This window comes from Apus apus, chromosome 4 (assembly GCF_020740795.1).
Source record: "Apus apus isolate bApuApu2 chromosome 4, bApuApu2.pri.cur, whole genome shotgun sequence".
Lineage (NCBI taxonomy): Eukaryota > Metazoa > Chordata > Aves > Apodiformes > Apodidae > Apus > Apus apus.
Window position 1 is genome coordinate 59,137,569 of NC_067285.1, and position 60,948 is coordinate 59,198,516.

General features: G+C 41.7%; 1 protein-coding gene across 4 annotated transcripts; it reads right to left on the bottom strand.

The window, feature by feature from the left end:
- Positions 1–34,402: 34,402 nt before the first annotated feature.
- Positions 34,403–59,375, bottom strand: LOC127383604 (glycerol-3-phosphate acyltransferase 3). 4 transcript variants are annotated; one of them, XM_051616789.1, is made up of 12 exons: positions 59,148–59,375; positions 49,374–49,446; positions 43,889–44,159; positions 43,582–43,656; positions 42,978–43,067; positions 42,681–42,774; positions 41,759–41,874; positions 39,831–39,886; positions 39,260–39,345; positions 37,998–38,126; positions 37,436–37,515; positions 34,403–35,535 (listed from the first exon to the last, which is right to left on the bottom strand). In XM_051616789.1, exons 1-12 carry the CDS (start codon positions 59,289–59,291, stop codon positions 35,409–35,411), a joined length of 1,341 nt encoding a protein of 446 aa, XP_051472749.1. In that variant the 5' UTR covers positions 59,292–59,375; the 3' UTR covers positions 34,403–35,408. The 4 variants fall into 4 exon arrangements, with proteins under 4 accessions (XP_051472749.1, XP_051472751.1, XP_051472750.1 ...); XM_051616791.1 differs by lacking the exon at positions 59,148–59,375 and adding an exon at positions 58,773–59,029; XM_051616790.1 differs by lacking the exon at positions 49,374–49,446 and having other exon boundaries at positions 59,148–59,332.
- Between the last annotated feature and the right edge of the window lie 1,573 nt (positions 59,376–60,948).

Here is a 60,948-nt window from a genome sequence, read left to right on the forward strand (position 1 = left end):
GCATCGCCGCGACTCGGGCGCCTGGGAAGAGCTGAGGGAAAACACGCAGAAGGGTGGGAAAGGTGAATATAGCACAGAGGCAGGACTATGAAAAGACAGGATCCAAGAGGAAAGACAGCAATACAACAAAGGTGACACACAACACTAGAGAGAGGAGGAAAGCCCACGCAGACTGGCCAGAGAGGCAGGTGTGGCCTGGATTGGCCCTACAGGGGCTTCCCCAATCTTTCCTCCATCACTGGCAAAGCCACCCCCTAATCCAACAGTGCTTTCACACCTACATACTCACAGTTCTTTCTTCCGTATTCGCAGCATCATCATTACCCAAAAATGTTGTTTCGTTTTGTATTTTTAAGACTGCAATTTCAAGCATGGTTGGTTTTTGTGTACTGTTTGTCAAGAGAAAAGGTCACAGTAATTTTGCATTGCAAGCCATTAAGGAGAATATTCACATGGCTCAGGTCCTCGGCACAAGTTAACAGACCCCTCAGGCAGCCCTGGGCTCCACAGTTTGCTTTTCCTTAGTGACAGTCTCTTCTGTAATTTAGGCAGCCCCACAGGAGGGCTGCAGGGCAACAGCCTTATCTGAAAGGCTAAGGAGGAGGGCATGAATTTAGTGAATATTTTTTTTTCTTTCTTTCTTCTTTTTTGAGCAGTGACAAATTTAAAAGGAGCAAAATAGCATTCCCAAAGTTACAGGCAATTTCACTAATTTACTGTTATCCAGTGCAGCAGAATTTTGACAGCAGTGACCACTGTGTGAGTTATGGCAAGCTGTGTGTAAGATGCTGTGATGTTTGCACAGCCAGCCCATTTTTTTTTTATATTGAACTTCAAACACACTGTAACGTCTGTGCCTATGGAGAGATGGCCCAGGAAACAGCCAGAATATTAAGTACCCAGTTATATGTCTCCCAGAGGAGGCTGCGGCTAATATTATACATTACAACAACATTGCCTGAATGGTTTATTAATGGTAGCCCAACAGAGTGAATACGACATACAATGATAATAACAATAAATGTTATTTATACGGTGCCTATGTGCAACAGTGCTCTAGAGGCCTCACAAAAATACACTTAAAATGCTGGCATTGCAGTATTAAAAGGTGCCCAAAGCCTCAGCAAATGAAATTGATTTGATGCTTAAAATGTGACTTATACACAGTGCCCTTAGCAGCAAACTTACATTTTACATGGACATACAGATATTTCTAAAAATCACTGATTGTGGTGTTTGTCCAAGTGCTTGGAAGCCAACTTAAACTAATACAAAAAGATTTTGAGCCTAAGCCATCTTCAGGTTCTTTTAGAACTCAAGGTGGATTACATGGAAAGAGAAGCTCCTGAAGCAATCAGTTATGTTGGGTTATGTGTGCACACAATTATAACTGCAAGGTAAATATAAATGAACTTGGTTTTAAAATGTACCTAGAGTGTGAGGCAGCCAAGATAAACCAAAACGCCCCTGGAGTCTTTGATCCTATTTTTATATTGCTGGATAAACAGTGCTGCATATTTGACAGTCCTTTTCTACTCCCCATGCATTTCCAGCCTCAGAAACACCTTTCTTAGAGCTTATTACATGTGTAGGGATTTTCCTCCTTGAGCAGCCTGCTGGTCCCTGTGCAGACAAGGTTGTGCTGGAGCATGCAGTGGCTGCCCCCTGGCCCCTGAGCTTTCCAGCCTGGCTTTTCATAAGGGGTTAGAGCTGGTATACTACCGCATACCTGCACCAGCCCAATTCTTCTTCCAGTGCCCAAAGCCTCTCCTCAGCATCCTGGTTCTAACCTCATGCACATACAACATGACAGATTCTCAGGTGCCAGCCTCAGTGTCAAAAGGAGCAAAGTTTGGAGGAGCAGCAAGTGCCGAACTGCAAAGCCAACAATTTCCAGGGCTCACATCCCTTCTAAGATTACAACGTCTTTCTTTTCAATATCTATAACTTGAAAACCTACCAGTGAAGGACAAATGCTCTGCAGACTAGCCTGGGGAGAGCAGCAGAGGGCATAGACTTTTAGTTAATGCATTGACCTGTAGTTGATGATGATAGCTGGGTTGACTGACAAATTCAAACATGACTCTTCAGTCTTAAATGCAGCATCTGATTAAATAGCCAAAATCATATTTTGCCATTGTCCCTGATATGCAATTACAGAGCCATCTTCTAGTTCTTAGTTTTGCAAAGCACTGCATAGTCCCCAGATACCTGACCTTAATACACCTTGAAAGGTGTATTAAAAAATAGCAATGAGACTTTGACCGATACCTTATTTATATATTATCTATCTGCTAAAAACCTTTCCATGTGCACTTCTGACAGCGTTACAGAATAGCTAAAAGGAGCATAAGCTCATCTTTCTGCCTGAAGGCTTGTCCCATTGCACATTCCAAATTAGGAAACAAAACACCCCATGTTCTTTTGCCTCATCTTACCATGCCCAATAAATTTCAAATGGAAAGCACTGAGTATGTAAGAAGTTTGTGTCACATAACCCAGAAGTATGCTGTGTTAATTAACTGTTACTTTACAAAAGTTCTACTACATATGGGGGGTGGAGGAGGAGGGTTTATGTGTGTATGTTTACACACATGAATGTCTTTATCCCCATGTAGTTTTCTAAAACAACTATTGCCATACATAGATACCACCCTTTAGTCCAGATCTACTGTGCAACAGGCACAACTGCAGGAAAAATCACCAGTTTAATCTTCATGTTTCCATTGATAAATAAAGGTTATTAACATTTATATATTTTAAACATACTTAACCATACACTTATTTTTCCAGGAAAAAAAAATAAAAATCTGAGGTCACTTACAAGGAAAAGGTTTTGGATTCTGTGGAATAGAATCTGTCAAATAGGCACAACCTGAAGTAAACAAAAAAAAAGTATTAAAAAATAATAATAGTAAAAAAAAAAAAAAAAACAAACAAGTAAAAAGACCCAGTAAAATGGCAGTGGATTGCAAGCAGCAGCAGAATTTTAAACCACCAGAAAACCTGGCCCCTAATTCTTCATAAAAGGTATACAAATAATTATAGTAAAACTGTTCTTAGTCCCAGGGCTTCTCTGTAACCACACAAGGATCTTCCACCATCCCTATCCACATAATAAGCACAGCCTCTTCCTTTAACTGTGAACAATGGCAATTTCTCCATTATCAAAGAGCCCAGGGGATAATAATTGTCTTGTCTTTGCATAAAACACCACTCGTTTTTATGCTTTATATAAAATAATAATGAATGTGGAAGGATCGCTAAGTTCCAAATCAATCACAGCCTTTTGATGTTATTATTAACTGCACATACTCCATTCTTGTGGTTTATGGTATCATCAGAACCCCTCAATTGATTTATACCCTGGTGATCTAGTTGTCTCTATTCATTATCCTATATTTAATTAATATATGCCTCAGAAGGAGTTGTCAAAAGACAAAGTTAATTATAGCAGGAAAAAAAATCTAGTTGAAGTTAAATGTCATATTTTAGTTTAGTGACAGCTCCCACAAAAGATAATTTTAGCTGCTTTTGTATTTTTCTGCTTTTCTGAATAAATACTACTGCATTTTCCCACCCAAGTTATACAGAAAACTTGTCTCTACTATTTACAAAGCACTTCAGTCCACAAAAGGGTTTATTACAGAATTAATCTTTTACTAAATATTGGCAATTTTGGAGCTATGCTTAAAAACATGTTCCTGAGGAACAGAAAATTTGGCAACAGATTATTAATTGTGTTCATCAGGCTGAAACAGCACCCTTTATGAGGGGAAAGCAAGTGTTATGCAACCTGTAGGTAAATACCTCAGAATTTTTATTCAAAATTATTCCAGCTGGGTGGACTTTCTTTTTTGAGATGCTTTCACCATGTTCAAACAAATGACTCCTTCTGGAGGAATGTTTGCAGAAACAGTATATTTTAAGTTCATGTTGGAAAATATTGATATAAAATGAACATTTTAAGTCTTAAGTATAAATATTCACTGTGGGAATTTGATTCAAAGCTTTACACTCATCCAATCAGAGGTGTGGGGCTCACATGTCCAAAGAAAGCTGTCCTACTGTCTTGACCTTAAATATACCTTAAATAGATACATTTAAAACTGTAGCTGTCAGAGCTCACAAATAATACTGATGTTAAGAAACATTTGCAGAATTTTAATGAATTATTTTGAATTATTAATATATTGAGAAAATCCTTTTTGTTTCCATGTATAACTTAGTAAAAGAAATAAAAATATTAATATTAGTAAACTGTGGGTTAATGCTGCTATGTATGTGCCACTTGCACTCTTTACATTACGTCTGCTGGTGTAAGGAAACTATTAAGCTGATATTTTTAATACTTGTTTTTTTAGGATTCTTTTCTCATATATCTCTGTTCATTTTGCTACTGGTCTTTTACTCTAGGTCTAAAAGAAAAATCTCACAAGGCTGGCAAACTTAGAAATACAAAACATGTAAAAAATTGTCTAAAACTATTCCACCCAATAAAATACCCTTATTCCATATGCTCATACCTCCCACTATGCTGAACCTTACTGTGTACAGTACCCACCTACATGCCTTTGCAGAAATCCCTGCACGGGACTTCACCAGAGGGCTGATGTTCCTTTACTACAAAGATTCCCAAATGTTTTAGACTAATGATTGTTGTCAGCCCCCAAATTTTCTCCACCACCAGCACTGCTGCTTAGAAATCTGTGATTATATAAATGTTATTCCAGGTTACAGCTCTGCAGACCTGTCACAGACTGCTTAGCATGACCTCACAGACTGCAGACTACCATTTGGGAACCAAGGCTTTGAAACTCAACTTCCAGCTGTGCATGTTTACGTAGGGTCCATGTTTATGAGAGATATATGTGGAATAAATGGTATTGCTGCAAAGCATTCGAGGACACCCACGTTAAGAGGCACAACCCTGCTCTTGGTTACAGCATGTGTATATTAAACCACTATAACACATTTATTTTCTTTCCTGAAACCTTACAGGGAGATTTTTTTGTTATCGGTAGATTCTTAAAACAAAGTGGAATTTCAGACTTCAGTTTTTCCCCATCAGATTTCACCACAGTTGCCAGTCTGGGATAACCCAATCCTTCCCTTGAAGTTCTAAAATTTTCAAAACTCTTCTGAATGCTATTTCTGATTTGGAACATCAGCATCTATGACAGTGTAAGTGCATAGGAATGTGAAATTGAAAAATATTTGTGTTTGTGGGCAGGAGAAACAGTTAGCCCATCAAGCAGGAAAACACACCCTACCATCTTCATTTTCCTCAGCAAGACTGACACTGTCCCATGAGCCACTTGCTCGTCAGCAAGCATATCCCAAAAAGGGACATGGCAAGCATAGTTGGTAGAAAGCAGTGCCATTAATGAAGACCCGACACCCTTCAGCCCCTGAAACTAACGTTTTCAAAATGGGGCAGAGAAAACTGGATTCCTGGGTGAACAATTCAATGTTTGGTGCTTTGATGTTGCAAAGCATGTACTTATCATCTTCTCTGTGTGGCAATATATTTCACCTCAAGAAGGACAGTGCTACACTTAGAAAACTTATCTCATTTTTCAGGGGTTTGCTAGGTGTCCAAAAACTGAGCTAAGGTACCACTGCAGCACCCACAGAGCCCCTGTCCAGCTCCCTTTAGTTCCAGCATCCTTAAAGGCATAGTCCTGCACATTGCCCACCACCCACAAGTCCAAGGGAATGTGATTTCTGGAGGAACTTTGATTGTGTAACAAAGCTGGTCCAGTTACCCATGTAAGTTATCCAGCAAATTGAGTGACATTATTTTGGTTCATTAACTATTTCTGAGCAGACTTCATCTTTTTATCTATTCGTTTACTGTTTTAGTCATCTAACAGGGCTCACACAAACAAGTTTTAGCAAGCAGAGAAAATATGTAAGCCTCACTGCTTGTATAAATTTATTCCATGTGTGACTTAGAAATTTTAAATAATGAATGCAAATAAAGAACATAAAAAACAAGTATAGAACATAAATACAGATATATATATTACTAGATAAGATGCTGTTTATGTAACTAAAATAATATCCATATATAATAACACAAGTATATATACAAATACAAAAAAGGACAAAAAACCAAAGAACATAAAAATCAAGCTAGACCGTATAAGTATCAAAAAAGAAGGTGCATAATGATCAAGTCAGTCAAAAGGGGAATATACTTCTGCAACATTTGTAATATTTGACCCGTTATGATATCTAAGAGGAAGACTGACCATAGAACACCATAGAACAGCTTATAAACATTCAACCTATATAAATCTATTTATCAACTTTCAAGTTTCCTAATTTTCACCTTTGTTCAATGCTTTTTCTCCTTAATATGCATGCATTCATCAATTTGGGATTTTCTAATACAGCTGCTTAGGATGGTTTCTTGGCAAAAACATCAGTGAATCAAGTATTGTGTCCTTTTAAATATATCTCTACTGAGACATTGTAGTGAGCAGAATCAGAGAACTTCTGTGTCAGGCTGGGGAGCAAATATCTCCTATCATCTTCTCAGAGGAACTGTGTGCTCCAGCAATGGTATATTTAAGGATAAAATACGATTTCCTTGCAGTACTCTTTCTTATCAAATAACACACAAATACTTGCTAGCACTCCGTTACAGTGGAAATGGATATGGGCTGGGGAAAAAAGGAAAAGAAACCTGTAGAGATGGAGGGTATCGATATTCTTTTATCAATACAAGGACAGTAAAAACACATTTTAAAAAGCTTCATCAGACTGCCTGTGTGTATGCTTGCCACAAATCACCACAGCCCTCATGAATTTACAGAGGAACCTGGTAAGTAAATACCTCTTCACTTGTATGATAAAAATGGAAGGAAAAAAAAGGGTTGTGAAGTGTCTGCTTGGGAGTATATACAAACTAAATCAAAGGTATTGTTCAAAATTTACAGCAGGTCATCTCTTCTTTTTTCCTATTTCTTTTCAATATCGAATGAAGGGCTGACCAGCAAGGTCAAACTTTCCTTATTAATGAGGCATTGCTAGAGCTTTGTCTCATTAGGGCACTCAGAACTATGCATTTACTGCAATTTGCAGCACTTAATAGAGAAAGGTCAGAGCGGGTTACGTTCAATTTCCACTTGGCAGAGGGAGGAAAAATGGAAGCAATTCATTTGCACAAATTTGAATAATTCTTCTCAGTCTCCTTTTCTTTATCTATGTTTAGATAATTCCTGCATCTTAGCCTGCTCACAATCATCCCAAACCTGCCAACAGCCAGCTTTCTATGAAGGCCGTAATGGGGCTGACAGATTCTATGAATCCAGGTGTCAAAATAAAGCCATTCAGTTCCCCTCCCTCCTCTCTCACAACAGGGAATAGGAGCTGCCTCTAGTGAGCTCTTAAACTTATCATAAATGTATCAAGATTGCTGTGGGCCATGAAACAGCTGTAGACAATTAATCTTTCCACAATTCTTCAGCATAAGAATTGCTTTCCCTGCAAAGTAACATCTGCCATGCTGAGGTGATTATTCATGGGCTATGGGCGCCACCATAGTTTTATGCATAGAGCCATCAGTGGCAATGAAGCAAAATTTATAGTTTTCCCTGGTTCAGTAAAAATAACATTTCAGCTGCATTAAAATGTCATCCATCAGCATTGTCCCAGAGCACAGGGCCCCATCTCATCCAGAGAAATTAAAAAGTATTCATTTTAATGGTAACTTGTGAAGCTTGCAGTGACATTGCTGCTTTTTTTCCCCCCTCTTTTTTTTGTAAGCAATATTGAGGAGGAGGACTGAAGGAAAAGGTTATGTGGTGCAGCGAAGCTGAGGATTAAATGTGCTACTAGGGAGTAATGATATACCAATTACTGGGCTGCTGGTTCTTATTTATTCATAACCCTTGAACGCTTAATCAAAAATCCTTGAATCAAATTGAACAACTAAAGAAGGAAAGTTATTTCACAGAGATAATGTAATTCTTCAACTTAAAAAAAAAAAAAAAGGGAAAAAGAAAGAAAGAAAAAGAGAGAGATAGAGACAGTGCCAAATGGATATAAAAGCAAGATGTGGCTCTTGCCAGAATGGTGGAGTTAGTCCTCTAAAACATTAGCTTAAAAGAGTAGGGAAATTTAAGCCGGAAATGTAGTGGGTTTCATTTACAACCAAGTTTTGGTTCTAAATCCTAGAATAAATCTGACAAATGTCTGCTTTGGCAGCACACTTGAGGGAGACAAGTGCACAAAAACTTACTGGGCGAGTTTAAAGTGCTCTGTGCTGCCCTTGTGTCACGGGTAGAATGCAACCATCAGGCTGTTTAGGTAGCACCTTGCCCTGACAAGCACCAACAAGTTAAAGGCTGCTTAGGAGCTGAGGTGTCGTTCATGTGAGCAAAGATAACGCAGCTTGGGTTTAAGACTATTTAGATACTTACATGGATTAAAGACATTTTTCCTTGGTAAAGAAGTGACTGAAGCAACGAATTTACCACATCTGCACCTTTTGGCAATGGCTCTGGACTGTACAGGCTCCACAGCCCAAAGGCAATGGAGAGCTGCCGTGAGTCCAATTCACATTTCTGAGCTAATTCTAAAGCTCTTGATTTATTTTAGAGTGAAAGGAACCGTGTTTACAATAGGATATCATGTACAGAAAAGGTTTCAAAATCTCCAAGAATCTCCATTTTTCAGGAATATTTAGCTGACTTCACTTCCAAAGCATGTTGGTTTAGCAGAGGTAGCAATCTGCACACACTAAGTCTTTTGGAATTAGGATTAGAATCTATCTTATCTTAATATTTAAGGAGAGACTATTTACAAAGGCACATCAGCAGTGAGACACTAGACAAGGCATGACACCAAAGGAAGAGCTTCTCCACCAGAGCACACATGGCTCCAGGAAGCCTGGAGCACATGCAGAGCAAGTTTTGTCTTTACCTTCTAGGTTTACTTCAGCGTATCCACAGACTTATTTTACGGATAAGTTTTAGAGTCATGTCTTTACCGACTCAGTTTTGGGTTTTTTCCATAACATTTCTGTGGAGACAAGTTTCCTGAGGGTTCAAATACTCTGTGTTTTGTGTTTCTCTTTCTCATGATCCACCTCACTATAAGACCAGTGCACAAAGCAGAAATTCAGACTTAGACTACGAATCAAATGATAAATCCTTCCTAAAATTAAGTGATATCAAAGTACATGCTGCTGAGTCTGGCACAGCTTTAATTTCAATAAAACAACCATAGCCGGTACATGGACTTTTATTACTTAATTCTAAAAGTACAGCTTGCTCTAAGAAAAATACCTCCTTCTTTCTTCTGAGAGTCTCTAAAAAATGCCAAACACACAGTAAGAGACAAATTCCTGGTCTAGTGCCTTTATCTGAGAAGGCAATTAATTATAGTCCAAAAGAAAAACTATATTCCTCTAAGTGAGAAGCAGGGCTCTCAGGACCTGAATGGTGGTGAGCAACTCCAAAAAGCAGGCTTGTCATAAATTGTTACCTAAAATGTTTGTGTTTAGCTTAATTAATCTGTTTCCTATGCAGTAGGAATATTGATTCAAGACCCATGTCTAAGATGAAGGAGGCTTGAGCTGATCTCTAATGGATCCTAATTTTTTTATTGTTTGCTATGAAAAGGAAAAAGCTTGTGACTCTATGAGACCTATCCCTAACACAGGAACAAACAAAATCATTTGGATGGCTTGCATAAATTCTTTCAATCCCTCTGCTGATTCATTGGAAAGGACAGGTTCAGCTCTTGGGTCCTGACTGACCTCACTTAAATTATGAGTGGCCTTGCCTGAAAGAAATATTACTGTTGGCAAGATCAGGAAACAGCAACAGTGCCTGCCAGACCCTCTTGAGACTTCAGCGATCAGCTTAAGTGGCATGCTGAAGGACACAAGACTCAAGAGCAAAGAAAATACTGAAGGGGAATTGCAAGTAACAAATCCTGTATGGATTCAGGGAGAGAAGGTAACTGCTAGTGAGAAATTATCTGCGAAATAAATTTGACTTAATGAGAAAATACAGATTGACTCCTCAGTGTGGAAAGGAAAAGACTTCCAATGTTTACAAGACTCCTTTGGTGAGTGAAAAAGAAATTCAAGGAGACAAAAGAAACCCCTATGAGAAGAAGCTGAAGAGGAAAAAGCTCTGAGTTGGGACTGCAAAGTATAACATTAGGGAAAAAAATCTCCCATGAAAAAGAAAGACAAAGATAAAAAACTAACAGAGAAAACAGGCACCTGATACAGGGAATTTCCTTCAGTCAGGGCTCCACTGTCTGCAACCTTACACTCACCTTGTAAAATTCCATCTAGGGAACTCTGATCAAGATCCTTCCTGGTTTCCACAAACAATCTGTACTTTCCTGGATTCAGCCTATGCAGAGAAATAGCAACCTTTGGGTCAAGTTGCAGCTGAGAAAGCACAGTAATCCAGAGAAAGTACACACTTCGCTTTTTCATACAGATTTTACTTTCATTTGATCTTGGACTGCATTCCTTTATCTTAACAAACATGAGGTTTGGCTTATGAATATGCAGCTCTTCATGTACCAAAAAAGTCCACAGACTGTGGATGACTGGCTTTTTTAAAAAAAAATCATTAACAAAAATGAAAAAAATGCAAAGTTTTTCTCTTTCATTTTTTTTTCAGTCAACTTGAACAAACAAAATATCTGCTAAATTTGGTGTGCTTAACTCCTGGAGTGAAAATAAAGCAACCTTTATTTTGTGTGCTGTGGAGCTGCCTGGAGGCTTATATACAACTATTTTAGTTATAGGGTAATGATTTGGTTTCACAAGCACTAAGAATGGACTCAAGATCCATTCAGTACTGCACCTCTCAAATAGAAGACTTCCCAGAAACTGAGTAAGATCAAGATGGATCATTTGTTTTCCTGGGTGTTATTCCCAGTTTTCAGCAATGAGTGTTTCAACAATCTCCTGAGCCAGAGGCTGCCTATTCCACACAATTTGTAATATCCAGTCCTCCTCAACAACATAATTCTGCTTTTGATTAACTGAAGCTTTTGAGCCACTCTAGAGAGCTGCCCTTAAGTCAATGCTATCCCTACCCCTTCCCACTGCCACCCATCTCTGGAGAAACGTATTAAGATAGATGCTGGTCAGTGCTACTGGCAATGGCCAAGGCAGAAGAGCATTCATTATACGAAGGGCTCATGGAGAGTCTAGTAGCCTTCCTTGGCAGTAACCCACCTTGAGCTCTTCAGCTTTTCCCAGCAGCTCTCAGAGTATTTGCCATCCTAGGAGGCCAGGTCTCTTGTACATTCAGAGGAGAGACAAAATTCTTCCACATGACCACTTTGAGTCTCAAGAGGGGAAATTGTATGAGGATTTCAAGTAGGTGAACCCTTTTGGAAGTCAGCATTACAAGCATGATTTGGCTTTCAGTTTAAAAACGTTTCAACTTAAATGGTAAGCCACAAGGCTTTTAAAGTTTGGCTCTTTTTTAAGCTGTACAATTACCTTTCCCAAGAAATGTTAGGGCAAGACAATTAACCATGTTATTGATTTTCTAAACAGCAATCTTACTGTGACTTCATCAGGAAATCTGCTGATGCTGGGCCATAATAGCACTCACTGGCCACACCAAGCTATCTTTTGCAACTAGGAAGGTCTCGCTCACCTTGAAGACGTCTGAGTTTAACCATGACACAGGCTGAATACTGCAAGGGATTAATTAAGAGCTTTTAACTATAATTTACTATTTGAGGCTCAGAAATCCAGCTGAAGCTCATGCTCATAATATAGATCTGCACAGCATTATCCAACATCCCTGTACCAACTTGCTCTAAGAGAGTAAGAAAGCATGGGGAAGCGCCCATCTCATAAGCAGCAGTACCTCCTAGCAAGCTGGGTATGTTCCCAGGGTCTCCAGGGAGCTTGCATCTGAGTCACTCAGCCAGGATGAAACTGAACCTCTTTGTTCTCCCTTCCAAGGTTAATCATACATTGAATTTAACTCACCAGGCTCCACAAAACTTACAACTGTATTTCTCTTTTGCTGGGTAAAGGTACCAGTGTAATTAGGAATAGTGTGTCAGCTTCAGCCAGATGAGTTACCCATAGGCAAAAAAAGGATAGGGAATCCCTAGTGTATAAGTACTCTGATAGCCACTTGACAGGTGAGGTAATGAGGAGATTACAGATGATCTTCTTAAAGTCACGTGAGACTGCAACCAACCTAGGAATGGTTTTCAGATCTGCAGTCACACTCATCTATCAAGCACTCCATCACGCTCATCTTTTCCTCTTGGTACATGGAGAGTTGCACTACCATTCAGCAGTTTCTCAGAAGCAACACCCATGCACACTGAAAGAAGCTATTTAAGGAGAGCTGAGGGTCTTCTGTTAAATTTTCTGTCCTACCAAAACAAGGTGAGAATCTGCAGTGAGAATTAAAAACACGTTTCTGCAAAGTCAACTCTCAGCCAACAGCACCTATTCATTCAGTTTATAGCAATAACAAAAAATATGAGGTGTTCATAATTTAAGCCAAGGAGGGAGAAATTCTTTTCTTATATTCTTCCCATAGAGCAAAACACCTTTTTTAAAAAATATGGTTATTTACTGTAACTTTACTTCATTAGTGTTAAAGACACTGTTCCATGATAAATGTCATGGATCTTTTAAAATTGGAAACACTGGGAAAAAATAGAGGGTTGCTTTATCAAACACATTAAACTCTATCTCTATCTGATTTTTAAAAATGTTGAAGCACAAATTATCCAGAGCTTAGCACTCAGTGTCTCTTCCTTGGCCTATAAAGTCAACAGTTATGGTGTTAAAGTTTAATCAATCCCATAAAATGTTACTCAGAAAGTGACCCTGGTGTTATGGCTGAAGTACATCTCCTACATTAAAAAGCACTTTCATGGAAACCAGAGCAGTATTATTGAAAAAGAGAGCTAATAGGTATCTAGATGAGGTTATGAAAGGGAGGTGGAAGTAAAGGAGAGGGCTGGGAAGGGCAGTGGAGGAGAAAAGTAAGAGGAGAGGGAGGAGAAAATCCCTTTTTTCCAAGTGGCTCCCTACAAAGCAAAATGTAAATATATCAACGTTCAGGTTGCAAAGATAAAAAGCTCGTTTGACAGTTTCTCCAAAGCAGAGTTCTTCATTAATTTCACAGTAAAGCCAGATTCAATTTTCACAGTCAACAGAGGAAGATTACAGCAAACAAGACCAATGGTAACATCACTGTACACAGGTGACAGGGCATGACCAATTCCTGCAAAGAACAGGTTTTTGAATACTGTTAAGATGAGATTCATTAAACTACAACTTCATCAGAACATTGTATTTGTTGGCAAAAACATAAAGCCGAAGATCACTCGTTATGGTACATGAACATGCTTTTTGATCACTATCATCCTGACTCTTGATTCATTTTCCAACATCCTGCTACCTTCCACTGCAACATGCAAGCCCTAGATAGAATACACTAGACCTGGCCATATATTCTACTTCATATATGTCTTGGGTTAGAACAGCCATCATCATTCATTGCTGATTTGATATTGCCACCAGTGAAGGCAATAAAAGTACATGAACACTTCTGAGGGAGGCAATATGGCATAAAATCAGAATAGTTAAGCCTACCAAGAACCTCAAAATGCCAGAAAATGCTGCCAGATATCTATATTTCACCGAGCATAATGTAGACTCCATCATTCACCAATAAATTCTTAAAAGTCTGGCAGATTTCAGGTCTAAATTATTTACTATGCTGAACCTTTGGTGCAATATATTATGTCTTCTAGACCCATGTCCAAACATATGTAAGCCACTAAGATTATCAGGAGCATTCAGAAAGTACCTAAGTTAGTACATTATCAGAAGTAGTCTCCTATGTTAGAACTAAATAGAGACAGCGTCTTAGGACAACTCAGTTTTAAGAAGCAGCTGAACAAAAAACTATTTAAGGTCAGAAAAATATTGCTCTTTTGAAGGCCTCTGTCCCCAAATTACCCACTGGTGATTAGTAGTGTATTCCCAAACCCTAAAGAAACCATTTGTTTGCTTACTATCTGAGAAATTTCAAGAGACTTTTTCTCAGGGCTACGGTTGAGGGGAGGACCATATTGTAGAGATTATTTCTAGTTAGTTACACTGTGAAGTGAGAATGTCGTCTGCAGCATCATAACATAGTATGGTGCTACTGTTTCAGCCTATTTTAACTAACTAGTTAGGGCTTGCTATTTTATTAAAAGATTATCCAAACCTGATCTGGGAGTGGACTGCAGTACTGCTATTCCAGAGCACCCTTGACTGCAGTACAGATTTGCTTGTAGTTTTAAAATGGAAAACAGGAAAGCTATCATCATAAGGAAGGAAAAAAATAAATATATACATCTATATTGTAAGAACCACCATTGCAGAATTCCTGGAGAAGCTGATGCTGTGCATCTACCTCAGCCTGCCAGGCCATCACGACAGGCCCCTCAGCAGCCAGCCTGCCTTCCATGCCTGTTCTCCTTCAGAATCTGCAACAACATCCAAAAGGGAACATTCTCCAAACTAACTTGAGTTACATCTCAAATAACCATATGCTCATTATCAAGGGAATAACATACAAGGATGCAGAGACTTGCGGTGATTGAAATAGAAGGTAAGCATTGACTCAGTGTGCTTTGCAGATTAGACTGCATGTCAGAAATGAGAGCACAATGTAAAGAGTAAATTATGACAAGTTATTCACAATTCCTACGTGTTTGCAGTTCTGCACAAGCTGATCTGTAAAGGCTATTATGTGCTAGGACTCAGCTGAACAAACGGGAATGTACAAAAGCATCAGAATGCAGTGCCCAGGCTCATACCATGCGCTTTTAATCTGAATTTCACTTTGAACCCCTCAGTTCACCCCACCTAGAATTCCACCAGGTTTTTACAGTGTACAGAGCTGAAATTTTGTCCAGTTTAATCTTGAAATGTATGGCAATGTAAGAAAGATTTTCATAACTGCTATTCTTGAATCAGAAGGGAAATCATAGTAAGAATTCAGTTGCTACTTGTAAACATCACTCACAACTCACAACACTGAGGCATTCTGTACAATGCTTATACCTAACTATGCCAATACTTGACTTTGACATACCTATTCTGATTGCAAGGCAAAGGTATTGAATTAAATTAGAAGAAAATCCACCTTATTAACTCAAAGACCTTGAATTGTTCAGGTGAACTTGCAAACATGCAGAAGCTGACATCAATGGAACACAGCTTCTAAAGTTCTCAACTCACTAACAGGTCCAGATCTCCAGAATGACTCCAGCTGAAAGCACAAAGGACCAATTAACGTGTTGTATCCATCTTCCAGTCCACTGGGGCAGTTTATATGCTTTTTTACTCCCCAGGCTATCATTAAACAGCTTTAACTACCGGTTTTCCTCCCTGCTGAGAGACTACTGCAAAACCACAGCTGCTATCACCAAAGTTTTCATTCAATATTTAAACTAAACTTTCTGACCTTCATTTCAGCTTGCTATTCTAAATGTTTATGTCTTATGTAAAATAAATAATTATTTTCCTTTTTAATTTTTTTTTCCTGAGGAAAATATTTGTAGACCATGGTTTCTTGCTCAAAATTGAGAAATTTGTAAGGCAAACTGTAAATCTTTAATCTCTCTGCCATGTCTCAGAATAATAAAAAAAACAAAGCCAAGTTCTCTTTAAATAATTTCACACCAAAATAAAACTCTTTATGATAGTCTTAATTAGGAAGATATTGCTAGTGAACACACATAAAATCTCCAGTGGAAGGAAGGTCTAGTATTTAGCAGAGATGTAATGAATTATGAGTAAATAAATTTAAGTATGCCTTCACTACAAAAATTACATACAGGGAGATATTATAGCAGTCTTCCAGTGTCTGAAGGGGGCCTACAGTAAATCTGGGGAGGGAATTTTTACAAGGGCTTCTAGTGAGATGACAAGAGGTAATGGACCAAAACTGGAAGCGGGGAGGTTTAGGTTAGACATTAGTGTAAGGTTGATGAGACCCTGGAACAGGTTGCCCTGGGAAGTTGTGAAATCCCCATCCCCAGAAGTTTTCAAGGCCAGGGTGCATGGGTCTCTGAGCAACCTGATCTGGTGGCAAGTGTCCCTGGCCATGCAGGGGGATTGGAACTAGATTATCTTTAAGATCCCTTCCAACTCAAGCCATTCTATGATTCTACGATTAGCATTTGAATCTCTCCAACACAGAGGGAGGGTTGCTATTTGAGTATTCTTCTGATCAGTCTATTCAAATTATGAGCTAAAAAGGTCTTCTTTTTTTTTTTTGCTCCCTTAAATAACTTATTAGTTAAAAGGATGTGAATTAACTAAGGATGAATGTTCAATTCATATAGTAGAATCCCCATCATCATTATTACAGGAAGCTCTAATCATTACGCAGCTACTAATATAAGACATTCTGCTAGCTTGCCTTTAATGAACATGACTCACATTTCACTTTAATGATTCCTACACCCGTGTCTCCTCTGCACCTTCTCCTTCTACCCAACCATGGGGGAAGGGTGGCTCACATAGCTATGCAAAAATGAAAGGCTGCCTTTTAAGAAGGGATTCACTTCCAGTATCTCTATTTTATAGAGGCTCATGCTGCAAAGCCTTGGAGAAATTTGCAGTCCAGAAAATACTCAGAGCCAGCTCCTTTCAAGGAGTCTCCAACTGGGCCACCCAAAATGGTGGCACACTGAAGGACGGATCTCCTCAAGGGGCCTGAAGAGTCTGCAGCATTTCCTCCAGAAGAGTCACCTTCTCATCTTGTTCAGTCAACTCACAATTTTCTACAAGAGAATGCAGCAGCTTAAGTGGAGCTCACAGCTTGTAGCAGTGGCAATACAGAGATGCAACTGCATTACAGTAAGGACAAGCAACCCAAAGAGCCTGAGTACCTCACACCCTCCCTTCTCACCCAAATCTAACCTCATTGTAAAAATTAGGTATTGAGATATCAAAGATTCAGATGGCTAAAACAGTCCACATGGTCCACTTGCCTCTACCTTTTAGTGACTTAAATACCTTCACAGCATAGACCATTTCCCAAAAAAAACCCTCAATCAATCAGGTCACAGTCAGAAATATCTCTGCAATGACCATAAACTATTGTTTGAGAAACATTACTATTAACACTCAGAGATAGGCACAAAGGTAGTTCTTCACATATCTGCAACATTAAAAAACCGCACAACCACATCCATGGAATGAGTGATAAATAAAATTGGTAATTTGCACAGGATTTGCATTACATTCCTTTATTCTTTTGTTGCCAGTAAATACACAATTGAACTGCAGAATTAATTTCACTACAAAGCCCATAATTTAAACAGAATCCTACTCCCATTAACCTGACTGCTGGAGTCAATTCTAGGCCATGTGCTATCACAGCCTTCCCAAAGGGTAAGACTTTATTAGTTCAATGCAGTCAGGTTCTGGTTTTATGGGTGGTGGTTACAGGTGTAAATAAATTACTTCTTTACACACCAAGAAATTCTCTACTGCAGTCCCCAGTCAAATAAACTAAAACATTTTACAGCATTCGTAGAAAAGAAATATAAAGGAAAAGCAGAGACAACTTCACAGATGTTCCCTCCCATCCATCCCATCCAGGTGTGATGTCTGGCACATAGCCACAAAGTGCCCAGCCACCCGAGGCCAGGCCTTAGTACTACAGCCACTTAAAACACTGGCATCAGTCTAGGGTGGAACAATGTCGTTGCTAAAGCTCTGTTGAAAAGTTTAACATTAGAGTGCTTCCCTTTATTGAGTAGTCTTTAGTCTTTCTTTACTTTTACACACAGAAACTTCTTTCCTCCCATCATTATATTTTAGACAAAGTTAAATATTACTAACTTTCTTAAATTACTTCAATTGTCCAGAATCTGTTTAAAATCCAGTCTTACAGGCAGCACTGTACAGGAATGAGGTTTGGTCCACTCCTGACTTAGAGGCTCAGACACATAACTGTCAGTCAAATTCCACCAGGTGCTCCCAGCAAGGGACAAGGATGGGGCACAAACTGCAGTTCCCATGTGAAGAGACTTGACTGCAACCAGGGGACACATAACATTTTAGGAGCAGCAAAGGGAGAAAAACAGATCTCTGATCCTGCACTAAAGCTACAAGTAATCCCCTGCTAATTACCCAAGAAGGACAAGAGACTGCCCTTCCCCTACACTCTTTGGCTACCACTATACGTGACCTTTATGCCCATGTTTAGCTCCCCAGTGTCATTCATTCCCTGTTTACATCACTCCTCTTTATACCCAGTGCTCTTAAGACATGCCAGACTTTCTTCCATGTTGGTTTTGGAGGACCATAACTACTATTTCATGCATTCGGCTCTTCTGCAGTTGCTTCCTATTACTCCTTAAAACTATACAGAAACCTTTTCTCAATCTTGGATCTACAACACACAAGGATTTGCGGGATCACAGCTGAACTATTCCTGGAAATGCTAAACATCTCATGCCCCAAATTTTTTCTGTGGTGTAGTTCAACAGCTCAATCCACCATCACTGAATTTAGCCTAACATGTTCAAATAATTTTGAAACAGGAATGGAACAACAAAGTCAGCTAAAACCTTTCTTATATGAAACATTGACCAAAGCTTTTAGTGATCCCAGAACAAAATGTTTCCTTTTTTGTTTTGATGATAAAAAACCCTAAATTCCTCTCCCCAGTACTCTTTCATTGCTGTCATCTTGCTTCACATCTATTATAACCAAGGACAGAAGCAGAATTGCTGATTACCAGCAGAAGGAAAAAACAATTAACCTAGAAGAAACATTGCACAAGTTCAGAAGCCTGCAAAACCACCCCAAGGCACCCAAACAAAGTCACTGTGCCTGTCAGGCCAAATTCAGCATTTCAGCAGGTGCTGAACAGCATCCTTCTCAAGTGGCTGCACAACAAGTGACTGCGAGCCCGTGAGTTAGACTCTGACCCTCACAGGCTTGTTCAAGTTCGCAATTATCCAAAAATGTATTCTTGTCAACAACACACAATTTTCAATACATCACTTGCTTTTTGAGTCAAATTAGCACTTCACAGCCAGATTCTGCTTCTGAGGATAGAGTTGCAACTCTATCCTAATTGAGACTTACATGATTTTATTTCAGGAGAGAGCAAGAGCTTTCATTTGTGATTTTAGCTGCAGGGACAGATAGATAATGAACTGCATAGGTTTATCCAAACAAAATATCATGTCCCCTGAATGCAGCTACCTGACAAAAGACATTAGACTACAGGAGCTGGGACTGTGCTTAAGCTCAGACATGTATTGTTAAATGTGACATGCTCAATTTATCATTAGTTATGAAGTGAAAACGGATGAATACACATTCAATTTAGTTCAGCTGCTTTCTTCATTTATCACACTCTTTCATCATCCATCATTCTTCCCCACCAGCCTTTTGATTTGAACAAATAACGCAATTTCATAAGTTTAATCTAATTTATCATAATTGTAAGGTAATGTTCCCTTAATGAAGCGTATATTGGGCTTTATAAAGTTTGTTGCAATTTTAATAAAATCTGTTCCAGATAAAATCTACAAATGTTTTCAATGGAACCCAAACCAGCCCTATCTTTCTTCCACTCCTTACTAAGGTTGATGATGATGTATCAGTGCAAAGAGTTGCCCAAGCATATTGTTCTTTATAGAACCACTGTTCCAATAAATTGCAAAGCGTTCATCATTTTATGAGACAAGACATGCAGTTAAAAATATAATTGAGGTAGAAACAAATTAGAAAACCAACCTAAAAGATTTTTCACATATTATTACTATGGAATAGACAAAACTCACTATCTTTTGAGGGCATCTCACATGCCAAGGACAGTATAAAGAATTTGCTCCTTAGCAGCAGAAGTAGTGTACAGAGCTACTAAGTTTTGCTGCAGTTCTCCAACTGCAGTTATCCCTGAAGAGAGCCACTTTCTAGCAACATCAGTGACCATGCATCTTCATGCATCAGACCAAGTCAAGAAATCCCAGTTCTTCTCGGGACAACTCCTCTTTGTTCACTATAAGCTTTTGAGTCATTTTCACCCCAGTTTTCATTTCCCATCACCACTGCCTATGCTAGACAAAATTGCTTACCTTGTCTTGCTGTGATTTTCAAATGTTCATAAAATATTTTTGAGTTTCTGAATGGAAAGTGCTTCAAAGATCAATATTACTTATGAAAATTATTAATGAGCAATTTTAGTTGATCATTACTAACATACATGGGCTTTTCATACTGAGATTAACATAACCTCCATTTGCTAACATCATAGCATACTCATTTGTCTCTGTTTCCACTCCCATATCGGCAATTATTTCTAGGTTGCAAAAGCAGAAACAGCACATTAGAAAATTGACTTATTTTCCCCCTAACAGGATTTTGCATCTCTGAGCCACTAATGGTGGATGTCTGTCCTTTTCAAAATCTGGTTGAAAGTTGTACTTCTTTGCTCCAGGGATTTTTGCCCGAGTCAGTACCCTAGTCATAAGGATTGCTGCAAAAGTATTGGTACGTTCATACTCCACCCATCCAACTGTTTATCCACAGTGACTATACTTTCATTTTTAGTAGCTTAACTTCAGCCATTTTCCAAACTATTGTGAAGTTTTAGCAAGAGGAACAATTGTAACCATTATATGTGACTACCACCACCTCCATTGAGATGAAGGTTCATGTGGTAAAATGATAGGTGAAAAACCCTGAAAGCATCTACTCCAGCATATTATTCTGATGCAAGGATCCCTTCTCCTTTCATCAGGAAGGAGGAAAGATGATGTAGTTCTACAGCTTGTTCCCTGATTTACATGGAGGAGTTGCAGAGCTTTTTCCTTCCACTTTGTGAAATGAATGTGTGATGGGTTCTGGCAGACTGTTAGACTAAATGTGATTGTGACTCTCCCTTGCTGCACACAAGATTAGAGCTGCACAGCTGCCAGGACTCCCTTTAGACCTGGCAAGTTATTTTACATAGTACACAAACAGTGGCAGAAAACAGGGATTTACTAGTTACAAACAAAGACAAAGGCAGCACTAACAGGAACTAACTTCATGTCTAACAGACTCACTGTAGCCAATTGCCTCTTCGAACAGCCACTTGTTTCTGTAACTCACCCCTTGAAAAACAGGAATACAGGGCTTAATAATCCAATCTACCAAGGACACAGAACACCTAAGCAGTAATGCCAATAAAAAGGAAATAAACCAATAGACCTCGTAGCTAGAGCTTGCAGCCACAAACTCACTTGTAAAGGAGCAGATACCCAGGAGAGACACCTGAAGCAGCCTCTTTCCACATAGAGGCTGGTACAGAAGTACTATGTGAGAGAGAAGCTTCAGACATGTAACATAGTTCTGCGTGCTGCTGAAAAGAGAAAAATTGAGGTCTTAGCTGGTAAAGGAGAAGGATGCAATGCAAGCTCTTCTCTCCAGACAAGGGTAGTTTCCACATTTTCCCAGCTGGGAACATCCCCATTGTGGTTCTCTTTTCCAGCTCTTTCCCTTACTCCAGTTTCACCTACAATTACATGGGCCAGTGAGGTGGCACTTTCTGTTCCTTGTCCTATGCCCCCTATATACATATATATATCTTTTTTTTTTTAATTTATTTTTTTTTTACTCAGAATTAGTATATTCTCTAAGGCTAAGTCATTACAGCAGCCAGTGGGGCCAAAGTACTGCTACCAATTAAGTTAAGTACGAAGTATGAGATCAATTAATCATTCATTATCTTTACACTGCAATAGCTGAAGCTCCAGGGTAGGTTCCCCACAGCCCTCAAGGTGCTCATCTCCTAAGCTGATCGTTCATTTTCCAGAGCACATCAGCATAGAAAACTCTTTGTTTTTCAAGGCAACCTGTTTAGTAGAAATGACAAGTCTTTGAAGCTCTGTCTGCCTTAAACACCTGAAGTTAAAGAGGCCTGTAAATACATTTAATCCAAACAGATTTAAGATCTGATCCTGCTTTCAGTGAAAGGAAAGGGAAAAACTCTTACAAAACACTTGGAATTCAGGTTCATTTCACAATACTGACAGAACCAGTAACCTTTACAAGGAAGTGCCTTGAGGTTTCCTGTGCTTGAAAGCTAGAAAGATAGTGTGCAAAATATTCCAGCTCTCACCTTCTTTGCTCTGAAATGACCTGTGGCCTCTGATGCAGGACACATAGCACGATGGCAGCATAAATCACAGAAATCTCAAGAGATGCACACGTAAGTTAATTACGTACTAGAAAACATTCAGACAAAAAGTAACGTTAACTGTCTTGTGGTAGGATGCACCCATTCACTTTTTCAACAAGGTACTTTACAATGAACTATCTCAACTTTACAGGGGAAAGTTCTGCAGGATAAAAGGTAATGCAATGCAACTCGACTCCTTAAAACAGGTCAGTAACAAAGAGAAGAGAAAAAAAAACGACTCTATGGAAATGGCAAAGCCTGAGATCTTAAGCTCTCAAAACAGGACCACCCAGAGTAATATAGAACATTATTTAGAGAAAAGTCACTGCCAAAAAGAGAGTAACTTAGATGATGTAGTTGGGAGTGTCCAATTCAAAGGAAAATGCTTGGTCAGCACAGGTTTTGATTTACCACCATAAGATCACACAGCTGTCTCCTCTTTTACTTTCATTTGCTCTGAAAACCTCCTTCTTTCAGACTCCAGCCTCTAAGACCTCCCATTTAACCTGTATCCCAAAGCACCTAACATGGAAGGTGCTGCACAGGCCACCAAAAAGCCAGAGAGTCTGGGACCCTTCATGCCAGGGCAAGGCAGGCCTCCAGGCGGGGTGCTGGTGGTGTGTGTGTATCTGCTGTCCATAAGCACCACCTATGGAAAAAGATGATATAACCAAAAAGTGAGGCAGCAAGCAAGGAAACAAGAGCATTTCTAGTGCTGGGGAGCATACACAACTCACAGATCTGTGGGGCAGTAAGTCTTGAAGAAGATGTTATACACACTATCCAGAGATGACTACTGACCCCAGCAGTACAGAGGAGAACTTATACAGCCCACTAAGCACCCTGTATCCTACGCAGCTTTGCTTAGCTCTGACTTTGCCACAGTTTAGGAAATTTTTCAGATGTAGAATGGCATTCAAAGTCTACAAAGACATCAGTTTAAAGAACCTTGCCTCCAGTCCTTTTCTCTCTCTCTGTGGGAGCTCCTTTCATAAAAGTAGGACTAAAGTTTGCTCACATTTGGGCAATGTAAATGAGAAGAAATTATATTCCCCAAACCACTAAAGAAATTTGGTCCAACTTTTCTAAATAAGAGTTCTCCCATACAAAACAAACCACCTTTCTTCTTCCAAAATGAAAAAAATACAATGAAACCTCAGAACCTTCTTTCTATCTTTTCATATTTTATTGTAGGAAACTGATGAGTGTGAAGATTTTTCTCTGCATTGAAGTGTTTCTCCTCCTGCTTTTCCTCAGAAATGAAAAGAGAAGAAAGGAGAAGCCTTAACACAGTTGAGTCCTAAACATGGCATTTTTGCTAAGATACTTCCAAATGAATTTTTTTCTTTCCTGAGAAGCACATAATAAAAGGAACTTGGTGATTTTTCCATGACAGTTTCTGTAAGATTTCCACCAGCTCTCATGCAAAGAGGTAGCATTCCCAGAGCAAACTGCACCCCTCTGAAGATATCCAAGCTAAAGGTCTAGAGGCACCTTCTCCATCTGAACAAAAATACAGCCCAAGTGTGCTGGAGACACAATTGTTGCAGCAGTGCTGCTTCTCTTCCAGTACAGCAGGCAGGAGTTAGCCTAGACACTTCGACTTCACCTGCTCAGCAGAGACCTCAGCTGCTGGATGGTTCCCCGCAGAGCTAGACTTGGCCCTTTATTCAGGGCCAATGGCTGAGACAACCTCATTCCCTGAATTTTTCAGTAATTTTCACTTCTGGTTTTCCCACCCTTAAAAAGCTCATACCTCAAAGGACTCGAGGCCACTCAGAGGTTGTGTCCTACTTATTATTGGCAATTGTGTTCACTTCAGTGCACTCATTGAGTCAGGAGGCTTCATCTGGCAAAGCTGGTGGAAGACTCTTCTATTTAAGAACTAATTTGTTACAAGGAATGATCTCTTGCATTTCACTGTTGTTTGTCCAGAGAGCTCCTTTGTCATTTACTTGCTTGGTGCAATGTATTTACTGAGCTCCACATTCCTGGCAGCAGCACAGAAACCACTTGGACTCAATTCATTAGCATTTAACAGCATATTCGTAACAATAGTAAGATCCACCACTTAAAAAGCACTAGCAAAGGTTGTCACCACCTTATGCTGCAAGAACAAGATATGAAGAGGAAAAAACCATACTAAACATCACCTTTGTTACATATCCGCCTGTGCTAACTTTGCTGTGTGTGGCCATTGTAACCTTGCTTTCAACTCTACTGAAACAGCTAATAAAATCTGCCTCTGCCATCCAGCACTGTCTGCTCACATGGTGCTAACGTTTAATTAAATAGATACTTCATAAGAAAGGCACAAGGAAGGACAAGTACTCTTCTAGTTTCAGCAAGACCATAACTCACTCATTCGCACACAAACAGATCCACTGCTACAAGTTTATGAGTGTGTAACAACACGCAATCAACACACCCCAGCTCCTGAGCTACACAGGTGTATTTGTTCAGCACCCACACTCAATGCAAGAAGGAATTTCATTTGGGCAAGAGTGTGACTTAAAAAAAAAAAGACAAACAAAAAGCCCACCATAAAACCCGGCATGTTACCATTCACATTTTCTTAAGCAAGTAATTGGTTTTTATTTTGTTTTTCAGCTTTTGATTAAAAAGGTATTTCCTTGGAATTGTTTAAAAGAAAATTGCCAAGGAATGAATCTGATCAATTAACACTGGGAAAGAACGGCATGCATATGGATGAGTAGGGAGGAAGTGCAGGGAGAAATTTAAGTGGTAATAAAGGGATAGAGAAGGAAATGAGTGTTTCCTGTAAACTGTATTCCATACGTTGGCACCTTATCCCAGCTTTTAAAAGCAGAGACACAGTCTAGAAAGAAAATCCAGCAGTATCTACTTGAAAGGTAAGAGCAAACTTAGACCCTGACAATTACTAAATAAGAACATAATTAATTATTTCTTCAACTGAATAGTCCTGAATCCTACCACAAATCAATCAGCATTTCTTGCCTAAGAAGCTCTGACTCTATTTTAGCTCAATGAAAACAAAATCAATGAAGGCCAATTATAGCCCATCTCGTTAGAGTATGCAAATCGTGCACCATATAGACGAGCTGCTATTGCTCAGGCCACTGCCGAGGAAGACACCAGGCAATAGCAAACGTGAGCTGGTGCTGGCCCCTAGCTGCGTGTGCTGCAGAACATCGGCTCCTTTCCAGTTTGTTTGAAGGGGATGCTAAAGCAACAGAGATCAAGTGTGCCAAACAGCAGCTCTTCATCAGCTTCCTACTCAGTAATTTCAGGTGCAGAAAGCCCACCAGCGTGCCTCAGAAATCAGATTCAATGTTAGTTACAAGAAATTGTGCATGCAGAGCTACAGGAAAACTGAGTGACCCCACCTTCCTTTCATCATTTTTATTATAAAAAGACACTTTAGGAAGCACATAATTATATTGCAAGGAAAGGATTTCATTCAACAGCCACCTAAATCAGTTAAACATCTTGCCATCTCAAGTGGCAACCAAGAGCTGTGATTCTCTGGAACAGATTTCTGGCTATCAACATTGAGCCTACTTTTCACCAAGGCAAAACCAAGTTTGTAGCATTTCAGGAAGCTCTAGAGGTTGGGGCTGTGTTTGTTTTTTGTTTTTTTGGGTTTTTTTCTCTCATTTTTATCTTTACATTAGTCATAGCTAGGTTGTTTGGGTTTTTTAAGCACCTTGAAAAGGAACATAACTATGCTGTGTTTGAAGCATGGAAGACAAATCATTACTGCTTTTAGCACTAAACCTCAACACACACACCTGAGAGATGTGAGAAGCCAAATGTGGAGGTTCAACTCTTCTAAAAGCAGTTGACCCTCACTCCTTTTGCATGTTTGCAGGTAACACTGATTTCTAAGCTAAATACAGACTCTAGCATTTTTGCCATTAAAAAAAATCTTCCTTTTTAAATACTATACTTCTCTAACTTCAGGAACTGAAAGCATTAGAACTGAAACCTTCAAAGCCAAGAAAGTGGAGAAAAAAAATTGTCCATTTCTTCATAAGCAGCTATGTGCAACAAAAAGCATCCTCATCAGACAGTTCTGAAAACAATGAGCAAACCTCACAGCAAAGTAACATGATGCTCAATAGCATAAGAGCCTCCTTGAAACACTATCCTTAAGGGTTTATGTTTCTGCTGAGACAACAGTGTGAAAAAAATCATTTCAATAACACACACTAAGGCACACAATTAGAAGGCTGTCTGAGATGCTTCAATAAGGGAATTCTGTGAGCTGCAATGAGGCCTACTGGAATTGTCACCACATTCCCATGAAAAATCTTCAGGCCTATCAAGGCCATTCTCAAGACAGCACTTCTCCTGTTGCACCTCAGGATGTATTTTTTCTGCTTTCTCTCAGGGCCACAAGCAATTCAAGCAGCCATTTTCTTAACATCTGAGAGTCTTACTCCCTACAGAGTCCACCTTCTTAAAGAACCACAGTGATATATACAAGCAAAATTATTGTTGCTAATTTATTATCAACCTTACTGATTGATCTCTCTCTCTTTTTTTAAGCCTACAGAAAAGGATGCTCCACAAACAGCCAGAACATAACAGCAGACAAGGTAAAAAAAACTGACTTAGTGATGGAAAGTCCCAAGTACAGTAACAAGCCTGCAACAAGCCCAGGGAAATGGGATGAGTAACAACTTGCTGTGAAGAAGGCAGCCCTAAACAGAGGGGGCTAAAATGCAACACTATGCAAGCCTCAACTGTTGACCCATTTATACAGATTCCATCTTTACCCAGTTTAATTTCAGTTGGTGATACAGCAAGGCAAATAAAGTTATTTTGAGTGAAGATTAATCTAGATTAATGTTCCAAACTGTTAACCCACTTCAACTCTGCAAAGCAGGACAGTGCAGGTTCAAGAAAATAATTTTATCTTTTTGACAATAAGCCTGTACTTGGCTGCCTTCCTGAACTGGATTTCTACAGTATGAGTTTACTATGATCTATCCAGATTAAATTCAAACTCTACATGAGAATCCGGTGTGTGTTTCTGCCAGGAGGATCCAAACGGTCTTCTTTGCTCCCATGAAGTAAAACCCCAAAGTGAGAGTAACAGTAACTTCAAAGGAACACAGTTACCAGTTCTGGTGCTGCCACCAGCCATGACTGTAACACTCTCACACCCCATGGGTATCAGAGAAGTAAGGTCTGATTTACTACAATTTTAATAACTAAGCCTAGAGTATGAAAATCTCCATTTCCATATGTATCTGATCCTCTACAATACTACTTGCAACTTTGTCATCTTTAAATTATTGGTGCACAAAATGACAAGATTGGGGTTTCGGGGTTGTTTTCATGGTGGTTTGTTTGGGTTTTTTCATTACTCAAAAGCCTCAAGAGATTGAAGTACAACTCAAGAATCTGAAAGTCATTGGCATAAACGTTGAGGCCACATGGGAAGCTTGTGAATCTTTTTGTACCAAATTACATGCAATTGTTTTATTATTTTTCAAGAAAATTTATAACTAATCATGGGCCCAAAACTTGTCTGTCTAAAGAGCTGGAAGACATGCTATTGAACCTCAGCAGTACCAGTGATTTGGATTTTTTTTTTATCTAGGAGTGCTATCAGAACTCGAGGTAATGCAGATTTCCAGGAGCTTTTTGCCAAGAAATCAGGCATGTGAAAATGGAGCCTGGTCATTTTACACTATGCACATGACAGTATTTATGTAAAAGCCACACATTTTTCATGAAACATGGAGAATTCAAAGCAGTAAAACTTACATACACAGTTTGTCATCTGAGATTTTGTCAATGGATTCTGGCAGTATTTTGAGTTTATAACCACTCTAGGCTGTGTGAGATAGACAGAGATCAGTAAGTGGAACTTGAAACATACATATATCTCTCTATCTTTTAAAAATGCCAGACATTCACTGCCCCTGTCCTGATGGAAGATGCAATATCTAAAAAAATTGGAAAAAAGGAAATTGCTGCTGCTAAGAGACCATGTGTCTGAATTCCCATTCTTTCCTCTAAGTATGAACCCAGCACTAAGAGTTGAGTGCATGAGTGGAAGTTTGATTGCAATTGTTGGAACCCCTGCACAGGCAGCCAACTTCTGCAGTGCAATAATTTAAGTGGAACCATCATACAAGACGAAGCATAAGAAAATTGGAGCATGCTGTGCAAGGGTTGCTTTGTGCTAGAGCTGTCCACACATGAATTTGCACTCCATCACACTCACTATGCAATGCTGTCAAGCATCTGGACCATTCCATTACCCTAGGATGAAGTGAAGAGAACACAAGATGAATCTCGTTGTTCTTCTATGTAACTAATTGCAGGAGACAAGGATTTGCTGTCATGTCTTGTTTTAAACTGACATGACTCTGGTAAAATGAACCAAGGTACACTGGTGGAATAGTGGCAAGACATCGCATGGCAAAGCAATTCACAGAAGTTAAGAGTTATTAATCTCTCAAGCTTTCTCTGAAATTAAAATCCCTAAAAAGTTAGGTCTCCAAGACATGCTGTGAACATAGAATGACATCTGGTGTGTGAGAAAAAACTGGATACGCTCCAGCCTGTGAATTGTACATTACCACAGCATAAAGACACAACAGTGACTGCCAGTGGTGGAAGTGCTGGAAATGTCCTGGCTTTTGGTGGGGCCTTGTCTAGGGCAGGTGGCCCTTCCCACTGAGATACAGAAACTGCAACCTGGCTACCTCTAGCTGAGTTTCCACTCCTGTGTCATGCCTGGCATGTAGAAGAGAGGTAGGATGCTGGCTGGAAGAAATCTCTGTGCCTCCTCACCATATTGCAGAGCAGCTCCAGTGAAGCTCAGATACAGGCAACTCCATACCTGTCTGCCCCAAATGTAGTCTCATCCTCAACCTGCATTTGGAAAACTGAGCCAAGCACTTGCCCATCCCATGCTATTTAACAGAAGTATTGATCATCTCCATGGAACTACAATGTCTTGTGTCTGTCTTGTATTTAAAAATAACATCATTTTTCTTATTAGCCAAAGGGTAAAAAGAGGTCACACAAACCATTATAAAGTCTAAAAGCCAGATATTAATTTTGAAAGACTGTAATAGCTTTGTGATCTGTAAAAAAAAAAAAAAAGAAAATAAATTGCCGTAATTCCAAATGATGTCTTTCATGCACTGGCTTCTCCGTAAAATGAATTTACCTTTTCATTATTATTTACTGACTGTGGTTGTATTTCATTTGTATGGATTTTATCCAGCAAATCAAGTAGGAAAAATAGCCTTGGAAAATCTAATAAAAAGATGGAGACAGTGAACCACCATTGGAGTCTGTATCTGGACTCTTGAGGTCACATTTCTGCCTTCTTTATTGTGTTCATTTCAGGGAAACAAAAAACCCCACCGTTCTGGATGGCAATAATGCAGAGCTTGTAATGGCATGGACGCAGCACATACTGGCCTACATCCATGCTTCAAGTGGTGTCCCTCAGGGGTCCGGTATTGGGGTCAGTACTGTTTAATGTCTTCATCAATGACATAGACAGTGGGATCAAGTGCACCCTTAACTAATTCACAGATGACACCAAGCTGAGTGGTGCTGTTAACATGCCTGAGGGACAGGATGCCATTCTGAGGGACTGGACGAGCTTGAGAAGTGGGCCCATGTGAACTTCATGAGGTTCAAGAGACCAAGTGCAATGTCCTGCAGCTTCGTCAGGGCCATTTCCACTATCAATACAAGTTGGAGGATGAATGATTGAGAGTGGTCCTGCAGAGAAGGATTTGGGAATACTAGTGGATGGAAAGATGGACATGAGCCAGCAGTGTGCCCTTGCAGCTCAGAAGACCAAGTGTTTTCTGGGCTGCACCAAAAGCGTGGCCAGGAAGTCAAGGGAGATGATTCTGTTCTAGTGTGACCCCACCTGGAGAACTGCATCCATCTCTTGAGTCCTCAGTACAGGAAAGACAGAAGTCTTTTGGACCAGGTTCAGAGGAAAGCCACAAAAATAGGAGCTCCAACCCTCTGAGGAGAGGCCAAGAGAGTTGGGGTTGTTCAACCTGGAGGAGAGAAGGCTCCGGGGAGACCTTATTGCAGCCTTTCAGTACTTAAAGGGGGTTTATAAGAAAGATAGGGGCAAACTTTTTAGTAGGGCCCATAGAGACAGGAGAAGGAGTAATGGTTTTAAACTGCAAGGTAGATTTCAGACTAGTAAGGAAGCGATATTTTCCAATGATGGTGTTGAACACTGGAGCTGGTTTTCCAGAGAGGTGGTAGGTCCCCCACACCTGGAAACATTTAAGGTCAGGTTGAATGGGACACTGAGCAACCTGATCTAGTTGAAGTTACCTCTTTTCACTGCAGGGAGGGTGGATGCTATGACCTTTAAAGGTCCCTTCCAACCCAAACCATTCTATGACTCTATGAAAACACTCTGTTCTACCACAACTTCAATTACAGCTTGCAGTCTAAGCCAAGGCACAATTGTGTACGAAATTAGGCTTCCTTAGTGCTAGTACTGATAAATCATTTAACAGCTACTTAGTGTCCACTATCCATTAAAAAAATCAGCAACTAGGAACCTACTTCTAGGGCATTAGTACTAGTACCTTGGACAAGGTTTCATACCTGAAGTTTGCTTTCATCTCAGGTGTGTTCAGTGTTCTTTGGCTCTTTCCTTAAATACCTCAATACTACTTGAAATCCCTTCCATTCCTCAAGTGAGAATTTACAGACTGGATAATACCTGGACTGTCCAATTCTTCAGAATCATAGAATCATAGAATCATAGGGGCTGGAAGGGACCTTGAAAGATCATCTAGTCCAACCCCTCCGCCAGAGCAGGGTCACCTAGAGTGCAATCACACAGGAAGGCATCCAGGCAGGTTTTGAATGTCTCCAGAGAAGGAGACTCCACAACCTCTCTGGGCAGCCTGTTCCAGTGCTCTGTCACTCTCACAGTAAAAAAAAATTTCTGATATTCACCTTAAACCTCCTATGCTCCAATTTGTATCCATTACTCCTTGTCTTATCACTGGTCATCACTGGAAAAAGCTTAACTCCATCTTCTTGACACTCACCCTTTATGTATTTGTAAACATTGATGAGGTCACCCCTCAGTCTCCTCTTCTCCAAACTAAAGAGACCCAGCTCTCTCAGCCTTTCCTCATAAGGGAGATGTTCCACTCCCTTAATCATCTTTGTGGCTCTGCCCTGGACTCTTTCAAGCACTTCCCTGTCCTTCTTGAACTGAGGGGCCCAGAACTGGACACAATACTCCAGATGCGGCCTCACCAATGCAGAATAGAGGGGGAGGAGAACCTCTCTTGACCTACTAACCACACTCCTTCTAATGCACCCCAGGATGCCACTGGCCTTCTTAACCACAAGGGCACATTGCTGGCTCACGGTCATCCTCCTGTCTACCAGGACCCCCAGATCCCTTTCACCTACACTGCTCTCCAGCAGGTAATGAAGAGAAGGAACACATCACATTTGCCAGCCCAGTGCTTTAAGTTTTCTACAAGTTATATTAGATAAATATGGGAGTGGAGGGGCACAGGCCTAAATCTTGACCAGAAACTTCTATCAATTTGTTCTGTCGTGGAGGGGGCCAAGGACATTTTTAAGCACCATAAATCTCAGGGTAAAATATAATTTTGATTTTGGCCCAGGAGCTTCCAGAACCAAAACTGAGCTTTTCTAACAACTTTCCAAGGACTCTCAGTTTCAGCATTTTCATTAGTCTCCTTCACAACAACCACAACAGCCTGAATATGCAGAGCAATTTAATAGGATACAAAAAGAAACCTCAGATATATCCACTGTGCTCAAGGTAGAAATAAGAAAATAATGACATTTTTATTCCATCACCATCTTTAAAATGAACTACCTTTTTTTTTGCCCAAAGTCAGTGAGGAAAATACAAGTTCTGTCACAGCTTGAAAGGGGGCCACCTCTTCTCTAAACTCAAAGGTCTTCCTCTAAATCTAAACAAAAATAGCATGTACTGAGGTCCTTGAATAAAAATTAATGCTCTATTTGCCCAGCTCTAGGAACTAAGACTGTAAGTTCAACTGCTGCATGGTTTTCTTAATCTGTCTCTACTGATCCATCCCAAGTGAAGTGCAATGTTTCCCAGATCTTTCATGGCAAAAGGAAAAAAAAAAAATGTACAAAAAGCATTACAAAGGCATCAGAAAGAAGAGAATAGCTTAACTGGTATTGAGCCAAGTGATATCTCCTATTCACTGTCCTTCTCTTATTAGTTATTGTGATATACATTGCTGCCCTGTAAAAACACCTTCAAAGTTAAAATAAAACTTAATATACTCCTTTCCAAACCACACAAAGAATTTTGATCTCATATCTGTAGCAAACTTGTTAAACAATCCAGAACCATCTATTAGTAGCCACCACTGCTCACAGAGCCTCCCTGAGAAGTCTAGGGATACAAAACCAAAAACCTATCAAGTCTTGCCATGAGTGGAGTCAAAGAACAAGCAAAACAACATTTTGCTTAGTAAAGATATACAAGTAACTGCCAGCTCAAGAAATCTCATCAGCTTACTCATTCATCTACATCTTTTCCACTCATGCAGCAATTAAGAATTGACAGAGCAACACCTCTTCTCATACCCCTACAGATATACTTTACTCAGACAGTCCTTAGTGCTCTTCAAACAGCTGATCTACATGTTTCTTGATAAAGTCTATCCAAAATAAGGTAGATTTTGTTTGACAATTATTTCAGTAGAGGCTATCTCTAAATCTGTTGAAGTCATAGATTCTAAAAAAGTCACAAAACTCTATTTGGTTTGCCAGACAACATTCCATTACAATGTGTTACCTTATTGTCATCATCCTTTGACTAAGCAGGGGTTTTGCCTTAAAAATCCAGATTTTCCCTAAGCAAGAAGCAAACTGCAGTGTTTGGCACTTTTTCCAAAGCTCATAATCCTACTGATGTAAACATGTACACCTAATAAGCCATCCCAGGTGAGCAGAGGTAAGATTTATAAAACTGAAGTTCAACTACTGCTTATTAACTTTGAAAGCAAGAAGAACTCAGAGGCACAAACTGACTGGGAAGATTCTCTTAGGAATCATATTTAAGCCTTCACCAAAACAATTCTTCTTCCATCTACAGAGGAACACATCACAATCCATACTTTGGAAGAAATATTCAATTCACACATACTAATATTTAAATATAATAGATTTTTTTAATGTTACCTAAATTCTATTCTACATGTATATACATCTGCACACGTTTTTAAAAAGGTAAGTTGTCCTTACAAAGCCTCCTACCATGACTGCAATCCAGGAAAGCTCAAACTCACAGCTAATATCCATGAATTATGACTAATACATTCAATTAACCCAAAGCTTGCATGACCAGATCACCTTAATAATAATAACTTGGTTCAAAGTTGAACTAGATTCACACTAAGCTAAAAACTTCTGCTGTGACTCACTTGTCTTACCAATGTAACCCTTTTAATATAAATAACTTCCTTCTGAAAGGCCTGCCATATGAAACCTGAAAGCACTTCTCTAAGAGCACCTTCCCAATGTTTTCTTCCATAGTCACATATTTCCAATGGGCTTCAAGGCCAGATTTCCACCACAAAGTAAAATTACTGCATTCCTCTATAATATTAAGTGAATAAATATATTAGTCATTGTGTAAGTGCACAGACTGAGGGATACTGAAAAACAGATCAGGAATCTTTTTTTGGGAGACAATATTCTAACAGATTTTGAAACTTTATTATCAGCTGTTGAACAGCAATTATTTTTTTCAACATTTAATTTTAAATATGTCTGCTACAGGAAAAAATACTTACAAATGAACTCAGTTTGTTAAAAAAAATCAGAAGCTCAGTTCTTTTCCAGTTAATTATAGATTCCTTGGTTGAGATTCCCTGATGTAACTTCATGTTATAATTTCAAGTACAGTCTGTATGACGACTCACTCCTATTCAAGAAAGGATAAACATTAAGCCATACGTTAAGCTTTGGGAAAAGTGCCTTAGAATCAGCGGCTAAAGGAAAAAAAGCCAGGTTAGGAATTAGGTAAGAGCTGAATTACAATTGGTGCTTTATGTCACAGTAACTGAAATTTCCATGACCCTAACTTTAAGTTTTCAGGAAATATAACTGTTTTATTTACACACATTTAGAGAAGAGTATCAATGCCACACAAGTCCCAGTAGAAATATAGAATTTATTTCTCTTTACATTCAGACAGCAATATATTGCAGATTTGAACATGCCATGTCTTTTATAAGTGACTTATGGATCCTATGTTTACAATTGTGATAGCTGTGGCTAGCCCAGATCAACACCAAAAGTGCTTCTGGAGTGACTCCCTCGAGATCTTTAAAACATTAGCAGCAATTTTTGCAAAAGGGTAGTCTTGAAAACCAACTTGATAAAAATTCAGCTGCTTACTGTATCTTACCTTTAGAGCTCCAGACCTCAAGAAAGCAATTTTGACAGTAGCAGTGGACAGGGAGATTGAGGACTTGCCCCTTATCTTCCCTCGGGTAGCAGTTCTCAGTAAAGGCAATACCAGGTTATAAGGCCACCAAACTCCTCATGGTCTGTGAACTGTGCTTTTGGCAGGGCAGCTCCTTTCTCATCCTGTACGGTCTGCAGTCCTTGCTTCCCTCCCCCACCCTTGCACATCCAGGTGCAAGCTAAGCAAAGGTCAATCTTACAGTTCTGACAACATCCTAAAACATACTATTTAATTAATCTACAAATACACATTGGGAGCAACAGGAAAAAAGACAAAATTGTTATGTTTAAAGCTTCAAAGTACCGTGAACATGAGGTATTTTCACAATCAGTGTCCTGACACCATCTCTTCAGAGTACTTCCCTTCACCCTTACAAACTGGGAAAAGCTGTGGTTCTTTTTTCCTTTTGTCTCTTAACTCTCCAGACATTCAGCACAAGAATACCGGGAGCTGCAGTGCATTATCACATGAAGATGGGGAGGGGCAGGGGGGGTGAGAAGAGTGAAAGGGAGAAAGAGATAGAGACACTGCCCTTGGCAGGCTCTGCATCAGTCATATAGAAAATACACATAGACGTGATGAGGGATTTTGTTGCTCCAGAGTTTCTGTGGGTTTGTTTTATTTTTAAATTAAAAAACATTACTCCTGCTAAGGCTGGTTGTGCAAAGTTAGTTTTCAAAAACCACCATTCAGTCTGACTCTGTTCCTGTAGACACACTTCCTATTGATCCATTTCTCACTAGCATCTTGCTGTAGTTTTTCTGCTGTTCTTCTTTGAAAGAATCCTTGACTTTTGCTCGTTTCAGACCTCCATCCCTGGAACAGAGTGAGAAAAGTAACCCATCATGATTGTTACCACTATTGTTATCAAACTATGTATTAATTAACTATATTGGGGAACTCTAGAGTCCTGACCTAAAAGATTTAGAAAGCTATTCTTCAGAACTTCTGTAACATCCAAGTTTAAGCCTGTTTATTAAAACATTTACCTTAAGCCATAATGTTTAATGCAGTCCAAATTTTGAGTTTAGCCCATTAAATCAGCCTACTCATGTTGGTAACAGGTTGAACCTACCACAGAAATCTTTGCTCATCTGGGATGGTATTTCCCTAGACTGTAGAGGCTGTCAATCCTGTGCAACACCGTAATTGTCTCTTGCCTTACATCACGCAGGGGCCTAGCTGGGCCTCACAGCTGAATCCATTTGCCTGTTCTCTTCATCAGAATCTTGCTCTCAAGTTTGTTTCATACGGTCCTATGAAATGTAGGCATTACACTGCTACTTACTGAGGCAGGACAAAGTCAGAGGAGAAAAATCTCAAGCCCTCAGTTTTATTTTTTATTGTCAGTTTTGCCAAGTAACTTCACTTCTGCTTCTTAATCTCAGCATGAGTCTCAACATGAGAAACAACTCTCAAGGGGTCCCCTTCAAAATCATAAAGCCTTTAGGCGAAACTCACTGCATGAGAGCTACATGCTCCTAAGACTTTATGAATCTCTTATTTTTATTTTCATGCACACACAGAATCACAGAATTAGGGGTTGGAAGGGACCTCAAAAGATCATCTACTCCTAATGCATGGGGCAGACTGCCTCAGCAACTCCCTGGACGGACCTTTGTCAGTAACCTCAGTTACCTGATTTCCTGATCCAGGGCCATATACCTGTTCTGTAAGGGCACACACGAAGGTGAGGGAAGGCGGGAGCAGGTTTGCCTGTTGCCCCAAGCAGGGACTCAATTCCAGTTCCCCTCTTCTCTCAGGTCCTCTGCCTCTGCCAGGTGACATGAAGGCAGAGGATCCTCTACTTCTCGTGAAGCCTCCACCTTAAGGTTTTGTCTCAAGGATGGTAGGGTATTACTCACTCCATCAATTTATTTCTCTTTCACAATCCCAGATGCTCCATAGTCTTTCCACCTCCTCTTTCACCTCAGCCACTAGGCTGAGTGAATCATTCACCTGGTCACAGAGCATGCAGGTGCTCTCTCTGCTCTCCTCCAATACAACTGACAGGCTGAGACATTCTGTGCAGCCAGAGACTCGGACAGCTGCATTCTTGAGAGGGAACTCTGCCTGGGTTGCCACTGTCCTCCCAGCAACAGTTTTTGCCTGAGTGGATACTATGGCTAGGTCCTCTTCAAGGGGGGGCGGGGACAATCACTAGCCAAGTTCTTATCTTGAGCCAAGAGGAGGCCCATACCCTACTCCACTCCTGCCTGTGCTAACTCCCGCACGAATTGCCGGGCCAGGCCCTTCAACCACCCCATGCCCTGTTTGCGGCTCCTGGTCACTGCGCTCCCCAGAGGCTGCTCTTCTACCTGAGGTGGATCAGGCCACCCTCTCTTTGCCTCTGCCCACAGTGAGTCAGAACTGCCGCTCCCCAGAAGCTCTCACTCCCTGCCCAGGAACAGGGGCTGGGACTGACTCCCTCCCACTCTCTCCATTTCTCTCTCTCGTCTTCTCTTCCTCAGTTTTGCCAAGGGTTCCTTGTGGTTTAGCCACTGCAGAAGGGATCCACCAGCACCATCCCTCACTCTGGTGTCCCCGGCCTCAGTGGCTTCACCAAAACGGCTGTGCATGAGACGTTACTCACTTGTTTTCTTCTGAGTGGAATTAAGTTACGTCAAATGTCATCTATCACAAAGCCAAGGCAGGAAGCACCTCTCAATCAAACTAACAGCAGACAGTTTGTGAGTCTAACAAGTGTATCACTCACCAGGGAAGTTCAGTCAGTCCTCCTTGGTGAGCAATGGCTGACCTCACTCTGTTGGCAAACTGAACAGCATCTTCATCTTCCTTCAAGGGTCATAAATTCAACATAATTAAAGCAGAAAGAAGTGAATTGAAACAGACTTCATAACACTTTTCATCTGCTGTCTCATCAAATTAGCTTACTGCCAAACAATCCATCCCATGTTGTGCCAGCATAACGCAATATTTCAATGTGATGACAATTTAGCCCTTTCTTCCCCCGAAGTATTAAAATTAGGGGAAAATTTTGCCCCAACAGGATGGAATGTTAACCGCATTGCCACTGTGAACAGCACTGTATTTACCGCTATCCTTCAGATATTTGATACGCTGATGATAGTACCATGCTGCATCAGAAAAAGCTAAGTCCAATCAAACAAAGTCAACACTAACAGAAGTCCAGTATAAAACTCTTATTTGGAGGCATGGGGTAAGCAGAGGTTTTGGGGGAAAAAAGAGTAAAAAGTGGCACTTGCAGATACAGACAGGTTCTTAAATAGTGATCAGTCAACCAGATGCTAGATTACCTTTCTAACCATTGGTGGCAGGTACCATACATTGCAAACAATGGCCCAGCTGGTCATTATTCGCAGCAGGTAGCTCACAATGTTGTATTTGCTGCTGTTCCAGAATGCATCTCCAAACTGAGGATCATACTGTAAGGGATCACAAATAAAAATATACAATTATAAAACCACATCCTGAGCTATATCAAAAGAAGCGTGGCCAGCAGGACATGGGAGGCAATTCTCCCCTTCTACTCTGTTCTGATGAGACTCCATCTGGCTTACTGTGTACAGCTCTGGAGCCCTCAGCACAGGCAGGACATGGAGCTGTTAGAGAGGGTCCAGAGAAGGGCCACAAAGATGATCAAAGGGCTGGAGCACCTCCACTAAGAACACAGGCTGAGAGAGTTGGTGCTGTTCAGCCTGGAGAAGAGAAGGCTCTGAGATACCTTATAGCAGGCTTCCAGTGCCTGAAGGGGTCCTGTAGGAAAGCTGGGGAGGGGCTTTTCACCAGAGAGGACAGCGATAGGATAAGGGGTAATGGTTGTAAACTGAAAGAGGGTAGATTTAGGTTAGACATCAGGAAGAAATTCTTCACCATGAGGGCGGAAAGTTGCTGGAATAGGTCGTCCTATGTGTTGCACACATGTTGATGCACACTCCCTGGAGGTGTTTAAGGCCAGGCTGGATGAGACTTTGTGCAGCCTGGTCTAGTGTGAGGTGTCCCTGCTCATAGCAGGGAAGTTGGAACCTGGTGATCTTTAAGGTCCCTTCCAACCTTAACCATTGTTTAATTTCCACACAGACCACCACAGCCTGTCTCACATCTGAGGTGGATGCTTTCAGTCACATGCCAGCACAAAAGAAAATTCAGAAGTGACTTGTTTGCTTAGAATGAGGCTTTAGAAAAATTAGCCTGCACTTATTAGTGCCGCTTATGATTCCATGACAGAAATAGCAGAAGATGTCACCTATTTGCACAAACAGCCAAGGCTACTATAAGCTGCACATTGCTCTTGCCTTAAGCACTGGGAAGGAGTAGCTGGATCTCTCTTCCTTCCATCTTTCTGAAAGAAGCAGCTAACCCCACCATGCTCTGTCAGCCAGCCTCTACAGGCTTCTGGACTTCACCTCATTTCCACCACTTACACTCTAGGAGTAATCCACAGCATGTAGCCAGTTGCCAGTGCTTTCATCAGCAGCTGTACTGAGACAGCTTCTTACTACCCTGACAAAAACAGATCTCAAACTTTGAAATTCAGCGTTCAGCTATTTTCACTTACTTTGATTGCAACTGGATAGATTGTCCCTCCTATTTCAAAGCTCCCCTTCTTGAACATCATCACAGATGTATTATTTATGCAGGTACCTGTCCCAGAAGAGAAACAGAAGTAATTACTTCACACAGCCTACCACATTTCAGGAGCAACACTACATCAATGTACAGGTCTTATATTCACTGAGGAACAAATGCAGGCCCTTTAAGAGTAACTATCTCTCCCCTGTTTGCTTTCATTCTTTGCCTTGTGACTGACTCCCTGAATGAAGCCAGAACACATGCGAGACAAAAAGCACAAGGCTGAGGTTAGACCTGTAGGACAGTGAATTAATATTCACAAGGCAAAAGAAACAATTTTCCTGTTCTTCTGCCTACAGCTTCTGCTCAGAGACCCAACAGCCATGGACGATATTGTGTTGTCTTTGTGTAATCTCATATTAAAGATGAAAAATAGGAATGCTCTAATAAAATCTAAGCCAGAGGTGAAAATACTCAACTGAGCACCAGAAACCATGAAAAGAGAACAAGGATGAAATCTACACTGAATGGAGATAAAGAGCAGTTCAGTGTCTTACCTTCTGGAAAAATTAAGATTGGGAGCTTGCTTTTATCTGCCACATGTTCCCTGAGTCTGTGAAAGCAGAAAAAAAGCTTGAAAAACCACTCCTTTTCACTCTTTTTTCCCCAGGCAGGTACACTAAAAATATCTTTACATATAATAGATTTCTTTGAAACCAAAGCCCTTTACTAGACATACATTTTTACCTGCTTTCCTGCTTCTGAGAAACCCAAAGCTTTGTGCAACCCATCCCTTAGGCCACTGGCATTACAATGAGGCAATATCCTGTTTTCTTTCCTCAATTTTCTTTTATTAATGGGAAGCCAACAGAGGTATGCCATTTAAGGGAGTGGAACATCTCCCTTATGAGGAAAGGCTGAGAGACCTGGGTCTCTTTAGTTTGGAGAAAAGGAGACTGAGGGGTGACCTCATCAATGTTTACAAATACGTAAAGGGTGAGTGTCAAGAACATGGAGTTAAGCTTTTTCCAGTGATGACCAGTGACAGGACAAGGAGTAATGGATACAAATTGGAGCATAGGAGGTTTAAAGTGAATATCAGAAAAACTTTTTTTACTGTGAGAGTGACAGAGCACTGGAACAGGCTGCCCAGAGAGGTTGTGGAGTCTCCTTCTCTGGAGACATTCAAAACCCGCCTGGACGCCTTCCTGTGTGATGTGCTCTGGGTGACCCTGCTCTGGCAGGGGGGTTGGACTAGATGATCTTTCGCGGTCCCTTCCAACCCCTATGATTCTATGATTCTAAGTCAATCCAACTAACACTGGTGGATTCAAACTGCCTAAAATTGCGTACATAAGAACAAGTCTTGTGCAAGGGTCAATCCAGGCTCTGACAAATTAACGAGCTAAGTAATTAACTTAAAAAGAGGACTGCTAAATGTCTACAGCTCACATTTCTTCAGTAGCACCTGGATGACTTGTTAAAGCTGTCCTGCTTTAACAGATAGTGAAGAAGTTAAAGTGAAGAAGTGAAGAACTTGTCAAAAGTTCTTTGAAAATTCAGAATTTCTGTCACTGCACTACAGTGTTCATGGGTATGCCTTTGCTGATATTCTGCAGAAAACTGTGTAAGCAGCTCAGTTTTATAACTAGACACATTTCTGCCACTCACCCAAACAAGCAAAGCTTTTTATTGGTAGTGACTCACAATTTTAAATCAAGTAAAGACAGACCATGTAACGCAGAAAGCCCATGTTTTCATCAGTATTGCTCTTCAAGAGAAAGTCCCAGAATTTGAAGCATCTTCACATCCTTTCAAAATGTATATTGGAATTAATGAAATATTAGTTTTTAGACTGATGGCTACCAAAGTGAGATGTTTTGTGACAGTCTGCTGCAATCCAGACCTTACCAGAACTTTTGGATTAAATCATTTCACCCTGTATAAGCTTTTCAAACTTTCCTTGGGGACTTAGGAACCTGACATTTTGACAGCAGCCTACTGCACCAAAGCCCGCACAAGCAAGCATATTTGGGTCATTCTGAATGATCCAGCTTGCTGCATACCACCCCTTCAACTCACTCCAAGAACTGCTGTTGAGCCACTGCTGCACAGATTGATTCCATGCCTACCTACACTTACTGATTTGCAGCACCCTGCATCATTCCAGCCTACAGTAATGTGGCTCATATCCCTGTCATTAGTATTTATAAACAGCAGTGGTCACTTAGAATAAGACAACTAGATATGGCTCCTGCTAAAAGAAGATACTTTTGTAAATGAGCATTTTGCATTCTTGAGATCCCAAGGTTTCCCGTTCACTGCTTCCTGTTGCAACCTCATCAGATTCTTGGGCTTCTGTCTTTCCAAAGTTTTAATTCCTCACCGGGGTCTTTGATTGTTTAATGACTCTTCAAGGATTTCGTACCCGGGCATGGCCTCCCAGACACTAGCAGGTACCAGAGCTACACAACCCACACCTCACCTTTTTGTCACTAGATGGCGGTCTTTTATTTCCGAGCGTTCAAACCAGACGTGAGGACAGGCCTTGACCGTGGCCCTCTGAATAACTCCCATTAGTCCACCGTGAACCTGGCCAACCTGCAAGCCCAACAAGGTACATCAGCCTATGAGACAGCTGAAAAGCTCAACTTCCTCTCCTACATCCCCCTCAAAAAACAAAACAACAAACGCAAACACACTGGAGACTGCAAACCAGGATTGGGCAGTGCCCACAAAAAAATGCATTCACATTAAAGGATCTAGATGCATCTATAGAAGCACACCCCAAGTATTCCAAAGAAGAACAACGAAGCTGGTGAAGGTCTTACAGGGAGCGGCTAAAGGAACTGGGGTTGTTTAGCCTGAAGAAAAGGAGGCTGAGGGGAGACCTTATCGCTCTGTACAACTACCTGAAAGGAGGTTGTAGCGAGGTGGGGGTTGGTCTCTCAAGTCACAAGCTATAGAAGAGGAGGAAATGGCTTCAAGTTGCATCAGGAGAGGTTTAGATACTAGGTCCAATTACTTTACTGAAAGGGTTGCCAGGCACTGAAGAGGCTGCCTGGGGAGGTGGTTGAGATGTGGTGCCTCAGGACATGGTTTAGTGGTGGATTTGGTAGTGTGCTAAGCTAACAGTTGGAATTGACGATCTAAAGGTCTTTTCTAACACAAACAACTCTATCATTCTGTTTGACCAGATGAAGAGCATATCACTGACACTGCCAGGACAGTAACCAGCTTGTAACCTGTCGACCGACTTTAATACAATTTGTACTTTTCTGCACTGTCTAGTGCTCAAGGTAACATCTCTACTGTGAAAGTTACAGAATTCCACAACCAATACCCTGCAATCTTTCCCTTTCCTAGTCTCTCTCCCTCTGCTGTGGTCATCGTGGATCTTCTCGTACCATTGCATAGCATCCATCATTTGTCAAAATAATTGCATCTATCGGTGATGTGTGGTTGGCAACACAAATTCCTCCTTTCTGGGGTTTGTTTTCCCTGCAATTACAAGATTTTTTTGTTAGACTACTAGTGCACTAAGCACCACATTGAACACACAACAGTTCATAAAGCTGTCAGGTGAGTCAGCATCTAGTGTGACATTAACCTGCAGGTAGAAAAGAGCTGCCCCACTTCACATGGGATACTCAACAACACACAGAAATCTACACATGCTTTTGCTATCACGTCAACTCACTCACTTGTTATGGTAATGGATAGTACCAGACAGAGCTCTGACAAGGATGCGCGAGCATGTGAGGTGGACCAGTTCACTCAGATAGTTTTTCACACTGAAAGAAAACACAGGCATCTGGAGCATCCTGGAAAAGCAGCTAGACACACACAGTATTCTCGAGCCTACTCAACACAACTCAGGGCTGAAATTTTCCTGGTACCCTGAAACAGAGGGTTATTCCCAGCTCTACCATGCACTTGCTGGAGCAGGTTAGCCAAGACATGTCATATCCTTGGTCTCACTTACCTAGACAAGGCTGTAATCTCCTCATGGTTTTTTGTTTTTTTTTTTTAATCCCAGCACTATTATCTTCCCTACAATGCTCCCTTTGAGTATCTCATGACAGCAAGTGGAGCCCATCAAAAATCACCAACCTCAGTGCCAAGGATGGCAAGAAGCCAACCTCAGCCCATGTTCAAAACATCACTAAAAGCAAGGTCACAAGTTTGTGGGTGGAGCACACTATCAGCAGTCTATCACTTGTGAAACCTGTCCAGTCCTAATCTTCAATTGTTTGCTCTGATGCAACTTGGCAAGTTTGTCCCCCACACACCACACACAGTACTTACCTGCTGTTTGGCAGCTGTCCTACCATTGTTGTCCCCACAATCATTGAGGTAATCCCAATTGCAGCAAGGGTAAAGCTACAAACAAAATAAGAGAGTAAATAAAAAAAAAAGCAGTTTTGCTCTACTACCACTATCACTTTCTCCTTTAAAAAGGAAAGGGATTGCAGGAATCGATTCTTCCTCAGACACCTGACCTCTGTATCTGCTAATGCTGCTTATGGGTTAAAAAAGCTGAGATGACATTTCCCAAAAAAACACACATTTATGGGTTCCCAGACTGACAAAATCCCTCTGCCCTCGAGCTTACCGTAGGGGCAGCAGGAAGCAGTACCGCACTATAACCCCAATGACCCACACAATAGTCAGCCTCAGGCTAATGTAGTGGAAGTTGACATTAGTCCTTGTGAGGAGATTCCAAGAGACCAGCTCTTCAGAGGAAAACCTTTGGGTGACTTCATCTTCCACAATGGCCTCAAACCCTTTTCTGCAGAAGTAGAATATGTCAGAGAATTCGAAGTCCACTCGATGCAGACGTGCAATTTCTTTCTCCATAGGTGTTTCATCTCTTTCAATGATACCTTGGGAATGAAAGGGTAACTATATGAGTAAATAATTCTATATGGTAAGAGTCACTCTCCAAATCATTCACTGCTCTACATCACTCAAGGTGTCCATCACTCAAGGTGACTCAAGGGTCAGAGTCCCTCCTAAGACAGCAAGATCAGATAAGTAGTTGAACACAGCATACTCTTCAGTAGGACAGTTCCAGCTCCCCTTCTTCACATAAACACCCTGATCAGCATACATATCAAGTTATGTTGGCTACTGAAGGTGAAGAAAGAAGGCAAACCCTTTCCCACCATCTGACAAGTTCTCAAATCAGCAGTTTCATCCAAGACCATCTCATGCCTCCAGAGGAAACCAAGTGAGACCTAAGCCTTTCCATTCCCTTCTCCTAGTACTCTGTGTATTTAAAGGCATTCAGTTTCCTCCATGCAGGCTTCCCTGTCCCCTAGACCCTTATCTTGTCAGAAATTCTGGCATTCCACAGCCATATTCAGATGAGACGTGCTCTACTGCTACCTGCTAAAGCCCCATACCACAACAGCTACCTGACATCTGTTCATGGACCAGTTTTGAACCAAATGCACCTCTGTCCCTTCACAGCACAAGTCTTTTCTATAAACACAGACAGGACCACATTACTTATTTTAAACAAACAGAAATAACCTCCAAAAAACACAAAGTCAAAGAAAGTTGTGCCTAGAGATGCCTTGATACAATTTGATTCAGAACTAAGTTGTGTTTCAGTTGACCTTTGCCCACATAATGCCTGACAATAGAAAAAAAAAAACCTGGACAGTTCAGAATTGCAGTACAAATAGCAACTACTCCCTCTCCTCCCCTCTTTTTGCTTTTTATGCTTATCGTCTGATAAGTACCACTTTCTCACTAGAGCTTTCAAAGGCAAGGACAAACTGTGTAAGCTAAATATAAGATCAAGTAGCTCCTTTCTGGTAAGCAAATCTGGCTCCAGAAATTGATGACTAGAGAAATCTAGAATAGCATTTAACCAGAACAACCATCCCCTGAGACATTCAACCAGGATTACAGAGGTCCAAGTTCAGGTTGCCACTCTGTCAGATAGCCTCTGACAAACTAAAATCTCTGTACTTCTATGTTGAGATAAAAGAATGGAAAAGGAGGAAGCACCCAACTGCTCCAAGCTACTAGGCACTTTCCCACAGATAAATACCTCACAATGTAGAAATCTGCAGCCCAAGATGTCTTTCCAGTGGAAAAACTCAGTGCATATATTTGCTGGGCAAATGACACACAACATTTAAATTACAAGTTATATGGAAAGTCTTTGTCTTGCACCATAGCACACATATGGGATAACACAAGAAGCTCCTAGAGACAAGTCCCACAAATGACTGAGACCAGCACTAAAGAACAACATGCAAAAGAGATGTCACAAAACTTCTTAGCACCTTCAACTCTGAACTTGGCAGCCACAACTTGCAATTCCACAGGCAGACCATCTCAGTGCATTCTCCTATCATTAGCCTATAAATACAAATTGTTTAAATGGCACACCCAAATACACACATGTGCTTCAGGATCTAAATTATACAAAGATGCATAACATCAAACATTTAGCAGGATGGACTACACTTGTGTCATATTTCAAACCCAAATGAGAGCTCTAGTTTCTGGTTCAGTTTTTTTCTTAGTCTCTTAAAACCTCTAAACTGTGAAACATCCAGGATCGCTGGCAAGTCAGCCCAACCCGCCTGGTCCGTGCTGCTGCTGGGGTGAGAGACAGGTCATAGCCAAGAAGCTGGCATGGGGAACTCTCCAGCACCCATCACAGAAGTACAAGTGCCACTCTTCTTTCCAGGTCCCAGGAGAACTGGTAACACCTCCTCCTTATCCAACCCCCAGTTCAGCATCAGTCAAGCAGTTGGTTCCCCTGGCTCCTGCTTCTTGGCTGAAACCAGCCCAGGGTTCAAGTTTAACACACTGCTGGCACAGCCAAGGTAGGACAGCTGTAATGTTTTGCCTCACCAACCTGCATTGTCATTGTCACACAACACCCCGGTGCACATACTGCCTTGCAGCTTTGGGACAAGCTACTCAGAGCCAAAATCTCAGCAGCACTTAAAGATACAGAAGTAAAATTTAATGGCCTGTAATCCCTTGGCCATAGGCAGAGGTGAGTTTGCCAAAAGACAGCTAAAAGGAAACATTATGCAGGAGTACAGCAAACATCACTCTTGACCAAAAAAAGGCATATCCACTGCCTTACTCAGTGTCATAGCACAAGCAGCCAGTCATTGAGCTCACATATTCCAGTCAGCTAATTACACCAGGCTCAAATTTGACACTATCTACTTACAGTTACATTACTTGCATAAGCTTTTATTTTAGTAGATACCACTTCCAAAACTGACTTAACAGCATTTTTGTGTTTTTTTAGACCCATCAACTTGAAGAGGACTACCTTTCGACACAACGAACACCCACCCTGACAGCTGAGAACTGGTTATTCAGCTGCAATGAGATAGACACATCTAGCCTTCAAGTACCTGCTCATCTAAGAGCCACCATTGAGCCCAGCACATAAACACACAGGTCCCTCTCTTACACAGAGGGACCTTGAGGTGACAGCACCTGGTAATTTCCCACACAGCAACTACACCAACCAACATTTTTCTTGTCACACCACCAATGCAGAGGCATTGCCTGCCACTTCTGTCAACAGATGTGAAATACACTGGATTGGGTACTGCAGAGAAAAGTAGCATCTCCTCAGTCATGCTCTCTCATCTTTCATATTGAGGGACACTGGATTTCAAGGTCTTTGGGGAGCACAATTTTTGCTCTGCCTGGGAACATGAAAACTTGCTCTTGCACCTGCATCTGCAATGCTCCCTTCTATCCTGACCCACCTCCAAGTGAGGACTATATGGTCTGGAAAGATGGAACAAGTGCCACACATTCACCTTCTGTACCTAACATGCATATGTGTACACACAAACACTCACCTTTACCCTCTTTTAATCAGCTACTCCGCAATTCATTATCACAGGGGAATTTCTCCACCCTCAGTAAATATTGTGTAATGCAACTGTGCCTCTCTGCCTGCTCATGTTCAGTCCCCTAAGGGGATGCCAACTGCACTGTTAGACCTACCCCTGCCCTGATCCTCAAGTACTTTCATCCATATACAGACACCCAGACTGCTAATCACAGGGCCCTATGCTGAAAAAGCTTCCAAGAGCAACATACAAAGCAAAACTTGGCACTGAAAACTGCGTCTCCTGTGCTCCCTAGACATTCCCAAGTACGGAACAGTTAGGCTCCAGCTTACTACAGCAAGAACCACCTAGAGTGGGAAAAATTTTAATTTTAATTTCAAATACAAAAAGGACAATAACAAGTGTGCTTCAGACAACTCTGTGACTGTATATCCCCACCCACAAGACCACTTGAGCACAGCCTGCATGCAATGGTCTATATGAATTACATCTGGTAATTTGTACTATCACTAAGGCTTCAGAAAGTGGAGTGCACTCAGAGCAGTCCAGATTCCGAACTACAGCACACAGTAGCACTATACACCCCTCAGCCACACATACAGGGGAAATAAATGCTTGTAGTTTTATGGAAAGATAGCTCATGGAACATAATCTACTAGCCGGATCCTCTTTCCCTTTACCTTTCTTTGCTAGAGAAGAAAAAAAACCTACATGTCAGAATGATCAGTTGTCTAACAAGACATGAGATCCTACTGTGCAGCTGAAGCTAAAGCAGCACAGTTGGATCTCTTAACCTCTTACTGATTCATGACGTGATGTGACACTACAACCCTTACAGGAAGAAAAAGGGGATCTTGCTGCATCATTGTGACACAAACAGCAAGACACTGACACTATTTGGAGCAATCACTCACCTTCCATTCTCCTCACCCCCAAAAAAACCACTACAACTTTCAGGACACTGGTGAGTAATACAGGACATACTTTTTCCCAGCCACATTAAAGCCAGCAATTAAATAAGACAATTTTTCATTTGTTTTAAAAGCTGCTGTGCAATACCTCCAGTTTATTATTACAGTTGCTGACAGTTGGATCTGCTGCCATCTGAGCCTGTTTCATGCCTAGGCTGCAGATAATATAATACCAGAGTTTACAGTATTGATAAGGATACTCCTTTGGAGATGAGAGACAAGCAACCAGTACAGCCATTCAGTCCCCATTACTAACATGTTTGCATGAGCTAATTTGTAAAACCAGGTAACAATTGACTTGTCTAACTGACAAACTGATCCTGTTTCCAGCTGTGCTGCCTAACGAGGGAGTGCACAGAAAATGCTGACACAGCTGTCAAATGCAACCAAAAATCAGGAAAGCAACAGCAATACTGAGGTAGTCAAGAACCAGGAGAAAACCAAGTGCTGGCTACAATGCCTTGTTCAGCCTTCTATTTCCTGGGCAAACTCAGACTGCTCTCACTGTATTTATAACTCCTAGGTCTTACAGCCAACTCTGACCTAGTCCAGCCTACCACAACACATGCACAGTAAGGGTTAATTAAGATATAGTAAAAGAACTAATTTCAAAACTAGGCTAAAGGAAAAAATATGAAGCAACTCTTCAGCTGTCTTTCTACAGATGAGTGTAAGAAGTTTGTCTGACAAACACTGAGGTAACTCCAGGGAGCAAAACGTGAACAGCAGCAGACTGAAAAAAGGGAACAAGCTGAACACCACACACTTCCATCTACAGCAGCAGTCCTACAACAGAAAAAGCACTGAACTTGGGAAAGAACAGTGCTGTCCACTAAGCATTCAAATCTCCTCAGAGATTATTAAGTGTGCTCTGATGCTGCTAGGACCAAGATGGTTGGCCAGCAGCCCTCCAAGTTGGCCTAAAGACAGATTTCAAGTTCATATTGTAACCCAAAAATTTTTCTCAATTGAGAATATTCTCCATCTTTACCTCTACTTTGTTTTGTTAAATTTATTATTTCATATCCTTCATTTCCTCATCCTCTGATTTTTCAACCATTCAGTAAGAGCCAGTATAAGCAGCATTTCATTCTGCAGGAACAGTTCTTGTGCCAGCAGCATTGCAAAACAATTAGATGTAACAGTTCACTTGTAACCAACCCACCTCTTCTCCAGTTCTCTTATGCACACATCTAACTTCTCCATTTGAAAAGGACTCAGTTCTTCTACTTTAGATCGTAAGTCTTTTCAATTTTACTTTACCCCAAGCTCTCACCATTAGCAGCAGGAGTCTTTAGCATCTGTGGCTGTGGCTTTTTGACACCTTTTTCTATCCGTTTAGTGGCCCACTGTTGAAGAGAGAGAAAATATTAATTTCACAAATGTAGCATTCACCGAAGAAAAAACTAATCTAAAAAAGCAACAGCTAATCAAAGACAGGTTGTGATTTTTAAATAATATCTTCAACAGGTAATCATCAGTCATCTTCCTCAGATGTGTCTGCAAACCCATACCCAGCTCCCTCCACAGCATTTTAAAAATAATTTAAAAAAATAAACCAAACAACAACAACAACTTAGTGCTGGTCGGTACTTCCCAACTCTGTTTGCCAGTCTTCAGAGAGCTGACTGTGCTTCACAGATGCTTCAGCTGCAGTTCAGACACCCAGCACCAAGAGCCTGATATGCATCCATCAATCAGCCTTGCTGCTTGCCCACCAGCCACCCAGCCATTGCCACATGGGAAGGCACAAGAGACAAGCTAGACAACAGCGCCTGAGCACACAGCACACGTCCACAGAGTTGACAGACACATAATAACTCAGCTTGTCTTCTGTCAGAGTAGTTTCACCATACTGAAGCAAAAAAGTCCTAACTAGGTTAAAATCGAACTGAGGCCTGCACACAGCTAACTCCACATAAAACCAAAGCAGCATTTGCAGCCATGGGAAGTCTCATTTAAGTTTGGTCTCAGTCTAAAGAGGATTGCACCCAAGAGTTTTCCAAGCTGAACAAAACTGAAACTTCCTTTGACTCCGCTGATTTCTTACCATTTTAGAGCTCTGAGAGGCAGAAGAACAGGCCAAATCACTAGCTGTATTGTACAGCTGCAGAGAGCCCCTTCTGTTGCCCTGGGGAAGGGCTGCCAGGTCACTGGGGTTAACCTGCTCTTTTCTAGTGGGTGGGCTGGGAACATGAGATTGAAATAGGTAATAAAGCAAACTGTGCTCTTCCTAGCAGCTCTGCTCCCTGCAAAACTCAGTGGCAGAACCACACCAGCATCAGGAGCCTTCCTCTCATTTCCAGCCCTCAGGGGGCTGAAGCCAGTTTAACTTGTTCTTGGGCCAAAACAATTTCTTGACCTTCAGCTGACTCAGTTCCACACAGTGCTTTTAAATAGCCTCCTACGTCAGGCTTCATTTTTATTGGGTCAACAATTGCAACCCCATTCCCATTCTACGGCCTGCCTGTGATAAGAGTATGTCTTCTGGCCTGAATCTTTCCTTTCCCTACACTGCAGCTTCACAAAGGGAAGGAAAGCTCAGCTGAAGAGGACTGAATTTGTGGCTCCCTGTTATGCGCGTTAACTCCTCCCCCACAAGGCTTAATCCTGTTTCTAGGAATATTATTATAATCCTCATTTCCAAGACAGATGCCCTGGCAGAAATGAGTTCATATCAAAAGATCAGGATATTATCCTGGTCAAACCTTAATGAAGTAAACAGTATCAAAGGCCTACCTTGTTTTAACAGCATACAGATGGCCCTTGCTGGGCTGCACAGAAAGAATCCAGACCAGTGCTAAACTGGTTTCCATTTCCTGCCTCCAATAGAGCTATGGGGCATTTGGGGATGAAGTTCCCTTTTGAAGGGTCAGTATCCTAACTTGTGGAATTATCTCCACCACATAACCTCCCCAGAACAGCCAGGACTGCTTACTGTATCAGGTCTTGCTGAATCACGACCTACTCTGTCAATATATCAACTTGTTTTCTCTGTTCTGCTGCTGCTGCTAAGACAATACCTGCTCCAGGAACTAATTTTACCTATATGAGTAACTCAGTACTTTATGGCTACACATCATCCGCGGAAGTCCTATGGCCATAAAAGTTCCGGGAAAAATACCAAAGCAAAGCATTGTTCAAGGAAAAAACTATTCACAGTATCTCCCTTTTTTCTACTAAATGAATTTGGGGGTACAGGCCAACCAGCAAATACATTGACTAGATCATTCTCTGACCAGACTTGAATCACTATATTCAACAAATTAAAAATCTCCATAAGCAGGTAAGTCACTTATTACATAGAAGAGTAAAAACATGCTTGATTAATGTACTCTATCATATACAGTAACTGAAAAAACACACCCTTCCCAAAGCAGACAGAAATTGCAGGGTCATGTAACCAAAGTAAGTTCCTACTGCTAGATGCATTTATCATTTAAAAGTACATTCCTGCTTCCGAAGTAGTCTGACCTTTGGTCCACAGAACTCCAGAAAGCAACAATACTCCACTCAGGGGACAGGGACAAAGAAAAAGACTGGAGAGGATAGTTTCCTTTGCCCTCTACCCACACCTTCCCAGGACACAGGAGCACTACCACAAGCTTGACACCAGTATGGCATCTTGTACAAAGGTTGCACAGAGTGTTCCAGGGGACAGCTGGCTTGTGCTCCATAAATCAATAGTGGAGGCAGTTTTACTTTTGATGCCAGATCTCCCAGGGGATTTAAGCATGCTTCATAAAACCAGCAAGGATGAGACCAGCTCCTCCTTTTGCACCTCCTCTTAGGCAGAAGCCTTTGGGCATTCCTAGAGGCCTACATCTACCAGATGGTAGAGTAAGCCAGTTTTAAGTCCTCAATGCCAGTGCCCTTCTTCCCTCAATCCATTATATTTCCAAAAACTATGCATGTTCCAGCAACCAAGCAGCAAGATGTTTTTCTTTACTTTATCTAATCCTTCCGCTTATTTTCAGGCACCCAAAATAAAGGCATCATCAAAGCAAAAAAAAAAAAATGATCTTTGATCAAGCAAAAAACTTGTTTATATCCAGTTTGCAAAACAAAAGAGACATCTCATGCAACAATGTGAGTAATTTTCCTTCCTTCCTGCTGGCTAGGGACTTGCACCATTCATTGCCATTTCAGCTGGTTTCCATGCTAAAGAACAGCAAACAGAGGGGAACATAATGTGTCTGTGTATTAGAGATCAAAAAGCACAAAACAAAATCATAAGCCATAGCCTCCATTCTACTTGGTAGATTAGCAAAAAGTAGACTGGCAGGTCTTTTGGATTTATCACTTTCCAGTAATATTGACACAAATCTAAGTGACCTCTCCCAGTTTTAATGCTGGTGGTCATCAGGCAGTCTCAGAGTATCCTGGTGTAGACATAAGTCTTTAATAGGGACTCCTCAAGCAGTTTTGAGGAATGAATATAGAACATCAGGCTTCTGAACAGATTTAAAATTATTCTGCAGCTGAGGCTACCCACTAAACTAATATGCGAAGTTAGGAAATCACATGATCACAGAAACTACACAAGCAGCACCACAGGTCTGATTTTGAAATTTTGGTATTCCAGCTGCTCAGCACAAAGTAGCCTAAATGCTTTAAACACATAAGGCACAGTCTGAAAATACCATACTTCATTAGGCAAGTAAAACATGTCAGCCTTCCCCTGAGAAAGCTTCCCTCCTCATCCTCATAGGAAAGGCTTCTTATTTATCAGCACCTTAAAAACACACACAGCAAGTCAACAGCTTATACAAAATTGCCAACAGATCAATTTCACTTATGCAGCACTAAGCAATACCCAGATACAGAGACCTAGGCAGTATACTATTACAAAAGATGTCAAAAAACTTATCTCCAGGTAAGATAGCTGCCAGATAAGCAACTATCTCCAAAGCCAAGCTTGACATGTTGTTTCATGAAAGCACATCTAGATACTTTGTTAGGATCAATCACAAGTCACATTTTAGGAATGCCTTAGGGACTTCCCCTGCTTCCCCACAGCAGAGCTCTCCCTTACACCCTGTTTATCACCTTTACATCACCTCTGGCTTAACAGTAATGCTTGATAATTATTCAGAAGAGAACACAATTACTGATGATGGCTGACATCTGTAGTCATATGGAGTTAGATCACCTGTGTTCCCCTATTTAAAGGCACTGCCAGGTCATGTTCAGAGCAGAAGTTTATATGTCAGTTTAGATGAGCACTCCTTGCTGGATTCTCTCCAAACCTCAATAACAACAGAAATATTTCATAGCAACTCAAACACAATCCTACATTATTTAATGCAGCAAACCTTGCATGCCAATTATTGGGTTGTTTTGTGTGAAGAGGAGAGGAAAACACCATCACCAAGAGGAGGAACCATTTCTGAATGAGGGTAAAGGGTACTCTGTGGTCTCCCATTCCATCTTTTCTTCATTCTGATGGAATACCCTTGTCGCTGCCTCCAAGCAGCTTTCCAAATTATTGTGCACGCACTAATTGTATAGCAAATCCTTCCTGATGGACAGGTAACCAAAGAACAACAGTGTCCAGCTTTCCAGGAAAACACCAAGAGCATCAGTGACAGAAATGCCAAGCAGCTTCTTTTAAACGAGCTTCACAAACTGTTTATTAAAGGCAAGCTCTGGATACAGCTGCTGTTATTTTTTAACAGCATTTGCTTATCAACAGTATCAGTGTTCACAGGCTGTGGCGTTAAGAGTAGTTTCAGATCAGAGTTGTTGACCAGAAAGATGCTGTGTTAATTAGTGATGCAACCCCAGCAGAGGGTAACCCTCAGTTCTGCCAACCTTACTTATGTGCAAGGAGCTTTAGGTATTAAACTGTGGAAAACATACACAATGGCCTTCATAGGACTGAGGTCTAGGTTAATATAGCGCAGGGATTTACTTCAAGATTATGCAGCAGATTTACTAAAATACTATTCCAAAAGTCACTCTGAGCACTGTAAACAAGGGTGTGCCATTCATATCGGGCCCATCTTCAAGACATGTTTCTTGTTAACATCTGAGCTGACAGCTTTCAGAGCTACTCTCTCACTTCAGAGCTCCCCATTTCTCCTCTACCCAGCAGCCCTTGAAAGATACTAATTACACAGATAGAGCACAACAATATTTGTCAGCAAAGCTTGCTTCAGAGGTCAGTGAGTTAAAGAGGAAACAAGTCAAAAACCCGCAATGATTCACCCATTCATTATTATCTTACGCATTCTCCTTTTCCCTTCCCCGCCCTTAGATGCAGCACCACATTCAATCCTGATGGCGGTTTGTAGGAAGAAGCTGCAGCCTGTCATACTTGAGGCAGTACATAGCAGCCCATCCCACCTACCCTGCCCAGCCACAACCTAGAGTTTGACCACACGCACTGAAAGGTCTGTTTTTACTCCACAGGTATATTATTCTCAAGTTTAGGTCCATTCACATTGCCATGGTCACCTGCAACACAAGTAACTTTGGCTTTACTGCGTAGCTACAGAACAATGTTACACTCTTGTCTAGCAAAAGCACGTTCCCTGCAGGGCAGCATAATAAGATCCTTTAAGTTGCTTCTGTTCCAAGGGGCCAGTATTAAACTCAGATGAATCAGTTACAGGACACGAAAAACACCTGTGACTTCAAGCATCTGTCATGCATTACAGAACAACTCGCAAAACCAGCCACCCAAGAAATGCTTTCTCTGCTAACTGAAGGCCCACCATCAAAGAACATGCAGCCATCATTAGTCCAAGAACACACAATAATGTAATGTTAGTTTACAGCCAGGCAGTTTCTTAACACAAGTGTGTCCTAATGACTTCACTTCCCTCAGACTAGCTCATTTCTTAATATTTCACAAGTAACACACACCACACAGTTTAAAAATAAAAGAAACATTTTTCCCATTAGAAAAAGCAAGCAAGGCAGTCTGTACAAGTGTTGCTGACAACTAAACCCTACAATCCCCCAAAAAAACAGCAGACTGGAAAAAACTATATATATTTTAGTTAGTTCTTAAGGTGAGCTGCAATCTGTGAAGCAGAGTTCATCACTAAGGAGGGCTCATTGCTACTGCCAAATACACAGTCTAAACTAGTCATCCAGATTTTCAACAGACTGATGGAAATAGAGAAACTGAAAGCTCTATGGTAGTGGCTGCTCTGTGGGTATTAATGAAACACAAATTACTTTCTGAAAGGTGAGAGAGCTAAAATGGCAAGCTTGCAGAAGCCTTATCAGTCCCAATTCATAGTAGAGCTTAGAAAAGAGGCAACAGACTAAGACAGAGGAAAAATGAGATCAAGAAGTAAAGACACACTGAATTTAAAACTGGAAGCTATCTGATGAGGGTTAAAAACAACAGGGAGAAATGCAGCACACTGTGACGTTCACAGGAGGCAGTCCCCAGAATTTCAGCAATAGGAGAGGTTTCTGTGGCAAGAGATGTCACAAGAACCAGCATGGCAGATGACTAGCCCAGACTGACTCCTCAAAGAAACCGAACAGCTGCTAGAGATGTTTTTGTGGCAGTAAGCCAGTATTTTAAAAAACCATGCTAGCATGGTGCCAGAGACCTTACTATTAACACTGAAAGGGAAGTCACAGGCAGTTTCCTAAAGTTTGCCTAGTTCATAAGGCAATTGAGAAACAAGTTAATGTACTTCAAGGAATACCTACATAATGGGGGAAGAAGGTTTTCTAATAGCAAATGCCATACTGTGTTCCCCTGGTAGTAGCCCAGCTACTCATACTTTTCTGCTCTTTTTTCCCTTATCCTGCAGAAAAAAATATAATATAGAAAAACTATATACTCCTTATAAAGCTAGTCACCCCTAAGTACTTAAGGGTCAAATGCAACCCACAATGCAATCCAATAGAAGCACATCCTCAACACTGCTGTCTGAGCATGCTGTATTTCGCTTAGAAGCACGTGCTTTGCTGAGGCAGCCCAGCACAGAGAAAAAGCTATTGTGCACCAACTGATGTCCCTTGTCAGTAAAGTCAGATAGTCAAAGTACAAGAACACTTTGTTCCTAAAAGGAGCTTTTCCCCTCCCTTTTCTTGGACCACACTTGCAGCAGGAGGAAAAAGCTTCTGCCCTCCCAAAACAAACAGGAACAGATTTATTTTCACTGGCAGGAAAAAATTCAGACACAAGTCCAGTATCATCCTCAGCTTGCTCCATACCACAGCCTACACAACTGAACACCAGGGACTCATTTTTATATGCTTCACTTCATCCGACATGACAGTGGACCAGCAGATGTACCACAGTGAACTGCACACTATCCATCTACTAAGTTCCTGGGCTATGGTGACCGAGTTGACAGACTTGGACCCTCACAACTAGCATTAATAAAGCACATCTGGTTACTTGACAATATATGCTGTGCAGGAAACACTGTGTAGTCACTGTGTCCTCCCACTATGCCAACATGTGGGATATAAAGAGGCAAAGCAAGAGAGCCACTTGGGGGTGCACAAACAGCTGACACCACTTTGGTGACAGTTCCTGCAACTTAGCCCATCAAGGAGGCAACAAAGTCAGAAGCAGCACCATCATGACTGAGTGCTCTGAAGGCCTAAGAGCCCACCCTCTTAGATGGCCAAAAGCCCAAAGACAAGGGAGACCACATGGGAAATCCAAGGCTGGAAGCCAAAGAGGAAGCTTAAGGAAGCTATTAAGTTAATCACTCTGCTGAAAAAGGTCTCAGACATCAGAGACCGCAGCTTTCTACGACTCAACATAGCCACAAAACCAACTACTGCTTCTCAGGAGAAAGCTTGCATACTCAACTCAACAGCCCAGAAAATTTCAGACACTCTGGCAATTGCAAAAGGCTAGCAGCAATGTATTTAACACTTTCCATTGCTGACATGATTTTTGGCTGGGAAAAGTCACGTGCAACATGTATCTTCATGGGCTCTTGCAGATGCTCCTTGGAACTGGCTGGCAGACTATCAGCCTGTCTCTTGTCAGGCTGCTGCCCAAGACAGATTTGTGAGCCAAGGAACAAGAGAAATTTCACAACAAAACACTTTATCTCTGGGATTCTCACCATGCAGGTATTCTGACAGCAGAAAGAATTCACAGGCAAAGCACAGCCAAATTGAGATAAGTGGATTACCCAGGTGGATTGAGCTTCTTCACCCTCATGCAGCAAGCTCAACTAACCAGACTCTTCTCCTCAGAACACTTCTCAGTTTGTCATTGGCTTTTCTTTCTATATATAACAATATTTTATATATTATTTATGTACATTGCACTTACGTATTAATACCTTATATTTTAATATAATGAATGGCGTGTAATTCCAGAAAGTATTTCATGCAGAAGCAACGGCATCTCTCAGGATAAGCCATTATTTCCCCCCTGAGGCATCATAAGAGCTCTTACAAGTCACCATCGTCGATATGCTGTTAGCTGTTCCTTCACACTTCTGCCCAAGACATTTTGAGTTGCTTTTTGTTGCCCTATTTGATACAACTAAAAAATAATTATTAATAATCTAAGAATAAAGAATGTAAATTGTGGTCAATCACAGGTGAAGGTTAAGTCTTCCAAACAAGACTATCTTACTAGGCCATCTGGATTGCTCCCTCAGGCCATTGTTACCTTTACCTCATCAGCTTCTGTTCTCCAAAAACTGTTTTCCAGTAACAACTGCATCTTCTACCCTTAACAGTTAAGCTCATATCACTCAGGGCCCCAGAAAAGAACTTCAAGCAGGTTCATTCTCACCCAAATGCCTTAAAACTTTTAAACTTACGATGCATTTAACAGACACCATTTTTATTAGGTGGCTGATGATTTTTACTAGCCAAACCCCAAGGATCTTGAAGGCATTAACGCACACAAACTCAAGGTTTGACTGAAAACCACATAGAACAAGATTAAATTGGGCAAAACCTACTTTCCACAGTCACATATGGATGCATATTGCATTGCCACAGATTGTGCTGGATGTCGTTTTACTTTTTCTCGCTGTAACTGTTTTGTTAGTTTGGGTTCCCCTCCTCCTTGGAAAAAGAATAGTAAGACTTAAGCCAGACCATTTAACCCAGCCATTTTAAAAAACACTTCCTCACCACCACTATGACCTTCCGAGAAAGAATTTTCACGTACATGTGAACTATGCTCCACCCAAGAAGCAGCTCCTTTGCAAGAAACTCCCTTTCCCCAAGCATCTGGGGGAAGACAGTGACCGAGGTGGAGGACACACCGGACTCGGACGGCAGTCCAGGTCTCCCAGCATCAGCACTCTTGGCACTTGCCGGTGCGGGCCCTGGGCGCACCGCCAGTTACACCCTCCCAGAGCGTGACCCGACGCCGTTTTTCTCAGGTGGGGAACAGCTGACCCCGAGCAGAGACAACCGCGCCCAGCACAGGGTACAGCCTTAGGTAACAAGGTTTATTTCACGCTCCTGCAAGTTCAAGGAGCACACGCCAAAGTCTGCACACCCATTTAATTCACAGAGATTGAGATTTCTGCCTAAGGGCTTTAGCTGCAACACTGCAAAGAGACACAGACTGTGCCAGCCAGGACGTAGCAGACCCCCCCTCCTCCACCGCCCGGGCTCCCCAAGGCGCGTCGGGGGCACAGATGCTTCGCTGGGCTCCCCGGCCCCGGGCAGGCCTCACAGGCGGGAAAAACCCGTCCTCACGCCCCGATACCTGCCCACGGGCTTTCCCGTCCCCGCCGGGTCCGCCACCCCACGCGGCGCGGCCGGAGCCACCGCCGAGGCAGTTACGGCTCCTCCGCCCGCAGGGAACCGCGCCCAGCCAGCGGAGCCCGCCAGGTCTCCTCGGGAACAGGCACAAAGGTGCTGCCGCCGCCGGGCTGCTGAGCGCGGCCGGCGAGACGGAGCCGGGGCCGAGGGAAGGGGAGACAGGCCCAGCCCCCGGGGGGCCCCCGCCGCACCCCGCTCCCGGGCGGCACCGCAGCCCTGTGGAGCCCCCGGGGGCCGCGGGGCAGGCCCCGCGGGTCGCGCCCCCTCCCCGGCGTGTGAGGGCGGGCGCCCGGCGGAGGGGACGGCCGCCCCCGCCTACCTGCAGCGTCTTCATCAGGACCCACATGTAGGCCTCGGAGATGCCCAGCGAGATGCCCAGCGCCGAGGGCAGCACGATGAGGGCGAGCACCAGCGCCAGCCATGCCGCGACCACCCGCGCCGCCACCGCCCCCACGTCCTCCATCGCGGGCAGCGCCCGAAGGAGCCGCCGACGCCGCTGCCCGGGAAGGGGCGGGCGCTGCGCCCGCCGCCCTCAAGCCCCGCGGCCGCCCCGCTCCGCCCCCGGCCCGCCCCGCGGCCGGGCACGGGCAGCGGCCGGGCGGGGAGCGCCGGTCTGTTGCTGCAGGAGGCTGCAGGGAGCTGTAAGGAGCGTGTTAAAGCAGGTGTTTGTGCAGCGAGTGTCTTCTTGTGAAGGGGAAGAGGGGGTGCGCCTGGCTAGGGGAGATGGGGCTTTGCCTTGGAAGGTGACGCCTGGGGAACAGAAAGCTGCTAGAAGCAGGGCCAATCCGCACTAAAACTTCCTCGAGTAAGGAAAACAACCCCAACGGAGCTGGGCAGGAGGGCAGCAGTGCTGCCATAGCGTAGCGTTGTGCTTCAGGGCAGGTGCACAGGCGGGAAAGCCATAGGAATCTTGAGAACAGCAGCACGGGAGGTAAAAGAGAAAAGGGGAAATGGGGGGAAGCTTCTGGATCTATGAATAGTAAAGTTGATAGGGACAGCTAAAAAAAAAAGTGAAAAGGCACAAGGATTTCCAGCAGCATACCTGGCCTGTCTGTGCTGTGTCTCATGCCTTGAGCTGGAAAAGGGACCAGCCCTGAGGGTGCCCAGCCAGGCAGTAGGCACATGCCAAGTGAAGCATACCTTTGTGGAAACTGGCTTGAGGAGCGTTTATCTGCCCAGGCCTGTACATGGCAGTTGTATAGCACTTTGGCATGACTCAGTCTATGCCAAGAAAGTGGTGTAAGCAGAAAGAAGTTGAAGGAGAAGAGGAATGTCACCTTGCTGAAGCACCCTGGGTGAAGGGAAGAACGTTTTCCTCCAAGTGAAAGGCCTTCAACCTAATGTCTGCATATGTCTTTCACAGCATTTCCTAGAAAAGGGACATGTGATTTTCTTCTCTGTATTTGAGAAGTCAGAAATATACCTAAGAGCCAAGTGCTTAGTATCCAAGCAAAAACCTGAGTTAGACTCCAAGACCTTAATAACTATTTCCAAGAGAGTCACGTGGACAAGGGCATTGGATCCTGGCTTCTATTTTTGGCTCTGGCACTATGTCATGTTGCAGTAGTCTTCTCTGCTCTCGGCGTCTCAACTCTCCTCCCACTCTTTGCCTCATCTAGTTAGATAGTTTCTCTGAGACAGAGACAGGATCATCCCTGGTGAAGCCTCTGGGCACAACCATTGAAACAATCATCCAGCTAAACCTGAGATTGTCAACCAGCACTGCAGTTTTTTCATTCCTTTTCAGTTTTGATCATGCCTAAAAGGCCCAGTTAAGACTGAAGGCAGTGGACTGTCAGTGCCGTTCACACATGAATGCCAGAGTCCATACTCCAAACAGCGGTGCTACAAGTGGTTTCCAAACCTCACAGGGGTGTGTAGATGCAAGCCAATTAAGAGTGCCCAAAGTCTGGAACAGAAAAAAAATCAAAATAACATTACTTTCCAAGCTGGGTGATACTCGCAATACATACACCTGTGGGTAGCATATTTAAAATTTGTATTTCGTCCATTGCTTCACAAGCACAAAATGATACAGGACATTTAGTACTTGCTCATGAATTTTCATATGGGATGCAAATGACAGAGGCCAAAGGTTTGTTCAGTTTGTTTGTTTTTAC

Coding starts and splice junctions, on each gene's coding strand:
- LOC127383604 (XM_051616789.1), bottom strand. CDS start 59,291: ATGGAGGACGTGGGGGCGGTGGCGGCGCGGGTGGTCGCGGCATGGCTG. Junction 49,447..59,147: donor TCCTGATGAAGACGCTGCAG/GTAGGCGGGGGC, acceptor TCTCTTCAACAG/TGGGCCACTAAACGGATAGA. Junction 43,657..43,888: donor TGCTTCCTGCTGCCCCTACG/GTAAGCTCGAGG, acceptor TTTTGTTTGTAG/CTTTACCCTTGCTGCAATTG.